This window comes from Quercus robur, chromosome 10 (assembly GCF_932294415.1).
Source record: "Quercus robur chromosome 10, dhQueRobu3.1, whole genome shotgun sequence".
Classification (NCBI taxonomy): Eukaryota; Viridiplantae; Streptophyta; class Magnoliopsida; order Fagales; family Fagaceae; genus Quercus; species Quercus robur.
This window is the reverse complement of record NC_065543.1, coordinates 26,837,368-26,909,456: the sequence shown is the minus strand read 5'-3', so window position 1 is coordinate 26,909,456 and position 72,089 is coordinate 26,837,368. Positions and strand designations below refer to the sequence as shown.

Sequence of the window (72,089 nt, the reverse complement as noted above, 5' to 3'; positions counted from 1 at the left end):
CTCAAACCCTTTCAAGAATTTAAGTTTTGGTAAGAAAATGGTAGGGTTATTTACTTCCAACCTTAAAAACTCCTTAGGGTTCACAATAAATTCTCAGTTATATATTTTCTTTAATTAGGGCTAGAGTTAATGGGCTTTATTTAAGTTATATGTTTGAAGATTTATTTGATTTGTAAGGCTGGACTTGGTGTGGATTTCACATTAATCATAACAATGGTTGGTTTCTTTTCTTTGTACTGCATGACACATATTACTTGAGTTGATAATGTTAGGATTGTACTTAAGGCCGTGGCATGGTATATGAATATTATGGAATGTCAAATGGGTTTGGTAGGCTCTAAAAGAAAGAAATAGAATTTAGTACTTTTCTTCCTATTCCTTGGTTCCTTAAGAAGTTGGTCCATATGAATAATTTAAATTGCATTTGTACCTGAGTATAGGAACCATTATGGCTATATGCCCTTAGTTACCCAATTCACTTGTGCTCATCTTCTAATTTGAGAGAGTCCTCCTTTAGGATATATGAGATTGATAGTTTAATTTCCTATGTTGAACATGAAAATGGCCAATGACCTTTGTATACATGTGTGATTGTATGAGCATGTTTAAAGTTTCTGGATTAAGTTGGTACATTTTTTAAATTCTGGTTTTCTTAATAAGTCATGTACAAGTGTAATTGTTATGGAAGTTGATGTATAATTGATAGTATTGCACTTTGGATGTTCTATATGCATTTGGGATGCTTGGAACATATTGTGTGGGGTTTAGTAAGGGCTTAGAACATCTAGTTAACTTGGAGTTAAATCAAAAGCTAAGGCTTTTAAGTTAAGTGTTAATTAGCTCTTATTATTTATTTCTAGGAGCAGGAGAGCATAGGGAAGGTTCACACATTGCTTGAGACTCTTGGTACGCAGCTGCTAATCGAGGTAAGGGATATGTCATGAAAGTTTAATAGTCCATGTTTTCAGTATAGTATATGTATCTATATTTTATCAATGCTTTAAGTAAACTCAGATTTGATACTTGTTTGCAAAAGAGTATTATGAATTGATTCATAAACAAACTTTGAAATATTTTAATTATGATAATCTTTAGAAACCAACTGTGGATATGCTATGAGTTTTAGCTTAGTAAGGCAAGAGAGAGATTTAAAGATAAAAGCATGATTCATTTTTTAAACAAAGAATTATTTTTAGTGTGATGGCCTTGAAGACTAACACCATAGACCATGAGGGGACAGTGATCCTTGTAGACTGGAAACTTTAGGCCTCAAGGGGTTCTATTCCCTGTAGACCAGCAACATTTTAGGCCACGAGGGGCTGTATTCCCTAAAGACATGGCAACCTAGGCCACGAGGGGGTCGATAGGTCTCTAAAGACTGGCAATCATTAGGCCACGAGAAGATCTTCGGATCTTTGAAGATTGGCAACCTAGGCTACGAAAGGATGTGTTCATTGAAGACTGGCACCCATTAAGTCACAAGAGGCTAAAAATTTTAAAGATACAATATAGTTACATGTTTCATATAGTTTTGCTATATTATGCAACATAATGAGATATACTTTTCTTCATAACAAATTATGGAGCATGTTATGTTCTTATATAAATGGAATCATGCTATATGTTCAGATTTAAGTAGTAAGTTATGCCTTATGGTTTATCAGATACTATGTTCACTGGTAAAATATTTATATATTCAAAAAGATCATGAAATCCAATTAGCATTAACTATTTATAAGCAAGTCATATCCATATGGAAATATTTTGTATGTCATGCATTCATGCATACTATTAAATCTTCATGTCAAGCCTCCCTTACCTAAGCAAATAGATTACTCAGTTTTGCAAGAAGTTCTTTAGTGCAGCCAAGAGCCTCAACTTGGAGAAGCAGTGTTTTTGTACATGTAGCTAGTTTTGTATAGTTACCCTGCTATTTTATGTATATATAGTAGGAGTGATGTATTTGTATAAATAGTCTTCCGCTGTATTAGGATATTTTGTACACATGATATTATGGTTTTGTATAAACAGTTTAAAGATGCTTTGATTACTATCACTTCCTGTAGACAGACAAGTTTATCCATATATTCTGAGTTAACAAGGAGTACGCTTATAATGTTATAGAAATTTCCAAGTAGGAGTTAGCAAAGCAACAAAGTATAATTTGTTAACCTATTAGTTCTATTATGATTATCAAATCAAGAAATAAGAAAAAAAATTATGCTCCTTGTAGTTAATTCGTGTTAATATCAGGCTTGGTGTTAGCATGTCGGTCCATCCCTGATCGAATGTGACATTTTACTTAGAAACAAATGAAGTTTAGTTTAACTTTGATTCTTCCAATATTCTCAAAACAAAATATTTTTCGTTTTCACTTGCAGAGTCGTACTAACCATAATCTAGGTTTAAAATAAAATTTATACACGCATTTTAGTGTGTATCAAAATTGGACCACTTTTGCCAAGAGCCTTATTATTTGTTCACTTGGCTAGCACCTCCGGGTGCTTCCAATGAAAATATTCATAGTTCAAATTTCCTACTTCCAACTATTAAATTATTCAAAATAATAATAATAATAATTGAACCACTTCTAAGGATGAGCATTAGTTTGAGTGGCAAGAATACTTGTAGTTAGTGGGCCAAAAGTATACTTTAGTGATAAATTAACTACAAGAATCCTTGCCACTCAAACTAATGTTTGACATCCATAAAAGTGGTTCAAATTTTTTTTTTTTAATATACTTATATGGATGGATATAGGGGGATTTGCGTTGGAACATATGCCCTAAAATTCAATTTATACAACATAATTTGATTAATAAATTTTATTTTTATTTTTTTAGACTCTTTGTGCATAAGTTTTTTGGACATTATACGTAGTCTGATATTGGATTTGTAAGGGGCAACCCAAACTTAACCAATATAATAAATGGAAATAGGCTAAATGAATATATTTTGTATTTTCTAGTTTTATGGAATAAAAAAATACTCAATAATTTTAAGGATAGATAAGCTCACCACCTAAATAAACGCAAAGGTTTACAAATAACACCACCCAAAGGAATTTAGCTAAGTATACATAACTATTTTGGCTCACCACTCTATGGGATACAGATTAACACCACCCAAGAGATGCAAAAACTGAGACTCGCCACCCAAAAGAATCCACCTAAGAGAGAAGAGTTGATTTAGAAGAAATCCATCTTCTGAAAAATACAAGGTTTTTAATTATGCAAATACACTCTGATTTTTATTAGATTCACCTAAAAGCTTAAATAGAGCTTGGAACAGCCCCCCAAGTATAGGAAAATGAAAATAATAATAAATAGGCGTAAATGCACTTTTAGTCCCTACATTTTGGTTTTTTTCCATTTTAGTCCCTACATTTTAATTTTACCACTTTTAGTCCCTAAATCAATTAACGCGTTCCATTTTGGTCATTTCTGTTAGCCCATCGATGGAAATTGCTTAGGTGGCAAACTGATGCTGACGTGGCCAATTAAAAAATAATAAAAAATTTTAGTTAGCATTTAAAAAAATGCCATGTCAGCTTCTAAATATAAAAAAATTTATTAATCAATTTTAATGAAATTAAAAAAGAAAAAACAAAATTAAAAACAGTAAAATACATCAATTCAGATCTAATTCATTTTGAACAAAAACACACAAGTACATAATCACAGATTTAAACATCAACACAAAAACATAAAACACAAACCCAGAACCAAACACAAAAAACACAAACTCAAATTTAAACATTAACACAAGATCACAAACACAAAGAACACAATAACAAACATAAACCAATTAAAAAGAGTAATTACTTTTTTTTCTTTTCATTATTTTCGGAAGAACAAAGTAACATGTTCTTCATGTTCTTCGGGAAAGTACATGAAGGTTGCCTAGAAAATTAATTAGAGGAATTTTACAATAATAATGAGTTCTATCTCAAATTACACTTCCTCCTCCTAATAATGGGATCAATTCGATCTCTTCATGCCTCGACCATCTCCGATCTCCGATCCACGCCGCGGAGCTCCAATCCCCACCGCCGAGCTCCTTTCCAAGCTGCGGAGCTCCGATCCACGTTGCCGAGCTCCGATCTCAAAGACCTCACCCCTTCACACCTCGACCATCTCTTATCTCTGATCCATGCCATCGAGTACTGCAAGATCCAAGCCCCAGTTTAAAATTTTCTTGATACAGAAACAGAGAGACTCGCCATGTTGTGCGACGCCGAGTAAGGAAGACAACACAATCTGTCTACCGCTACTCATTCCTCTCCTCATCGTGCAATGACTCCACCACCACCACCAGTAAGAGAGGAAAAGAAAAAGAGTGTGTTAAAGAGAGAGAGATCTGAACTTGCTTTTGAAGAGAGAGAGAGAGAGCGCTTGAGAGAGTTATTGTGTTCTTTGTGTTTGTGATCTGTTCTTGTGTTGATGTTTAAATCTATGATTGCGTTTTTGTGTGTTCTTGTTCAAAATGAATTAGATCTGAATTGATGTATTTTATTGATTTTAATTTTTTTTGTTTTTTTAATTTCGTTAAAATTGATTAATAAATTTTTTTATATTTAGAAGCTGACACGGCATTTTTTAAATGTTAATTAAAATTTTTTATTATTTTTTAATTGGCCACGTCATCATCAATTTGCCACCTAAGCAATTTCCGTCGATGGGCTAACGGAAAGGACCAAAATGAAACGCGTTAATTGATTTAGGGACTAAAAGTGGTAAAATTAAAATGTAAGGACTAAAATGGAAAAAATCCAAAATATAAGGACTAAAAGTGTATTTACACCTAATAAATACATTCACTTAATATGACCAAAGTCAAATATGACTCTTAGAAACTTAAAAACACAATAAGTTACTTGTCTGTCTAGGAGAAATAAAACATAAAGTTCGATTCATCCTAGGAGACACTAAATAAAGACAAATTGACTTAATTAATAATTAAAAAAAAATGTTTTAAAATAATAGGCTGTTATTCTGGTCTTCAAGGAAATCTTTTAGGCCTGGACTAACATCAGGTTGGGCTTGCTGGATCTTGGGACACTCCGATGTCATGGTCTATGAAATGCAGTATATATGATTTAGGTATGAGAATGAGATTCGCATATATGAAGTCTAAATCATAAATTCCTTGTAAACGCATAAACACTAGTTCGTAGTGAGTGATGAAATAGGGCATTTCATCTGCAAACACTATAACATATCAATTATGATGATCTATCTTGATCATGGAAGTAGAGACTTCTGATTGATATGCTGGTGTGTCTTAAGTGTTTTGGATGCATTGAATTGACCAATGTGAGATTTGTAGTTCAATAAACTACTGTCACTTAAACAAATGATCTTATAACTGCTAAACGCATTAACTCTCAATCCTGAGAGGAATGTGGACACAAGCATGAAGTGCAAGTTACTTTGACAGTTTGATGTACGTCGGAGTAGGATCTTGTACAGTCATTATGTTAGGCAATTGCATGGATCGTGTTGGGAACAGTATTCCTCAAGAAGAAATTCATAACCTTGATAAGAGACACTATACATCCCTTTGAGATATATTTAATGAAAATTTATTATTCAAAATGTTAGGCCTAACAATTTTAGTAAGGAGTTACTAAAATTTATATTCAATACAATTAGATTCCATAAGAATATAAGAATAATCAAGAATTTAAATTAGAGACTCAAGGACTCAAGATGTAACGTTAATAAAGTGACAATATCCTTATCACTTTTTTTCATTGTGAATGATTTTATGCAAGGGTGAAATACAATAATAAGAAGCTATAAGGGACACATTGTGGAATACAATATAATTAATAGTAAGTTTGAGTCTGTCATGAGGTGACAAAAGTTCCAAAGCCCATTGGAGTAACACTTTTATTATTTTATTTGGTCCCACATAAAGCCACATAATTAAAAACCCATACTGGGCTCATCATATATTATTCTCTAGCGCACCACAAGCATAATAGAAGGAAGTAGATAAGTAGAGAAAATCCCAAAGGGCTTCACGCCTACTACAAAAGAGAGGAGAGAAAATGGTTTTCTCATTACTCCATGAGGTACATGACTAAGGTTTGAATTTTGACAAGGAGAGCCCACCCTCTAGGCCAAACATGTGGATATTAAGATGAAGATCAAGATGGTTTCAAGGTTAAAATATGTTGGAATGCTTCAAATTATACTTTGAAGGTTGTTCAAGATTTGAATGAAGATTCAAAAACTTTGATTAAAGATTGGAGATCTTGGTAAGTTCTTGTTTTTCAAAGTCGATGCACCCAAGCTATATTTCTTCTCTTGCGAATTTCGGATTCATATTTGATTGTGAATGTGCAATATATGAAGTAGAACTAGCTTTGTTTCCGTTCCTTTTATCATGCATGAAGTGTGATTGATTTCCCAACAACTTGAACTCTAGATGTATCAATTGAGAACAGCAAGAGATTCCAACCGGTTAAGCTATAAGACTCTTAGCTTTGATTAGACATTTAATGGATCAATAAAAGTTAAGTTGTGTTTATTTGGGAATAGCTTATTTAGATTTTTGTTTTTTGCTGAAAGTATTGTAGATAATTGATTAACTAATTGATTTTTTTACTGAAAATATTGTATGAGAAAAGCTAAAAGAGAAATAAAAATATATTAATTGCGGGAAAGAGTTAAATGCGTGCAAATAGTAGGAAAAAGTAAAAAGCAAATGACATTCGTCTTTGTGTGGTGTTAATATCGTATTTTGTTCGTCCTTGGTTCGTGTGTTGGACCCCAAAAATTCTAAAAAAATAATTTTCTCACCAGGGGACTATAGAAATATCTAGATCATCATGGTTTAACTTGTTTTGGCATCAAAGAGTTCAAAGTGTTATTTCAAGTCAAAATGGCCAAAATGCCCCCTTTTCAACTAAGAGTTAACTAAAGGTCAAAATTGTTCAAAACTCTAACAAAATGACATTTTTCATGTTTCTATATCAAATCCAAGGTTGTTGGAGCTTTTTGTCAACTTTGACCAATTTTGACTAGGGTTGACTTTTCAATGGCAACTGAGGGTTGACTTTTGATCCGACTGTTTGATCGGGAAAATTCCAAGGTCATTGGAAGAGTATTGAATTACCTTTAATATGACTACTCATGGGTCAAAATCGAAGTTAAGACAGTAGAGATATCATGAAAATAGTGTTAAGCACGTCAACTTGCTTTTGGGGCCAATAACTTTTTGGTTTGTCATTTGATTTTCAAAAAGTCAAATGATCCAAAAACTAGACATATGTATCTTTCTATGCCACTGGAATTAGGTTAATCGGAGTTTGAGAAGGCTTTCAAATGGTGTCTGAAGGCGGAAGTTGGAAAGTTATGAAAACCGATGAATTGACACACAGTATGTGTGTGCCCATGATTCCCGAAGTATGCACTAGTTGCATGTTCCCCAAAAAAGTATGAAAAGCCCCCGCCCCCCCTCCAGATTAAAATAGAAGAATTTTTGGGGTCTTTGGAGCATTTCTAGGTTGTTTTCTCTCCATTTTCTCTACAATTCTCTCCTAAAACACACACCAACAATCTTTGATTCTCTCTTTCTCCATAAATCAAGAGCTAGCGTTCCAGCTTCCATTTCCTCCACCTTGGTTTTAAGGTTTGGAGAGTATAGATGTAGCTTTTTAGCTATTATTTACACCCATTTAAATTATAGCCTTTAATTCTTTGATTTAAGTTTTGTTGCATGCTTTATAACTTTCTCTATCATGCTTTTATTGCTTTGATGATGTTAGCTTAGCCTTCTTGGCTAGGATGTACCTAAATTTCCTTGTCTATGCTCTTTATGTCATATTTGCATGTTTGGATGCTATGCTTGAGTGCTAAAGGCTTTGATATTTATTTGTGCTTTGTATTTGTGTTTTGTGTCATAGGTAGGGTGTAGATCTTGATTCTCTAGTCAAGGTTTACATCCAAACACCTAAGTCCAATAAAGGGTTTGATTAGTGTCTTAAATACATATTTTTGCTTGTTTGGCTTTTACTTGCTTTTTATGTGTTTATTTCCTAGATCCTTTGTATGTGATGCAATTTTTGGATGCTTCATGCTTAGATTCATGTTCCTCTTTAGATCCATGCTTGCGTGCTTAGATCTAACTTTGTACATCTTCAAGCTTGCTTCCTATGCTATCTATGTCTCTTTATACATTTGATTGCACCTTTTGTGTTTTTTTAGCAAGTTTGTTTGTACCTTAGTGCCTTTCTTGTCTATGTTTGGTTGCATCTTTTCTCATTGTTGCTTGTATGGTACAATCACTTGTTAGAGATCATATGATGATGATGTTGGTATGCTTATAACTTACCTCTCTATCTCGTGCTTAGTTTTGCATGTTTGGGTTTCTCATGTTAATCTTGAGTGTGCGTTATGACATATTTGGCCTTTATCCTTGTATGTGATGATAACAAGCCTTGCTTTCCTTTGTTTCTGCATCTTTGCTTATGCCTTGTATGTGCTTGTAGCATCACTTGGTTCATGCCATCATGTGTGATCTCTATATGTTGATTGCACCCTTACTTTTTTGTTTGTCTTGCTGATGCATGTTTGCTTGCTTATCTTGTTTATGTCACCAAGCCTTGCTTTAAGATATGGATTCGTGTGGGTTCACATTTGTCCATTTACACGAAATCTCGAGACCCACTTTTAGGAGTTTTGCTTATTGACAATTGTGTCATCCTTAATTCAATTCAATGGATTTATGGACACCATCCAAACCTACACATGTGACGTTTATCTATATATGCTTGTTTGTTTGTTTGTTTGTTAGCATGCTTTCTCCTCTTTGTTTGTCTATTAGCATGTTTCCATTTATTTTTTTGCTTGCTTACTTGCATGTCTATCTCTCTTTGTTTTTTTGCCTTGTGTTCTTGTTTGTTTGTTTGCATGTGGTGGATGGAGCATGTACCCTACTTCCAAAAGGTGAGCAAAATGGCATAGATTAGTAGATTTTAGGAACTTAGCCCCTCAAGAGGTCCACCCTTTACTTAGACTTTCCTTTAGAACCATATCTAGTCGCTTTCCTAGATTAGGGTTCCTTTCATGTACCTTGCTTTGGGCCACACCCTTTGGGTGTGGATATATCTACATTTTTGCTTTGTGTGATGGATATATTGTGCATGCCTTGTAAATGTATAAGTGTATCATGCACTTCGGATGATGGACGTTCGTGATTAGGTGGCAATCCCTCCCTAATCATGGATGCTTCTTGCTCTTGGAGTGTGAGTATGTATTCAAGGCTTATGTTATAGACATGTATCCATGTTTTATTGGGTGCATGATCTACCATGTGTGTGATTGCCCCTATCCATGTCAGCTTGTGACATGTGGTTTCATTGTGTACACGGCATGCTCCATGTTTTGGTACTTTGGTGTGTCTCGGTGTGCCTTAGACCAAATATATTAGTGCACGTTGTATACGCAGACACAAAACCCTGTCGATGTGCTATGGCGCACCTAACACGAGATTTTGCCGGATTTTGTTGAGGATCACGTTGTTTGTGCCATGACGCACTTGATCCTAAGTGCTGTTGAATTTCTGCCACGAAAATAAAGTGAAATTTTGCCAAATTTTCTTCGTGGAATTCTACAACAGTAATTCCAATCTACTAGCAAAACATTGACAAAGGTCACACATCTTTTCCAGATTAAAGCTCAAAAGCCCAAATTCTTTAAAGCCTTGAAAGCTACTACCAATAGCTTGATTTTATCTACCAATGACCATAATTTAAGAATTTACTAAAAAATGACTGTCTCATGACAAACATTGTGGAGTGTCTAACACCTTCCCTACACGTAACTAAACTTCCGAATCCAAGGATCAAGATTTTTTATTATCCATTTATATTAGAAAAAAACTGACTTTTTCTTAACATAAGATTGTTAGTAAAATCAAAACAAAGTTAGGTGAAAAATCAGACTTAGAAAAACCCAATGATTAGTGGTGATTGCCGAACCATAATAAAAATGACTCACTATCATAGTTCACATCATCGTGCACATCTTAAAAAGGGGAAGAGAAGGGACTCGCATCTGTCCCTTTCCCATATCCACAAGTTTGGAGCGCACACGTCACCGTTCAGGGTGGTCATAGCCACAAGGCATCAACACGTGAGACCTACAAACAATAGCCAAAAAAAGCAAAAAGCTAGTTGTAAAGCTTATCCTAAATAGACAATTGATTAATTATAATTTTTTCTTGAGGAGGCTTATCATTTTTTTTTTGGCAATGATTGTACAAGATAAGGATAATGTACTTCAATTAAAATAATGTATTTTTTAATTATTAGGTGGACCATTGAGTCTTTGACTACTAGAAATATTGTTGTTAGGTTCAATAGATTGAGTGTTGGCAAATCATGAGCAAAACTTTTGAGTCGTATTAAAAGTGCAATATTATCTTAGTTTTGGCAGGCATTATCACATCTATTTTGTATTTATTCCCACACTTACACGTAGATATGAGAATTTGCAAGTTTCACTAAAATATACCCATTACGTTTATTTTTCTCTTGTAGGAGATTAAAACTAATGAGTTAAGCATACAGACATGAAGCCAAGAGAATACAAGGGTGAAGATCAATTGAGAAGTTTCTTTTGAAGAATTTAATGAGTCAAGCATGTGTGGAACATAAAAGAAAGAGAGAAATTTGTTTAAGCCAAAGATGAAAAAAAATCCTGACATGGAAATATTCTGACCAGTTTTGGTATTTTAGCCATATCTTTTTACTCCAATATCAAATTGACTTGATTATTATGGCCACAAAAAAAGGACTTGAAGATCTAAAACTATTTAGTTTACCCAAACTTCAAAATCTGCCATTTTCAAGGCCAAAACAGAGCTGGAAGATGACCTACTATTGAAAAACGAGAATCGACATTTTATATTTTCCCTTTTGGGGAGCTTGTGTTTTAGGGTTTTGAATTTTATACATATTAAAGGGTTACAAAGGCAGCCACATTTTTGGGGCTGCTAGAAAACCTTATTTTTATCAATTTTTGAGAGTTTTTGTTTTCTATAAAAGCTTAAGAATCTAAGCTAGGGTTAGGGGCGAATCTCCAATGTTGTAAGTTGTCCATTATTCAATCAAAGCATGTTTTTCACGTTTTGATTATTGAAATCAATTGTTCTCTTTCTTAATTGTTTCGTTTGATTGATATTTAATTTCTAATTCTTTCATAAGTCTATTCTTGAATTTTCTCATTGTTAGAATAGGGTTTTATAATTTCTAATATCTAACGTGGTAATCTTGTTAGATATTACTTATGCCATAGTATTGCCTTTAGGGTGTGTGATGTTCTTGAGTTTTTTTAGAAAATTTATTTTTTATGTAAAATTGTAATTTACAACTATGTGTTTTGTTGGCTTTTATTCTGTGCCAAATTTGATTGTAATTATGTTCAATCTTTTGTACCCTGTATTTCATGTGGGATTTATTTGTAAGGGTTATGTGTGAGAGAGAAGGAGAGTGTGAAGACTCAAGGCATTGAAGACTAAAGTGTTTTCGCGGGTAGCTCGCGAGTAAGCATCCTGCGAAGTAATGCATATGTCCTGCACATGATTGGAATGCAAAGAGTCAGGACAGATGGAGACAGCTATGTTTCGCGAGTGCCTCGCGGGTAAGGCCTTCCCGCGAGATACCCACGAAACATTCTGTTTTGCTGAACTGTCAATTCTGATACACTCTATCCTTACCCACACTATATATACTCCCATTACCCACAGATGTTGAGGAGTGCTTCTGAGAGAAAACCTTAGCCACAAACCTTGAGAGTTAGAGATTGTTATACCCACAATTCTTTACACAATTGCTTGTGGATTTTCCTCAACTCCTATATCTCCATTTCCATACCATTGAGAGGTTGATAGCCCAAACACTTACCACACTCTTTTAGAGTTTTCAGTGAGGTTTTGGGGCTGCTGGGAAGTATTGGAAGAAGTCAGGTTTTGACGAATGCAATCGGGCATATAGCGGGATCCAAAGAGTTAGACAAGACATGGTTCTGTGAAGCCTTGTTAGAGTAGGAGCTTGGAGGGCTTAGGTGCATCGAGTAGGTTAGGCTTGGAGGGTCTCTTGCTAACCTATGTATCCTAACTGATTATTTAGTGGATCGATTACCGTTTGGAGGGCAGCGGAGAGGTTTTACACTGAGTACTTTGGTTTCCTCTTCAATAACACATTGGTGTGCTATCTTGTGTTTGCATTCTTCTTCCTTACTCTTTTAGCTTTCATATTACTGCTGTATTATATTGAATATGGTTTAGAGTAGTTTATTTGTTTATCCGCTCGCATTTACTCTTTTCCGCACTTAGTATAAGTTAGAGTAAAATCTATCAAGCTGTAATTTTTAATTTTGGGGTCTAAACAGCTCTTGTGTTTTAACACATTTTCGAGCTTTCATTTTAAAACTAAATTGCTGGAACAATTAATGAATATAATTCCCCAAAATGGGGAGAAAATTTGGGGGCGAGGGGAAACTGTGCACTTGGGCTGACCAAAATGCCTATGTGTACATGGGTGTTGTTCTTGCCTCTTTTTTTCTTTTCTTTTTTGGTTTTGTTTTGTTCAGTTGCACTTTATTTTTCGTCCACTTGCACATACATAATTATTTTTGCTAAAAAATGTGTTACTTTTTTGTTTGCACTTACACAATTTTTTTGCTAAAAATGGGTTGCTTTTTGTTTTACGTAATAGGGACATAATTGTAAATTTATACTAATTTCACTTTTCCATCATCTCATTTTTCTTCTCAACCAAACAAATAATTTTTCCATTTCTCTACTTTTTCATCCTCCCAACCAAACACAAATAGGAGAAAACTAAATCTCTTCTGATGAAACACGAAATGTGTCGTCAGTATGTTCCTCGTCTAAGCCGGATGGACGAACTGTGCTTCCTATTAAGAGTAAACAAAGTAACAATAAAAGACACCGGATTAGTGCCAGCCAAGGACCCTTTGATGCTTAAATTAGTAAATCTCTCTTAGGAAATCTCTACCATGTATTCTAGTTGAATTTGTATATATCACTTACTTGCTCTTTGTGGCTTTATGCTGTGACTTAAATAATGTTCCCAAGTGCAGGATTGTCGCAAAGTAATAACTCGGTAAGTTCAAGGTCGAATCCACAGGGAAAAGGAAATTGATTAGCAAACCATAAGAGAATAAAACTAAAATAATAAAGTTTAATTGAAGAGATTTTGATGGTTTAGTAAAGGTAATTTAAATTGAGAGAAAAATAACAATATATTAAGGCGCTAAGGTTTAGGGATCCACATACAACAAATCTATTGGTAATCTTAACAATATTTATTTTATAACTCAACTAAAATTCATACGAAGGATGATCTTAGTCAGATGATTTAACAATAAGAACTTAAGAATTAATTGTCTAAGGTAGTTTAATGAAATTGATTGATTTTAGGCAAAACAAAACTAATGAATTATTTCACAAGGGATACTAAGCATTTAACGTGCCTGGAGTCTATGATAAATCAAAGAATTATACATGATGATGCAAAAAATCAACAGTTGAGCTCCTCGTCTAGCGGATGGATGAAGCTGTGATTGGGGTCGTCTTTGCTAGAGGAAAACCTACAAAATGAACTGGGTGGAAAAGTAATACACCGGTGTGGCGTTAGCCAAACCACCTCTGATGCTAAAGTCAGTAAGGGAGAAATATTTTAGAGAGAAATAGATTGGAAAGTATTTTGGTAGAGTATTTGTGTGTACCTTTAACTTCTGTTACCTTCTCTTTTATAGTTTAGTGTCTAATCAATGGGCAATAAATTGTTGCATTTATGTTCAATGGCTAATGCATTACAAAATTTTTGTCTGAAGTTCACAGCTCATTCTGTAACCGTTGCTCCGTCTGTTATGTGTTGTCATCAATGAGCGTAATAAATGACTAACATCGTCTCTTGGTTAATGACAGTATCATCTTAATGACGATCGTAAATTTCTGATTCATCAACTACCCCCTTGTTCGAATCTTCGTCTGTTGGACGAGATGAGAACATATTCATCTGATGCTTCGTACTCCATGTACTGCACATTTATGACGAGTTGATTTTTGAGCAGTTGAGTGCCAGGTGCACAGTCATGATGTGTTTAACGTGCAGACGTTTCTCAGTTTTCCCGCATGTGCTTTAGCCACTTATTTCGCATTTTTCCTCATGTTTCCTCTCTTCTACAATATTTCCTTATTTAGTTTTATTCTAGGGTTTGTCTCTCCTTTAAGCTTTCTTTCTCTATCCTGTGTTCCCTAGTAAGTTCTTCGTGCTCCTGTTTCTTTTCCTGCTCTTCCATGGTAGATTACTCTTTTGTTAGGGTTGATTGTCCTTCAATAACTCTTCTTTTTGCTTGTCTAGGTTGTTTGCTTGAGTCTGTAAAGGGAGAGTGTCTCAAGTGGGTTAGTCTCTTCGTGGGGGAGGACTATCCATATAAGTTTGTCCTTTTTTCGTTATTCCCTTTGGTTTCCCACTCTACTAAGGTGGCTAGGTCGTTAAAGATGTCCAAGGCTAGGTTTAGTGACTTGGAGACAGGGTTATCCTCGTCTGATGATCGTGTGATTTCTGAGACCACTTCTCCTTCCACTCCTTATAAAGCTTGGACAATTTCATGTTCCCTCATGGGAAAGGATGAGAAGCGAATCAGGGATAGGTTTTAGTTCCCTGATTCGGTAAAGATTAGGATCCCGAATGATGAGGATAAGGCTAGTCACTCCTATGCTCATGAAGTTTGTTTTTACGAGGCCCACTTCACTAGTGGTCTTCGTTTCCCTGTTCACCCTTTTGTTAGGAACTTTTTTCTTATTTGCACCTTGCTCCAGCACGGTTAGTGCCCAACTCTTGGTGGATCATCATCTCTTGTATGGTAGTATGGATGTCTGCTAATGATGGTGACGTCATCAGAAAGGACGAATTCCTTCATTTTTATCGTCTGAGAAAACCAAAAGACCCCGACTATTATGAGTTTAAGATGTGGGATAGGGCTTCTAGGTTAATACTTGATTACTCCTCGTCTCTCCAAAATTGGAAGCCAAACTTCCTTTTTATTTCTAGAAGTGGTTGGGAGTTCGTCCTTGGTGAGGACCTGGACAAAGCCCTTAAGTTTTTTCATAGTTGGGGAATTCTCGTGTCTGGTACGTCTTTCTCGTCTTTCTGTTGTTTTTCATTTCTTTTTATGAGTGACAATGCTATATGACTTCTGCTTTTGTTTGTAGTTTCCCAGCGTCCTCCTTTGAAGAAGAGATATCAACGTCGTGCTGAAAAAGTAAAGGAATACTTGGAGACCGTTAAAGACTTTGACGAGCTCGTTTTTCCTCAACTTTATTTCTTCATTTCTTGGGTCCAGAATCGTCTACTAAGGTTCAGAGAAATTTGGAAGTTGTGAAGAAGAGTAAGTGCTTCTTCCCTTTTTTCTCTTGAAATCTTGAGCTTTTATCTTCTCTTTCTTTCTTTCATTTTATTTATTTTATATATATATATATATATATGTTTTCTCCTTCCTTTTAGGAATGACGACTAGATTTAGTAAGCAAAAACTAGCCGAGGCTTAAGAGAAGAAGGTCAAGGGTGGCCTCATCAATGGTCTCCTATCTAAGAAACGTTCAAAGACGGGTGACGTTTCTAAGGAAAATCTTGTGGTAACTCCTCCTCCTGCTCATTCGCTAGCAAAGCATCCTGCCTCTCCACTTTGTCTTTGGAGGTAATTGCCTCTGTTGGAGAGGAGGCTAGGAAGAAGAAGAAGGTGGGTGGCAAATCTTTCCTTCCTATCTTCTGGGACGATGCTAACGCGACTGCTCTGAAGGTTTATGAGGCACTCTCTGTGGATGACCTAAGTCCTCTGATGGTAAAGTCGTCCAGCAAGGTGATGTCGTCTCACATTCAAAAGCTTGTGTAGGTATGTGTTGATAATCTTTACTCCTTCTTTTTCTTTGCCCCTGCTAAGGGAGATTTCTTGTAGGCTTTAGGGGAGTCTCTATTTCATTCTGGGAAACTCCTGGACTTGGAAAAGAGGGTGGCCATGTCCAAGCCTATGATTAAATCCCTTTCTACTGAGAATGAGACATTTAAGTACAAGGTTGTCATTCTTACTGTCAAAGCTGAAAATGACAAAGAAAGTGTGACAACCTTGGAGAAGAGCCTGCAAGTGGTAAAAGATTTTTGCAAGCTAAAGGACAAGCAAATTGGTGATTTAGGGCTGAAATTGCAGAAGGCCGGGGCCACGGCGATGAAGGAATTTAAAAACTCTGACGAGTACTCTGATGAGTTGTGTGAGTACTACGTGGAAGGCTTCGACCTTCTTAGGAAGTGGTTGGCAAAGCATCACCTCGACTTGGACCTTTCTGACCTGGTTATGGGTGATGTTGAAAAGGAGCTCTTGTTTGATCGTCCTTCCGAGGCTACGGCTGAGAATGTGATGGAGGAAGCCACAATTGTTGCTAAGGTAATGGAAGAGGCCGCAACTACAACCCCTGCAGACCCTGTCCCTGATGAGTAGTAACTTATATGTTTTTTTCCTTCCAGATTTTTTTTTTTTTGTAAGGCAAGAACAATATCTCTTTTGGGCTCGTTATTTAGGGCAATTGGACAATTTCTTTGGGCCTGTTATTTTGGGCAATTGAACAATTTCTTTGACAATGATAGGTAGGTTTATGGACTTCATGCTTTAGCTACAGTAAACAACCTTTTTTTATGCTTGGTTGTGTTTAGACAACCTTTTATGATGATGTTAGTTGTGCTGAAACAACTTTTTACACTTAACTTGTATTTGAACAGCGCTTTATCTTTAGTTGCGTTAGAACAACTCTTTAATGAGTCATGTTTGAATGACAATTTTGGTTGTGTTTGATCAACTTAGTATTTTTTAGCTGTGTTTGAACATCTTTTATTGAGTCATGTTTAAATGACGATCTTGGTTGTGTTTGAACAACTTGGTGTATATATATATATATATATTTTAGCTGTGTTTGAATAGCTTTTTATTGAGTCATGTTTGAATGACGATCTTAGTTGTGTTTGAACAACTTAGTATTTTTTAGCTGTGTTTGAACAACTTTTTGTTGAGTCATATTTGAATGAGGATCTTAGTTGTGTTTGAACAATTTAGTATTTTTTAGCTGTGTTTGAACAACTTTTCATTGAGTCATGTTTGAATGATGATCTTAGTTGTGTTTGAACAACTTTTCATTGAGTCATGTTTGAATGCTGATCTTAGTTGTGTTAGTTTTTTTTTAGCTGTGTTTGAACAGCTTTTTGTTGAGTTATGTTTGAATGACGATATTGCGTTGTACTCGTGACTTAAAGTCATGGTGTTGGAGAGTCTTTAGGTTAACCATTTTTTTTGTTTTGTTTAGTTTATTCGTGCTTGAATGACGATCATATTAGCTGTGTTTAAACAGTTCCGATTTAGTCGACTTTGATAGTTTTGTATTAACAATGTTAATGGCTATGACGCCGTTGGTTGTGTTGGATAGCTTTTGATTTGAAATTTTAATGACAGAGCCTTAGAACGTCTCCCAAGGATAACTCCTAGGTGTTGCACATATTGATAAATAACTCGTGGATAATCATTGATAAGTACTTATGGATAGTGCTTTCACGTATTATTGATCTATGAATGACGAAAGTAATAACAATCGTACATACTTGATATGAAGACTAAGCAACTTGAAATGTAAAGTATTCCTTAATGGTAGTATTTCTTCAAGTGTTCTATGTTCCATGGTCGAGGCAATTCCTAGCCGTCTAAAGACTTTAGGTAGTAGGAACCTTCCCTGGAGTGACGGATTACTTCGTAAGGGACTTCCCAGGTTGGTCCTAGTTTTCTTGGGATAGGTCCTTTGTTGCCTGCTATACCTTCTTAAGGACGAGGTCTCCTGTGTTGAACCTTTTTACCTTAACCTTTCTGTTATAGTATCTGGCCATTGCTTCCTTGTGTTTGGCCATTCGCTTCATAGCTTCTTCTCTGACTTCGTCAATTAGGTCCAGGTTGTTGTTAAGCTCCTGCTGGTTCTTCTGGTCTTCATAAGTTTTGACTCGGAAGCTTGTCAATCCCACTTCCACTGGTATGACGGCCTCAGTGCCAAATGTTAGTCTGAATAATGTTTCTCTTGTTGGAACTCTTGTGGTAGTATTACATGCCCAGAGAACATTTTGTAGTTCTTCAGGCCATGCCCCCTTTGCTCCCTCAAGCCGAGTTTTGATAATTTTGAGTAAGCTTTTGTTCATCACTTTTGTTCGGCCGTTGGCCTTAGGGAGTCTTGGAGAAGAGTAGTGGTTCTTGACCCCTAAGTCTTGGCAAAATTTTCGAAACTTAGGATTGTCAAACTGCTTTCCATTGTCTAATATTATGACACGTGGGACTCCAAACCTACATATGATGTTTTTCTATACAAAATTTATGACTTTGGCCTCTGTTATCATCGTCACTGGTTTTGCATCTACCCATTTTGTGAAGTAATCAATTGCAACGATCAGAAATCTAAGTTGCTTCTTCCTTAGAGGGAATGGGCCCATAATGTCAATTCCCTATTAGGCGAAGGGCCATGGTGAAGATATGGGTGTCATTATCTCTCCTGGTCTGGTCTGGACATTTGCGAAACGTTGACACTTATTGCATGTTTTGACGATGTCGTATGCGTCCTTCTGTAAAGTTAGCCAGTAATATCCTGCTCTGAGCGCCTTTCCTGCTAAAGATCTTGCTCTAGCGTGATTTCCATAGATTCCCTCATGTATCTCACGGAGCAAATAATCCACTTCTTTTTAGCTGGCATATCTTAGATAGGGGAGTGAATATCCTTGTCTGTACAGCATGTCATCAATGATGACGAAGCGGGCTGCCCTGGTCTGTATCTTCCTTACTTCCGCCTTATCTTTAGGGATCCATCCTTCTTTCAAGTAACGGACGATGGGAGTCATCCACTCGTCTTGTTCTTTTATTTTCAGAACTCTCTCACCTTCTGTCCTTAGTTTCCCCTTTATCTTTATACATAGTTCGGAGGTCACATTATAGTCGTCTGACGAAGCCAATCTTGCTAGGAAGTTAGCTTTTGCATTTTTGGCCTAAGGGATTTGCATAAAGTCTAGGTTGTCAAAATGCTGTGATAGTCGTTGGACGATCTTCAAGTACTTTTGCATTCTTTCTTCTTTGGCTTCATAATCTCCCTTCACTTGCCCAATTATTAGCTGAGAATCAGCTTGGACGATGAGACGCTTTGCTCCTAGAGTTTTTGCTAGACTTAGCCCTGTTAGTAGTGCTGCGTATTCTGCCTCGTTATTTATTGCTAGGAATTGCAATCTGATTGTATATTTCAATGTTTCTCCTTCTGAAGATATGAGAACTACTCCTACTTCTCCCAGTTTCTTTGTGGCTGACCCATTCGTTTGGACCGTCCATGTTTCCATGGGGGGTTCTTTTTCCTTACAGGGGTAACTGAATTCTGCAATGAAGTCCGCTAGCACTTGAGCTTTGATTGTTGCTCAAGGCCGATATTTGATGTCAAATTGGCCTAATTCAATTGCCCATTGAATGAGTCATCCTGCTGTCTCTATCTTGTTCATCATATTTCTTATGGGTTGGTCTGTCATGATGACGATGGGGTGTGCTTGGAAGTAAGGACAAAGTTTTCTGAAGGCAACCAATAATGCGAAAACTATCTTTTCCATCCTTGGGTAGCTTGCTTCTGCTCCCTGGAATGCTTGGCTGGTATAATAGACTAGCTTATGGATGTTCCCTTCTTTTCTGATTAGTACTGAACTTACTGCTCTGTTGGATACTGCTAAGTAGGGGTACAACTTCTCTCCCATCACCAAGGGGCTTAACAGAGGTGGTTTCGTCAAATATTCCTTTAACTTGGCAAGGGCTTCCTCGCATTCGTCAGTCCATTGAAAGATTTTTTTCAATACCTTAAAGAATGGCATGCACTTGTCCATTGCCCTAGAGACAAGTCTATTTAGGGCTACAACTTTTCCTGTCAAGCTTTACACCTTCTTCACTGTTTTTGGTGATTTGACCTCGATTATTGCTTTCACTTTGTCTGGATTTGCCTCTATACCTCGTTAGGACACCATGAATCCCAAGAACTTTCCTGAAACAATAGCAAAAACACACTTTGTAGGGTTTAATTTCATATTGTACTTATGTAGTGTGCTGAAGGTTTCTTTTAGATCGTCCAAGTGGTTGGCTTTGTCCTTACTTTTCACCAATATATCGTCTACATACACCTCCACATTCCTTCCAATTTGGTGAGAGAACATACGGTTCACCAATCTTTAGTAGGTGGCTCCTGCATTCTTTAGTCCAAATGGCATAACTTTGTAGCAGTACAACCCTTAGTTGGTAACGAACGAGGTCTTCTCTTGATCGTCTTCATCCATAAGAATCTAGTTGTATCTAGAAAATGCGTCCATGAAACTTAAGAGCTTGTGTCTAGTAGTTGAGTCTACTAGCTGGTCAATCCTCAGTAAGGGGAAGCTATCTTTTGGGCAGACTTTGTTTAAGTCTGTGAAGTCGACACACATTCTCCATTTGCTATTGCTCTTCTTCACCATTACCACGTTTGCTAGCCAATTTGGATAGAAGACTTCCTTGATGAAATCAGCTTCTAGTAGCTTTTCTACTTCTTCAGTTAGAACTTTGTTGTGCTCTGGTGCAAATATTCTCCACTTCTGCTGTACAGGTTTGCATTTTGGGTTGACGTTGAGACGATGTTGTATGATTTTCCTATCAATTCCGGGCATATCCTCAGGTTCCAAGTGAAAACATCTTGGTTTGCCCCTTAAGAAGGAAATCATCTTCTCTTCTTTGGAGTTGGGAATGTTGATCCTATCTTCAATACCTTCGTTGAATCTCCTGGGACAATCTTAACTTCTTGTGGTGTTTTTGACGGTTCAGGGATGGGCTTTGGCTCGTTGATCACCCACGTGTGATTCTCCTTAGATGCTAAGGTAGCTTGGTAGCATTCTCTTGCAGAACTTGGTCTCCTCTGATTTCTCCTACTTCGTGGGCTGTTGGAAACTTTTCCTTCAAGTAATATGTTGACGTACCTGCTTTTAGCCTGTTAAGTGTAGGTCTTCCTAGGATGTTGTTGTACATTGAAGGGTAGTTAACTATGAGGAAATCAATTTCCTTGATGACTTATGCTGGGTAAGTGCCTACAATTACGGTTAGAGTGACGATGCCCCTAGGGACGATTTTGTCCCCAGTAAAGCTTACCAAAGGAGAGGTGAAAGGCCTAATCATTTTCTTATCCAGTTTCATCTGCTGAAACGGAGGCAAGTAGATGATATCTGCTGAGCTTCCGTTGTCAAGAGCACCCGGTGGATGTTGAATTCTTCTACTCTGAGCATGATTACTAGTGGATCGTCATGGAGTTGCCTGATGCTGCAACCGTCTCTCTCTGAGAAAACAATATTAGGCTCGTCATTCTTTGGCATCTTCATTGGAGGGAGCGGCAAATGGACACTGTTTATTTCTTTCCCATAGGCTTTTTTCAGGGACTTCAGTGTTCCGCCTGCTATTAGTCCTCCCAAGATCGTCTTTATCTCTCCTGCAGGAGGTTTGCTATCTCCTGCTCCCTAAGTTCTATCATGATCGTCCTTCTATTGGTATTTGTGGGGCTCCGTCTTCCTGACGTACTTCTGTAACTTTCCTTACCGGATTAAAGTCTCCACCTGGTCTTTCAAATGCCTACACTTATCGGTATGATGCCTGTGGTCTTAGTGGAACCTATAGTACTTGCTATTGTCTCTTCTTTCTATTGGGGTACTAATTGGCTTCGGCCATTGAAGGGAGGGATCGTCCTTTATTTGCATAAGGACCTACTCAATTGGCATTATTAGAGGTCTAAAGTTGGTGAACTTTGGCTTCCTATCTAGAAGTTTCTTCTTTTTCCTTATGTCTGCCCAACACTTCGTGTCTCTTTCTTCTTATCATGATTGCTGCTTGTTCCTTCGTCTCTCTTCCTCTTTCCTTTCATTTCCTTTGCGAGCACTTCGTCTTTTACATTCATGTACTTCTGAGCTTTTCAATGCAACTTTGCGACTGTTTTTGGTGGACTTTTAGTGATTGAAAAGAAGAAATCCCCGAGTAGCAACCCTGCTTGAAAAGTTGTTAAGATGACTTGATCTTCAGCTTCGTCTCCTTACAGTAGCTCCTTATTGAATTGGGTAACGTACTATCTTAGTAATTCTCCTTCTGCTTGTTGAATGTTGAGAAGATGGCCAGTTGGCTTTTTGTGTCTTTGCCCCCCCCAATGAAATGACGAACAAAACCCTTACTGAGTTATTCGAAATTTGCAATAGTTCCAGGGGGTATCTTGCTGAACCATACTCTGACTGCTCCCTTTAGTGTTGTTGGGAATGCATGGCACATCACCTTGTCTAGGGTCATCTGCAATAGCATCAGTGTCTTGAATAATTCGATGTGATCCAAGGGATCCTTGGAACCGTCATACGACTCCAACTGTGGGAGATGAAATTTCAGTGGGAGGGGACGGTTCAGTACTTCAGTAGTGAATGGTGAGTCTGTCCTTCAAATCATTCCATCCAAATTTTCTTTGCCTTTGTCCTTCATAGCACTTTTTAGTTTGTCCATCTCCTTCCTTATGTTGCGAAGCTCATTCTCCATCCTGGTGGAATCTTCTCCTGAGGTCCTATCTCACCTGTTGGCTTGAGAGTTTGATTTTTCTTCATTTTGGTTTTCATTTGTTCGCTGGCGCTCTGCGTTTTGGGATTCCACTGTCTTTCGTAGTTCTTCATTCTGGCGAGTCAGCTCTTCCACATTAGCCAAGAGGGCCTGGATTTGTTGTTGTTGCACAACTTTTGGTTGTTGTGTAGTTTCTGCTTCCATCTCGTACTTCGAGGAACTCTTTTGTCATTGGAAAAGATGGTTTGAATGATTAGTGTTCCCACTAATGATGCAAAAAATCAGCGTTTGAGCTCCTCGTTGTAGCGGATGGACGAAGCTATGATTGGGGTTGTCTTTGTTGGAGGAAAACCTGCAAGATGAACTGGTTGGAAGAGTAACACGCCAGTGTGACGTTAGTAAAACTGCCTCCGGTGCTTAAGTTAGTAAGGGAGAAAGATTTTAGAGAGAAATAAATTAGAGAGTGATTTTGGTAGATTATTTGTGTGTACCTTTAACTTCTGTTACCTTCTCTTTTATAGTTACGTGCCTAATCAATGGGCAATAAATTGATGTATTTATGTTCAACGGCTAGTGCATTACAAAATCTTTGTCTGAAGTTCACAACTCATTTTGTGACCGTTGCTTCGTTCGTTACGTATTGTCATCAATGAGCGTAATAAATGCCTAACATCGTCTCTTGGTTAATGACGGTATCATCTTAACAACGTTCGTAAATTTCTGACTCATCAGTTTTCTTTGAGTTTTCTATTTTGTCACCATATTATTATGTTCTTTAATTACTATTTTATTGGCGACATTTAGTATGTGAGAATTAAGATGGAAATCAATATGAATTCATAATTATTTTATTTATCAAGTTGATTAATTCATAATTATTGTAGCAATAAGAACTATTGAGTATGCTATTAACACTAGTGTTGACAGGTTTTTTGGTTTTTTTTTTTTTTTTTTTTTTTTTTTTTTTTTTTTTTAAGATTTTGACACTTTACAAGCATTTTTTTTTTTAACATTAAAGCACTTCAAAAATTATCAGAAAAGAGTTCCCGAAACGTCTAGGGAATGCTAGACAAGGACGGAGCCGTATTGTTTGTGGTTATCAATGCTTCTTCAATATCATCTACAAAAAGAACTGCAGTAGGCCCAGCCAGCATTGCCATTCTAGGCATTCCAGATCTTCTAAGTGAAGAAGCAATCTGGAAAACATGTTAAAAAGAAAATGAGAATAATTTTAAGAAGCATGTTCGAGGCCAACTAAAATGCCCACTACTAGAACTCAAGTTTTAAGGCATTACTTAACATGATTATCAAACCAGCAAATGAAAGACACTAAAAACTTAAAACTAGAGCACTAGAGTGAAAAAAAAAAAAAAAAGAACAAAGCTTTCCTTTTTAGTGGAAGGTAATCTAAATTAGTTCCCTTTCAAAGCAAAATCTTTAGAAACAAATGCAAATATTAGTTCAATTCAAAAAAAAAAAAAAAACCTCAATTGTAAATTTTAGTCAAATGGATCTGGAAAGTAGAAAGCAAAATCTGAGGGTCCATTGACTGCATTTATCAACTGGTAGTCTCACGATATTTCCACTAGCAGTCTAGTACCACTTGCCTGCCATTGGCCTACAAAATATGCAAAACATGTGTAGGTTGTTCTAATCATAAGTAAATATGATAATAATTAGCTGTGATATAATATCTAAAAGGAAGTCCATCAAGTATAAGTGTTTGTGAGGAGTGGGGGTAAAATTTGGAGTTCAAGTCTCCAAGAGGGAGCTTCATACGCATATGCACTTAGATTAGGCTAAAGTATAATTTCTATTTAAAAAAAATGAAAATGATAGTAACTTTTTATTTATTTTTTGGCTAATTGAAGATTGTGAGGATTCAACTGCAAAATCTAACTTACAAATGGGATATTAAAATGCCCATTATAACATACCACCACCGGATGTGGTTGGTCTAGTGGTCATGGTTTAGGAACAAACTTTATGCTCTCGACTCATGCTCACTAAAGTGAAAGACGCCAACTTATATTGCCCCTTGTCCATTTTTTATTCATCATTTAAAAAAGAAATTGCCCACTATACAAATGATAGATAGCAATAACAAGAGACATATGATATTTCCACTAATCAAAAGGTTAAGGGTAATACACCAATGATGATCAAGATATATTTACGGATTTACCGTTATTCTCGCCAAATTGACATCGGGATCATCTTCCGAATATTTGCACAAAAGTGCAATCTACCATTTGAGAAACAAAGACACATCATGATTCATGACCATATAAAAATCTTTATAGATATCACAACATACGCGACTAAGCTAATGGCTAGTAACATTACACAAAAAAAAAAATTATGTCATTAAAGTGTCACATGTCAAAAGTTCTAGGCCTAGAGGACAGGGGTCTTTGGAGTCCTGCGCTCTAATCCGTAGTATTTTGGTTCCTTTTATCAAGATCATAGCAGGCCACATCAGCAAGACAGAAAAGAAATGAAGCAAAAGAAGAGAGCAACGAAGAAATGAAGAAATGAATTTTCTGTCTAAACGACATTAGTGAAATATAGTCTGTTGTAGTTTTATAATTTCTGTACATAAGCTACTTGTAGTTTTCTGTTGTATTTAAGTTGAAGCAGCCACACACGTGCAATAACAGAAAGTCACACGTGCTGTAACTGATTGTAACAGACTTTGGGCGTAACAGATTTTCCAGAAGCCTCTGTTTTTGGTATTTAGACACAGAGCTTGTACAGATTCATTCATTGAATTGAAATCAGATTTTTTCATTCTCTTTTCTCTCGTTCATTGTTTCTCTGTTTCTTCTTCAAAGTTTCTGTACTTTCTTATATGGTATCAGAGCTTGAGCCTTTATCAATGGCGTCAAACACAGAAACTATCTCATCTACTTCTTTGCATTGCGAGCTTTCTCCAATGGAAGATCCTCGCAGTCCTTTCTTTATGCATCATGGTGAGTCCCCTGGTGCGATTCTTGTTGCTCCACACCTGACTGAGGATAATTATCCAACGTGGGCTAGAGCAATGATAATGGCTTTAGATGCTAAGAGCAAACTCGGTTTTGTTGATGGTTCTATCACTGTTGCAATGGCGATTACACCGCTTGAGAAGCAAGCTTGGTCAAAATGCAACTCGATGATCTCATCTTGGATCTTAAATTCTGTTTCACCTCACATTAAAGCTAGTGTTATTTACAGAGACATAGCTCGTGCAGTGTGGAATGCATTAAAGATCCGTTTTCAACAAGCAAACGGACCGAGAATCTCTCAGCTCCAGAAGCAGATTTCCTCTATAATGCAAGGAGATTCTACAGTAACAACATTTTTCACTGATCTTCAAGCTACTTGGGATCAATTGTTGAATCTCAGGCCTTTGCCAAGCTGCTCATGTGGAAAATGCACTTGTGGAGTAAATGATAAGATTACTCAACTTTATCATCAAGATTCAATAATGCAGTTTCTTAATGGATTGAGTGATTGTTATTCACAAGTCAAGACTCAAATCCTTATGATGGAGCCTGTTCCATCAATAGATAAGGCTTTCTCATTAGTAATTCAGGAAGAAAGGCAAAAGTTCTCAGCCTCTAATGGTGCTCCTTCTATTGAGTCAACTGCACTTGCTGTTAAGAACCAAGTCTTCAATCAAGGCTCTCATTCAAACAACAGCAATGGTAGAAATTTCAAGAGCAATAATACCAAAGGAAGACCTGTATGCAGTCACTGTGGGAAACTTGGTCACATTATGGAAAAATGCTATAAACTTGTTGGATTTCCTCCAGGTTACAAGCAAAATGGACGGATGGCCAAGGCTAATCAGGTTATGGTAGATGATAACCAAGGTCAATCTGAATTTGTGCAACAGAATAATCCTTTTCCTTTTACTTCAGAGCAGTATCAACAGTTGCTTTCTCTACTGAATTCTCATGCATCCACCTCTGGTAGTTCCAATGATGCTATAGCCACAGCCAATTCTGCCATTTCAGGTAATCTTTGTGAATCTTTTCATGATTCTTTCTGCCTAAGTATGCAACATTCCATTTTTGCCAATAACCCTGCTAGTAAAACAACATTTGATAGACAGACTTGGGTCCTTGACACTGGGGCAACAGACCACATTGTTCATTCTGTAAATCAATTTACTAAAATCACCAAATCTGTCTCATCTTTTGTTCAATTACCTAATGGTGAAAGAGTTCTTGTCACACACATTGGCACCATTCAAGTGACAGCCAACCTTACACTTGAAAATGTATTATGTGTACCTGCTTTCACCTTCAATCTGATCTCTGTAAGTCAATTGACAAAAAGTTTAGCTTGCTGTTTCATCTTCTTGTCAAATTTGTGTTTTATACAGGACCTTTCTTGTTGGAAAACAATTGGAGTGGGAAAACTGCATAACAATCTTTACTTGCTATCTACCACTCCTTGCAAATCTGATTCTGCAGCTTCTTCCATTTTGAATTCTGTTTTTGGCACTTTTGTCAATAATATTTCTAATGTTCCTGTCATAACCAAGCCATTTCTTTGGCATCTTAGACTAGGACATGCTTCGGATGCTAAACTCAATGCCTTACATGATTGTATTTCTGATGTAAGCAATATTCATAGCAATAAAACTTGCACTCTTTGTCCCATTGCTAAACAGAAACGTTTGCCTTTTCCTTTCTTTAATCATTTGTCTGCAAATCCTTTTGATCTTATTCACTGTGATGTATGGGGCCCCTTTGCTAAGTCTACACATGATGGTTTTAGATATTTCCTTACCATTGTTGATGATGCCACTAGATCCACATGGGTATACCTTATGAAAACAAAATCTGAAACTAGGCCATTGTTGATTTCATTTTTCAATATGATCTTCACACAGTTTAGCACTAAAATCAAGGCCATTAGGACTGATAATGCTCATGAATTCACTCTAAAAGACTTTTATGCTAAGCATGGAATTCTGCATCAGCATTCTTGTGTAGCGACTCCACAACAAAATTCAGTTGTGGAGAGGAAACACCAACACATATTGAGCATTGCTAGGGCTTTAAAGTTTCAGTCCAATGTGCCTCTCATCTTTTGGGGTGAGTGTGTCTTAACTGCTGTGTACATTATAAATAGGCTGCCTTCTTCTACCCTTGGCAACAAAACCCCTTTTGAGAAACTATACAACACTATCCCTTCCTATGATCATCTAAAGGTCTTTGGCTGCCTTTGCTTTGCATCTACTTTGTCTCACAATAGGTCCAAATTTGATCCTAGATCCTTACCATGTGTTTTTCTGGGTTATCCATATGGAGTTAAAGGTTTCAAGGTCCTTGATCTGGCCACCAAGAAAATTTTTGTCTCTAGGGATGTTCTTTTCCATGAGACTGTTTTTCCCTTTATCTCTTCCACATATTCTTCTTCCCCTCATTCCACCATCACCTTACCTCATATTTTTCCTTCCCTAGATCCTTACCTTGACTCCTTATCCTTTGATACTCCTACTGTTGATCCATATGCCCCAACAGATCCCATTACAGATTTTACATCTGCCTTTTCCAATCCTATTTCACCTTCACCTATTCCAGACACTACATCTTACCCTACTTCACCTTCACCTATTCCAGACACTACTTCTACCCTTTCTTTTGATTCTGTTCCTCCTCATTCTGCAGATCCCATACCTGTTCCTATAACTCATTCTATTCCTGATTCAGTACCTCCTTCTATTCCTGCTTCTTTTCCACCCTTAAGGAAGTCTGCAAGAGTCAGTAAAGCTCCTGCTTATTTGCAAGATTTTCAATGCAGTTCTGTTGTTCATGCTAAGTTTGATCACTCCAATTCAACCATCAAGTCTGGTTCCACCTCCTCCATGTCAGGTACTAAGTATCCTATCTCTGACTACATTGATACCTCTGGTCTTTCCCCTTCCTATGCCCATTTTTGTTCCCCAATCACTGCTATTTCCGAGCCAAAATCTTATTCTGAGGCTATCAAGGATCCTAAGTGGCAGAATGCTATGGCTGATGAGATTGCAGCCTTGGAATCCAACCACACTTGGTCTCTTACTTCACTCCCTTCTCACAAAAAGGCCATTGGGTGCAAATGGGTCTATAGGATCAAGTATAAGGCTGATGGTACAGTAGAGAGGTACAAGGCCAGACTTGTGGCCAAAGGGTTCACTCAGCAGGAGGGTTTAGACTTCACAGACACTTTCTCTCATGTGGCTAAGATGACTTCAGTGAAGACTATCCTTGCTATTGCTGCTGTGAAGGGATGGCACCTTGTTCAACTTGATGTGAACAATGCTTTCCTTCATGGTGATCTCCATGAGGAAGTATATATGCATCTGCCTCCAGGTTTTCACAGCAAGGGGGAGTCTTTGGTGTGCAAACTTAATAAGTCTTTGTATGGACTTAAGCAAGCCTCAAGACAATGGTACTCTAAGTTTTCAGCTACCATTTTGAAATGTGGTTTTAAACAATCCAAGTCAGATTACTCTCTCTTCACTAAGAAAGTTAATCAGTCCTTTATAGCTCTCTTGGTGTATGTTGATGACATCCTTATTGCCAGCAATGATGCTCATGCTATTGAAGATCTCAAGGTGTTTCTGGATCAAGAGTTCAAGTTGAAAGACCTTGGAAACCTGAAATTTTTCCTTGGTCTTGAAGTGGCCAGATCAGAACAAGGCATTTGTCTATGCCAAAGGAAATACACTTTGGAGATACTTAAAGATGCTGGAATGTCAGGTTGCAAACCAAGTAAGGTTCCTATGGAACAAAATTTGAAGTTAAGTAAGTTTTATGGAGAGTTACTGCCTGATCCTAGTGTTTACAGAAGATTGGTAGGGAGATTGTTGTATCTTACCATCACTAGACCAGACATTGCATACTCAGTACAAAAATTAAGCCAATATATGTCCAAGCCACGCAAACCTCATCTAGATGCAGCTTATAAAGTCTTGCAGTATCTTAAAGGAACTCCTGGTCAGGGCATTCTTTTCTCATCTAAATCTGATTTACAGTTGAAGGCATACACAGATGCAGACTGGGCTTCCTGCATTGACACTAGAAGGTCCACTACTGGATTTTGCATTTTCTTAGGAGATTCCCTCATTTCATGGAAGACCAAAAAGCAATCTATAGTCTCTCGTTCCTCTGCTGAAGCAGAATATAGAGCTATGGCAGTCACTACATGTGAAATAACTTGGCTTCTGGCCTTGTTAAAGGATTTGGAAATTTTTCATCCCAAACCTGCCATGCTTTTCTGTGACAATCAAGCAGCCATCTACATAGGTGAGAATCCTGTGTTTCATGAACGAACCAAGCACATAGAAATAGATTGCCACTTGGTCAGGGACAAAGTTGAGGATAAAGTCATTCGTTTGTTTTTTACTCCCACTCATTCTCAGCTAGCTGATCTCCTCACAAAAGCTCTTAGTGGCCAGCAATTGCAAGCTTTACTATCCAAGATGTGCATTGTGGATATTCATAATCCCAATTCTCATCTTGAGGGGGAGTATCAAGATCATAGCAGGCCACATCAGCAAGACAGAAAAGAAATGAAGCAAAAGAAGAGAGCAACGAAGAAATGAAGAAATGAATTTTCTGTCTAAACGACATTAGTGAAATATAGTCTGTTGTAGTTTTATAATTTCTGTACATAAGCTACTTGTAGTTTTCTGTTGTATTTAAGTTGAAGCAGCCACACACGTGCAATAACAGAAAGTCACACGTGCTGTAACTGATTGTAACAGACTTTGGGCGTAACAGATTTTCCAGAAGCCTCTGTTTTTGGTATTTAGACACAGAGCTTGTACAGATTCATTCATTGAATTGAAATCAGATTTTTTCATTCTCTTTTCTCTCGTTCATTGTTTCTCTGTTTCTTCTTCAAAGTTTCTGTACTTTCTTATACCTTTCTCTTGGAGAAAGGCGTTGTCCCTTCTGTAACTTGGTTACTAGAAGGGTTTAGTTCCCTGCTCCTTCCCTGTGGGTGTGAGTTCAGTGGGTTGAGTATGGAAGATTTAACCCGTAGATGTGATCGGTTATCATTGTCTGCAAAAGAGGGAGAGAAGATTATATTAACCAAGTCACTAGCGTCGACAAAGCATGTGTTGGCAGCAAAATTTTTTACGAAAAGAGCATTGAGTATGGAAGCCATAGTGCGTACTTTCCGCCCTCTATGGCGCACTAAGGAGAACTTTGAAGTGACGAATATGGGGAATAACGTAATGCTGTTTACATTTGGTCTGGAGATTGATGCCATGAAAGTTCTGCTGGGAGAGCCTTGGTCATACGACAGACACCTGGTCATTCTACAACGGTTCGATGGAAGCCAAACTATTTCAGAATTAGAGTTTAAGTACTGCTCCTTCTGGGTGCAAATCCACAATCTTCCATTTAAGTTTATGAACCCGGAGACCACTATGCAGATAGGGGAAACAATTGGACCGATGATCAAACCACAGGACCTTTCAGAAATAAATGGAGGATGTTTCATGAGGATTCGAACAACTATTGATATAACCCAACCGCTGTGTCGAGGTAGAAGAATAATGTTTGATGAAGACTCCGAAAGCTGGGTTACCTTTCAATATGAAAGACTTCCTACTATGTGTTTCTGGTGTGGACGGCTAACCCATACTGATAAAGATTGTGAGTTATGGCTGAAGAGCAAGGGGACTTTGTCGGTGGATAACCAACAGTTTGGACAGTGGTTGAGAGCAGCACAATACAGTTCCTCAAGAAAGCAAACGATTGAAGTAAAAGGGTTCGATGATGATAGGACAAAAGCTCTCCCTGTTATAGTACCAGGGCCAGTTCAGAGTGAATCATCAAGGAGCTTGGAGGAGGGGAAATTTGATAGAGGATGGCCGGAAATGCAGTTCACAGAAGCCGAGGCGGGATCGGTGGGTGGACAGAAAATAACAGCCACAAATCCGAAAGATTCCATGATTATGGGGATCGAAAATACTGCACTCCTTCCACCGGATTTTGAGGCTATTATCGAGGAAATTGACAATGCAATTAATGAGGAGTTCCCTACCCTTGACCCTACGGGTGAGAGAACTGAAATTAGGGAGGCTCAAGGATTACTTCTGATTAAAAGAAAGGAGGAGGTTAGTACGGAGCAGGGTCTATATGTGGATACAAGGAAGGTGGAGGCGCTGATATCAGGGAAGGATGGGATGTCTAATGACAAGGGGTCAGGTCTTTATGGGGATACGGAGGGAGAGTTTGTAATGGGCTGGGCTGACCCAAATGCAAAAAACAAGAAAGGAAAGCAGGGGAAGGGTAAAAAGGCTATGGTGGAAGTAGGGAAGAAAGTAACAACGGGTGGGCCTAATTTCAGCCCACCACGCACTAAAGGGAGTTGGACTAGACAACTCACCAGACCCATGCAGGAAAGTCACGTTCATCTTATACAGGAGGAGGTGGGCTCTAAACGTAAATTGGAGGAGCCTACAATGCTGAATGAACATGGGAATGAAGGAGAAAAAAGGTTGAAAGTTACAGAGGAGACGAAGAAGCTAAGTGCTCTCTTTGCTACACACTTAGGATCGGCGGAGGTTGCTAAGCAACCCCGCCGGGTCCAATGAGTTTACTAAGCTGGAACTGTCGAGGGCTTGGGAACCCTCAAACAGTAAACGCCTTGAAGAAGGTGATTAGGATAGAGAAACCCAATTTTGTTTTTTTAATGGAAACAAAATCAGACGAGGAATGGGTTATGGTGGTTCGGGATCGTTGCGAGTATAAAAATAGTTTTGTTGTTCCCAGTAATGGCCTTAGTGGGGGTTTGGCGCTGTTCTGGAAGGCAGTTATAAAAGTTTCTGTCCAAGGCTCTTCCTTGTCCCATATTGATGCAATTGTGGAGGGTGGCAGCTCTAATAATCCATGGCATCTCACCGGTTTCTATGGTAACCCAGTCACCTCTTTAAGGAGTGATTCTTGGCGTCTTTTGTCTTCCCTTTGCAACGGGTCAAACTTGCCGTGGCTGGTTATCGGAGACTTCAATGAAATCATGTGCGACTCAGAAAAGGAAGGAGGTGCTAAAAGATCCAACGTACAAATGTTGAGGTTTAAGAATACTGTTGAGTCTTGTGGGCTTAGAGAAATTAGTTTTAATGGGCCGTTATTTACTTGGATCTACCAAAGAAGGGACGGGTTTCAGATCAGGGAAAGGCTGGATAGGGCCTTGGCCTCTTCGAATTGGGCCCTTTTATTCCCCTCAGCCAAGCTCTTTCACAAGTCCACGTCCACATCTGATCACAACCCGCTTTTGTTGAAGTTCTGTGCAAGTAAAAAGAAGAGTAATCATAAAAGGGTTTTCAGGTTTGAGTCTATGTGGTTGCGGGATCTAAGTTGTGAGAAAGTTATCTCTGAAGCTTGGAACGAAGGTCAGCGGGGTGGTTCGGCCTTTACAATCAATGCATGCCTTGATTTATGCAGAATCCGTTTGGAAGCTTGGAATTCAACGGAGTTTGGTCATGTGGGCAAGAAAATTTCGCTCCTCCAGAGGAGGTTGGAGTGTTTGGAGCTTCTACCCTCTTCCCCAAGCACTATTTAAGATATGAGGGATACCAGAATTGAGCTCAACTGCTGGTTAGAAAGAGAGGATACTATGTGGAGACAGAGAGCTAGATTGAATTGGTTCCGTGATGGTGATAGAAATACAAGATTTTTCCACTTTAAGGCCTCTGCCCGTTTCCTGAAGAATTCCATTGAGGGTGTTTTTAATCCAAACGATGTTTGGCTAGAAGAAGAGTGTGATATAGAGAAATGCTAGTGGACTACTATACTGAGCTCTTCACTTCATCAAATCCTATGGACTTCTCGGAGATCACTGAGGCAATACAACCGAAAGTCTCCCAGGAAATGAACTCTAGGCTACTCAGGGAATTCCAACCGGGGGAAGTATTCCAAGCCTTGAAGCAAACGTACCCTCTGAAAGCTCCTGGACCCGACGGTATGCCTCCCCTCTTTTTTCAGCATTTTTGGCCTACTGTGGGCGATGTGGTTTCTAAATCTGTGCTTGACTTTCTTAACTCTGGCATTATACCCCCAAATTTCAATGCTACTCACATTGTTTTAGTCCCTAAAAATAAAAGTCCTAAGAGAGTTTCAGATTATAGACCTATAAGTCTATGTAATGTAATCTACAAACTAGCTTCTAAAACATTGGCTAATAGACTGAAGAAAATCTTACCTTCTATCATCAGTGACTCACAAAGTGCCTTTGTTAATGGTAGATTGATTACTGACAATGTTTTAGTAGCATTTGAATGTATGCATCATATTAGCCAGAGAAAAACAGGGTCCACTGGTGAGATGGCGATTAAGCTCGACATGAGCAAAGCGTTTGATAGAGTGGAATGGGCTTGTCTTGATAAGATCATGGAGAAGCTGGGTTTCCACCAAAGGTGGAGGGCTTTAGTGATGCAATGTGTTTCCTCGGTCACCTATTCCGTTCGATTAAACGGTAAACCAAGGGGTCATATAGTTCCTACAAGGGGTCTGCTCCAGGGGGATCCACTCTCCCCCTATCTCTTCTTGTTGTGTGCTGAGGGCCTTTTGGCCTTGATCAAAGGTGCTGTGTCCAAAGGTAGTGTAAAGGGTTTTGCGGTGTGTAGAAGAGGCCCTAGCATTTCTCATCTGTTTTTCGCAGACGATAGTATTATTTTCTGCAAAGCATCGTTGGGGGATTGTGATGCTCTTCACCGTATTCTTGCGGTGTATGAGTTGGCTTCTGGGCAACAACTGAATAGGGCCAAAACATCTTTGTTCTTTAGCCCCAACACGAAACCTGAAATCAAAAATGAAATTCAAGCTAGATTTGGGGCTCAGGTGATAAAGCAACACGAGAAGTACCTGGGGTTGCCCTCCTTAGTGGGCAAGAACAAAAAGAAACTTTTAAAGAAATCAAAGAGAAGTTGGCCAAGAAATTAGCGGGGTGGAAGGAAAGGTTTTTGTCAAAAGCGGGGAAGGAAATTTTGATAAAGGCAGTAGCCCAGGCGATCCCAACTTACTCCATGAGCTGCTTTAAGATTCCTGATACTCTTTGTAACGAGATGACAAGCTTGATTCGAAATTTATGGTGGGGCCAGTGCAAGAATGAAAGGAAGATGGCGTGGACTAGTTGGGAAAAACTATGCACTCCAAAAGCCCAAGGGGGGATGGGTTTTAAACAGCTCAAGCAATTTAATCTAGCTCTTTTGGCAAAACAAGGATGGCGGCTGCAAACTGGCAGCAATTCTCTCTTGTTTTTGGTTTTTAAGGCAAAATATTTCCCCAATAGTGATTTTGTCCATGCTACTATGGGGTGCAAACCATCCTTTGCTTGGCGGAGCATAATGGCTGCACAAGACATTGTCAGGTGAGGTTTGAGGTGGCAGGTGGGTAATGGAAAGAGTATTCACATATGGCAAGATAGGTGGTTACCCACTCCTTCCCAGTACAAAGTGATTTCCCCTCCCTTTCTGTTACATCCTGCTGCTCGGGTTGAGGAGCTGATTGATCCTGTGACTAGGGAATGGAAAATGGAGCTTATCCATAGGATTTTCCTCCCTCATGAAGCAGATATCATTGGGGGTATTGTTTTAAGCTCTAATCTCCCTAAGGATATGCAGATTTGGGCAGCTACCACAAATGGTAGGTTCAATGTTAGGAGTGCATATTGGCTGGCTATGGAACCAACTCTAGGGAATGGTGCTTCCTCGACCTCGGATAACAGCAATATGAGGAAGTTTTGGAAGTACCTTTGGAGTATCAACATTCCCCACAAGGTTAAACATTTCGCCTGGCGCGCATGCAAGGAAATTCTTCCCACCAAAGAAAACTTGAAGAGAAGGAAAGTAATTGAGAATAGCGATTGTGATAACTGCTTGTCTCATGAGGAGTCCACGGGCCACCTCTTTTGGAGTTGTAGCCAGTCCCAAGAAATTTGGGCTATTTCGAAACTCTTCCCCAAAATCTATGATTGGCCTGTATTATCCTTTTTGGACTTACTGTGGTTCATTGTTGTGGTTGAACAATGGGATCAGTATCGAGTGGAGAAGGTGGTCATGGTGGCCTGGGCCATATGGTAGAATAGAAATGAACAGAGGGTGGGTGGGAAAGTAAAGAATGGCAACGCTGTGGTTCATGGAGCTTTGGATTACTTGCAGGAGTATCAAGCCTGCTGCATGAAGGTGGAAGAGCACAGACCAAGCTTGGTTGTGAATTGGACCCCTCCACCCCCTCAGCATTACAAAATAAATGTTGACGGTGCGGTTTTTGGGGCTCAAAAAGCTGCTGGGATTGGAATTCTGGTCCGTGATGCAGAGGGCAGAGTAATTGGAGCTTGTAGTAAAAAAATTAAGGCTCCTCTTGGAGCTGTGGAGGTGGAAGCCAAAGCTTTGGAGGTTGGCGTTCAGTTTGCAAAAGACTTACTTATCCATGACATTCTCCTTGAAAGTGATTCACTGAACTTGATCAATGCTTTAAAGGAATTGGCCCCTCCCCCTGCTTCTGTTGCTGCTGTATTGTATGGTGTCCTTGCATCCCTTCATGATTTTTGTAGTGTGGAGTTGTCTCATGTCTGCAGGCTTGGCAATAGGCCAGCCCACCTACTAGCAAAGCATGCCTTAGGCATTGCAGATTTTTCTACTTGGATAGAGGAGAACCCTTGTTTTATTGAACAAGCTCTTCTATATGATGTTCTTGTTCCCCATCTTTGAGCAATATTAATTCTCAATCTTCCCATCAAAAAAAAAAAAAAAGCTAATGGCCAGTAAGATCAAGTGACATACACAACTAATAGTTGTCAACCAAACACCGAAAAAATGACTGGAAGCATTAAAAAAAGAAGTTTTTTTTTTAGTGTTTTCAAAAAATAAATGTTTAGAAAGATGTAACTGATTTGCGAAAATGCCATTTTAGTCTTTATATTTTAAAGTCATGGTCAATTTGGTCTCTACAATTTGATAGCAATTAATTTAGTCACTGTTATTTTAAACTTGCAATCAATTTGATCCCTACCAATAACTTATTAACGGAAAATACTTATGTAACAAACGGTTTACATTGTTGGTGCACACATTGGTTATAATAATAATATAATACCACCGCACACTCTTGGTGTGATGATCATTCCATAAGTATAAGTGCTTGTGGGGTGTAGGGAGTAAGGGCCGGGGTGTAGGATGTAGGGAGTTTTCACACACATATACACTTAGATTAGGCTAGAATAGAATTTCTATCTTGTATAAAAAAAAAAACAATAATATATAATCAAATAATTAATATTCAAAAAGCCACCTAAGCATTTTAGTGAAAAAGAAAAAGTAATTTCAAATTTTTTTATAAAAAAATCTGAAAATTTTAATTGAAAGAAAATAATTTTCTTTTAGTATTCTTGCACTTTCTTAGCTACCAAACACATTACATCGAAAGCAACACAGTTATCTGAAACCATACATTAATCACAAATTCACACAGTTGTCAAAACCATACACATATCCAACAAGAAGCATCTTTTTTTTTTTTTAATTCTTTTTTTTATAGAAGAAGCTTATTGAACCTTTATTAGCAAAATCAACTAATGATGGATACATTCAGCCAAGATGATAAGATTAATACAATTTGGTCATCCAAGTACCACTGCAACAACAACCCCACTCCCTTTTTTCCGTCTTCTTCCTCAACGCCTCAGCCCTCGTCACAACGTAGCAGCCTTGCATTGTCGTTGTCGTTGTCTCTGCTGTTGTTTTGGCGGATCTAACGTAAGTGGAGCCAGGTAATGGTGGGGGCTACCATGATTTGAGGGTCTTTGTGGTGGTGGTTGAGATATTATTAAGTCTACTAGGAGGGCTGCTAAAGTGGTCATTTCAACCAATGAAACAATATCACCTATGTAAATATGTATATCAGCTTCCTAAGCAGCACAAAAGATACCAAAAAAAAAATCATTAGGTAATGTCACATTTTTATAAGTGACAACGTTTTATTAGTTGGGAGGACGAATGAGAACCAATCGGACCTCATAATTTATCGTGGTGGTGGTTGTGGTGGGAGTGTGGTGACGGCGGTGGTGGCGTTTTAGGTTAGAACAACAGGATTCCCAAATGGGTGGGTTGCTTCATGTGTGAGTAAGCACGTGGACAAAATGTGAACTGGAGAAGAACCATTTTTGTTATTTTATTAACTTCATTCTCTTGTTTAATGTGTGCGCAATGAAAGTCACGATTAGATTGTTGTGTTTCTTGTTCTGAATAGAATTTCCTGCTACAATTTGTGCCGCAAAGGGTGTCTCTTTTCTTGTACCCTTGAATCTACAAGTATCAGTAAAGGACTAAGAAATTACCCGCCTCATATATTTGTAACACTTACAATGGGTAATGTGTTTGGTAGATAAGAAAGTGCAATTGTGCAAGAATACAAAAGAAAATAAAAGAAATTGAGATTTTTTTAATTCATTTTCTTTAATTTTTTTCTTTCCAATAATTTTCAAGTTTTTTAAATTTAAATCTGATGACTTTTTCTTTTTCTTTTTCATTAAGATGCTTAGGTGGTTTTTTTTAATGTTTAATTATTTGATTTTATATTATTACTATAACCACATGTGCACCAACAATGCTAATTGGTTTTTTTTTAATGTTTAATTATTTGATTTTATATTATTATTATTATTATTATTATAACTACTTGTGCACCAACAATACAAATTGTTTGTCACATCATATTATTTTTTTAATTTTTTAAAAATAACTTTTTAAAGTGTTATTATAAATTTATAATGTGTTGCGATAAAATAATATTATAAATAATTGGTCTAAAATTCAAAATGACATTGTTTTGAAGTATGGACTAACTTCTTTTTTCCCTAAAAAAATAAGACTTACTTCTTTAGATGTGGCACAAATATGGAAGTAATTTATGAAACTTTGTACAAAAAATGTTTTGCACATTTATAGGCCCTACCTTTTAGAACTGATTTAAAAACTTACTAAAAAAATGGAGAAATGATATGTTTACAACATTTTTACAACAAATCTTAACTGGCAAGTTGTTACTGGTTATTATTGTTAGGGAAACAAAGTAATCTTAGTGTTTGTTTCAAATTTGAACCAATAACAACTAATCACCTGTGATTTGTTGTAAAAATATTGTAGACATAGTATCTCTGAAAAAAAGTGTACACTCTACTACTACAAGAGTTAGGCCCTTTTGTAGAGAAAATTATTTACTCTCGAAGTACCATAAATACATACTCTGCCCTTTTACATGAATTGTGGGTCTCACCATGAATTTAATTAGTGGGACCCACAATTATGTGAGAGGGGGTATGCATTTATGATACTCTGGGAGTACTCAATAGTTTTCCCTTTTGCAGTGGTACTTTGGGTTAAGTAATGTGTTTGGGTTTGATGAGAGAGTGTAATTAAGTGTGTGCGTGTAATAGTTAGTTTGTTTCTAAAAAAAAAAGTATATGGAAGTTTAACCAAAAATAGGTAAAAGGTTTGATTCTAAAAAAAAAGGGGGTAAAAAGTTAATAGAGTATTTTTTTTTAATAGGAAGTTAATGGAGTATTATATATATATAGCCAAAACTCGGATAAAATTCAATGTATATAATATATTAGAGTAATGCTACAGACACAAACCATTTTACAATATTTTTACAAACAGCTGATATGGCTTTAGCAATTTTCAAATAGTTATTGGTAAATAAAATGTAATGTTAGTGGTAGGTCCAGATTAGAACTAGTAAAAATTTGTTACATCAATAGTTTGTAAAAATATTCTAAAATAGTTTGTGTTCGTAGCATTACTCAATATATTATAAAAGTTGGATCACCCAAACTGGTGGATACATAAAATGGTGACACGTGTTTCATTCACAATGCACTAAACAATTATTCGTCTCAAGCGCCATGTGGTAGACAACTATTGGTATATGTCACTTCTCAAATGCCACATGGTAGATAGCTATTGGTACATGTCAATCTTCTTACTATTTGTCACTAAAAAATAATAAAAACAACTAAAATGCACATTTTAAATTCCACCATTTTAATAATTACCCATTATAAGCTCCATCAATTTTTTACCTTTACTTTTCCTTTGGGTTTTTTTTATTAGGTGACCCCAAAGGTGCTTTTTACTTTTTTTTTTTTTTTAGAGTAACCTAAAAGCCATGTTTTAAAATGTGCTAAATATGTGTAATGTAATACCATCAAAAATTACAAATGCTATTGTAATACTTAACTTGAAGGATATATATATATATATATTTATTTATTTTAAATCTTCCAAATATATTTCATTGACATCTATATATATATTTCTTTTTTTAAAAGAATCTTCCGAATATATTTCATTGACATCTAACTATACATCTAATTATCTTTCCTTTTATTTATTTATTTATTATCTATTTTTTTTCGATTTGGTGATCTAAAAAGCAAGTTTTACTCAACACTTTATGGTGTTTTCAATAGGAACATATATAATTCAAATTCCCCACCCGTACTTTAACTATCAAATTATAAAAGGGAGAAAGAAATGAATATTTTATGTTTGATTCTTCTCTTATTAGCATTTTCTTAACATAAACATAAATATATATAAATATAAAAGTAATTTGGGCTGAATGAAAAGAAGGTTGATAATTATGGGCTTTTGAAAAAGGCTGGGTTAAGTTTTAAAAAAAAAGGGTGGGTTAGAGCATCCACAGCAGTGGATCTAAATTTTTAGCTTTTTAGCTATATAAAAAGTCATTTTATCTATTTTACCTACATACATGTTGCAACAGTGGATCTATTTTAGCTTTCAACACAATAAAATAATATAAACATCATAATAAAATAATATAACCACTATAATAAAATAATATATCCCACTACCCAAAAAAACCTCTGCAGCACCGTCCTCTAACATCAGCCACACCCACAACCACCACCACCACCACCGGCCACTAGTCCATAAGAGAAGGAAAAAAAAAAAAAAAAACACCAACCCAAATCGAACCCACAAATCCTCAACCACCTCTACCATCAGCCACACCTACAATCACCACCACCGGCCACCAGTCCACAGCAGGGGAAAAAAAAAAACCCAACCCAAATCGAACCCACAACCACAAATCACAAATCGGACCCAGCCATCACAAATTGAACCCATGCCGATACGACCCACCACCAGCAAAACGACCCACCACCACCACCATCTCCACCGTGACCCCTGAAATTCAGCAACCCAAACGCCGAAACCTACACCGGAGCATAATCACGACCTAGCGACCGGAGCACAACATTGAGAGAGTGAGGTTGAGAGAGATACCGGAGTTGAGAGAGTTGAGATTGAGAGAGATGAGATGAGAGTGAATGAGAGAGAGAGAGAGACATTTTTTTAATAAAAAGCTGGAATAAAATAATGTTTTTTTTTTTTAGCTCTCATGAACAGTGTACATCTTAAATAGATGTTTATAGATGTGCACTGTTCATGTGGAGCTAAAAAAAAATAGATATAGCTCCACTGCTAGAGCACCATTTTAGTATTAGTGTAGGTAAAATGCTATAATTTTACCTATATTGTTGCAAATGCTCTTAGGATCTTTAGATGAAAAGATATTAGGGAAAAAGGTTAGATCCGGGAGAGGGGGGAGGGAGGAAGGTAGTGCATTGTCATCATTCCAAGGCGTTGACTGGCGAGCTACCCACCAATTAAGAGATCTCACATTCCCCTAATCTCACCAAAAGCTTCCTTTATAAGCAACGCCAATCACGTGCATCCACCACCTCAAATACAAATATAAAATAAAAACAACAAAACGCACCGTCGCGTCGGTGGGTGGGTGCTACAGCAAGTGAAGTCACAAACAAATTAAAAAATGAAGAAGAAAGGAAACGGCCCCGTTTAGGTGAGGCACGCACGTCTCTGTGTGGCGCTCCATCTCTTTCAGTGTCAGATTTATGATGACTTTGTGTGTGTTTTTATTAATAATAAAAAAAATAAAGAAATTTCCCCATAAAGCCGTAACAATTGAGATTTGAGAGACAAGTCTCTCTCTCTCTCTCTCTGTCTCGTTCTCGTTTTATTATTAATTAATTGAAACCTCTTCGCCGATTGGATCTCAAAAACAAAACCAAAACCAAAACAAACGAGATCTGTCTCTCTTTCTGAAAGGGTTTTAGAGAGAAAGAGAGATATGGAGAAGAGTGTGGCGGTGGTATTGTTGTTAATGGTGCTGTTTGGTGCGGATCAGGTGTGGTCGAGTGCATCCGATCACCGTTACAAGGAAGGAGAAGCAGTGCCTCTCTATGCCAACAAGGTCGGCCCCTTTCACAATCCCAGGTATTTCCATTTCCATTTCCATTTTCATTTCTTCTTTCGAGCTGGATCTGACCTCACCTCACCTCACTTTCTGTGTTTTTAACATTTTGGTTTTCTAAACTTTTTACTATTATGCTTTACCTCTCTGCTGCTGCTGCTGCTGCTGTTGTTGTTGTTGTTAGATTTAGATTTAATGGATTTGTCAATTTTAGAGCTGGATCTAGTAGAATTGAAGAGATTAGATATCCTCTTTCTTTCAGATAATGGTAACCTTTTTCATGGAAATCAAATCAAATGAAATGAATAATGAAACTTCCAATCTTCGACGACATGATGATTTAGCTAATGATGATATTGCTCTCTCTCTCTGTGTGGCAGTGAAACATACCGGTATTTTGATCTCCCATTCTGCTCTCCAGAAAATGTGAAAGACAAAAAGGAAGCTCTTGGGGAAGTGCTAAACGGCGATCGTTTAGTGAGTGCTCCCTACAAACTTGATTTCCGAATTGAGAAAGATTCAGAGCCTGTTTGCAAGAAAACACTCTCGAAGGAAGAGGTGGCTCGTTTCCGAGATGCCGTTAACAAGGACTACTATTTTCAGATGTATTACGATGACTTGCCCCTTTGGGGTTTTATTGGCAAGGTCGAAAAAGAAGGCAAAGAGCCAAGCGACTACAGATATTTTCTCTATAAGCACATTCAGTTCAACATCTTTTACAACAAAGACCGCGTCATCGAGATCAATGTTCAAACGGACGCACGCAATGTCGTCGACCTCACTGATGACAATAAAGACGAGGTCGACGTCGATTTCTTATACACTGTCAAATGGAAAGAAACAAGCGTCCCTTATGAGAAGAGGATGGATAAGTACTCACAGTCTTCTTCTCTTCCTCATCATCTCGAGATCCATTGGTTCTCCATTATAAATTCATGTGTCACAGTGCTTCTTCTAACTGGCTTTCTTGCCACCATACTCATGCGAGTCCTTAAAAATGATTTTGTTAAGTAAGAATCTAATCTCATCTGCCTCTGCCTCTTCATTAGGATCTTGACTCAATTGTTAACTTTTTTTTTTGGTTTTTCCTGTAAATAATAAAGATATGCCCATGATGAGGAAACAGCTGAAGACCAGGAAGAGACTGGATGGAAATACATCCATGGAGATGTATTCAGGTATCCCAAGTACAAGTCTATATTTGCAGCTGCCCTTGGTTCTGGTACCCAACTGTTTACCCTGTAAGTAGTTACTTTCTACTACCACTGAGATGGTTCCTTATACTTATTATTGTCGTGTAAGTAATTTTATGCTTTCCATTCAATGCAGTACGGTATTCATTTTTGTACTAGCACTTGTTGGTGTATTTTACCCATACAACCGAGGAGCTTTATTTACTGCACTGGTTGTCATATATGCTCTCACATCAGGAATTGCGGGCTATATTGCGACCTCCTTTTACTGTCAGCTAGAGGGAACAAACTGGGTATGCGCCTATTATGCATTCATTCTTCAAAAAAATTTTGAAGCTTGTTTCATAATCTGATATTCAGTACTCTGGTGTGACGACAGGTTAGGAATCTAATGTTGACGGGATGCCTCTTTTGCGGACCTCTGTTTCTTATGTTCTGCTTCCTGAATACTGTAGCGATTGCTTATAATGCCACTGCTGCTCTCCCGTTTGGCACAATTGTGGTGATAGTTCTTATATGGACACTTGTAACATCGCCTTTGCTGGTGTTGGGTGGGATTGCTGGGAGGAATAGCAAGGCTGAATTCCAAGCTCCTGTCCGCACCACCAAGTATCCCAGAGAGATTCCACCTTTGCCATGGTACCGGGGAACGATTCCGCAAATGGCAATGGCAGGCTTTCTGCCTTTCAGTGCTATCTACATTGAACTTTACTACATATTTGCCAGTGTATGGGGTCACAGGATTTATACCATATACAGCATCTTGTTTATTGTCTTCATCATTCTCCTGATAGTTACTGCGTTCATTACTGTGGCACTGACATACTTCCAACTTGCTGCTGAGGACCATGAATGGTGGTGGAGGTAAACACCCATTTTTATTTATTTGTGTTGATGTTTTGCTGACTTAAATAATATTTGTCATCTGATTCTTCAATTGATTTGATTTTGCTTCTGTTCTCATTCTGGAATTTATATCAATATTGCTCTATTTTTCAAATTTTCCATGACTTGTTCTTGTCTTTCTTTCCCCTTGGTTATGGAAGTATCTTTATTTTGGGAAAGGGGAGGGAGTTGTGGTAATGGGTGACTGTATTCTTCTTTCTTGACCACATATAAAGTTAGAACTCTTCCTGTGTACATGTGAAAAACTTGTTATAGGATCGATGTATTGACAATTGTTGTATAGGTGTTGTTGCATTAAAGTTTGCATTAGGAGTTGTTGACTACCGACAACATATCAGCTTTGATTGTCAATGATGTGTAATTAATTACTATGTGAAACTGCAATGTAGTTCTTCAAGCCATTGTGTTTGGAAAGTTTAAAGTAATCAAAGATAAAAGGTCAAAAGTTTTAAGTGTTGACTTGATTTTTGAGATAGATTTTATGACAGTTGGCTTATTATCTTTTTTTGTCCTGATTTGCAGTGAAGTAGAGTTGTTAGCCTGCATTAATGTCTTTCATTTTCTTTTCCCTATGTCAAACTCTATGGATTCTGAATGTCTAGAATGGAGAATAATATATTGAATCCAAGATTGATGATCTCTATGCTTGAATTTGTTACAGATCTTTTCTATGTGGTGGATCAACTGGCATCTTTATCTATGCCTATTGCCTGTACTACTACTATGCACGCTCAGATATGTCCGGGTTTATGCAAACCTCATTTTTCTTTGGTTACATGGCTTGCATCTGCTATGGTTTCTTCCTCATGCTTGGAACTGTAGGTTTCCGTGCAGCTTTACTATTTGTGCGTCACATTTATCGATCCATCAAGTGTGAGTAGATGGTTGATCCTCGTCAAGAGTCGTTTGCCATGTTTTTTTCCACTTTTATATAGGCAATGAAGAGAAATTAAGTTCCAAAGGTAATTTTGTAGCGCCTCATGTATTAAAAGCAGAAGCAAGGTTCGTTAGATTTCTTGCTTCCGAAGCAGCATATTGGATAACAAGTGTGCTTTTGACAGTACGGCAAAAAAGTTTGTATCATTACTCAAATCAAGACTTTGCAATACATTCTTTTAATATCTTCTACCCGTTTATTCTAATAATATCTCACTGGGCGTGCAAGTGCTCCCAATATAGGCAGATTTGACTGGTTAATAGTCTTGCATATGCTGTTATCTTCTAGTTCTAGAGTTGGAAGTGATTGGCAAATGGTAATTTGTGGTATGTATTTGGTTTTGATTCCTACCTCACCCCCCTCTCTATCTATACCTGACTGAAAAAAGAAACACGAGATTTCTCAATTTAGTGAGATGACAAATTCTCCTTTGTGTAATATTACTTTCGTTTAATCCCATAACTGATGCTATTTTTATTATGATAAAATAGATACTCCATAGCATCAACTACAAGATCATTATACGTTTGAAATTTTCTCAACTTCTGTTATTAATATAACGTCATACATATTTTGTCTCAGTTAATTGCATTAACTACTATCTTAATAATCTCACCTAGAACCTTAAATTAGAGCATTCACAGCAAGCTCCTAAAATTTTTAGCTTTTAACATCTCAAAAACCTATTATATTTATTCTAAGTTCTAACACTTCATTTTACAATACACTTTAACATCTAAAATTTTATTTTTTACTTCATTTAAATATACTTTCTTTATTAATTTTTTTTAATTCTTATTCTCTCCTCTTTCTCTATCTTCTTCTTCATCTCTTTCTCTTCCTTGCCGCCCACTCATTGCCAGCCACCACCACCAACACCACTGGTAAAAAAAAACCCACAAAATCCATCACAACCACACTCACAATCGGCCACAAAATCCACCACAAAAAAAAAAAAAAAATGCAAACCCAAACAAAACCACAGTCATGACCATAGCCACCATCACACCCACAACTGGACACAAAATCCATCACCACCACACCAACAACGGGCCACAAAACCCATCACCATAACACCCACAATCGACCAACAAAACCCATCATAACAACACCCACAACTGGCTACAACACCCATCACCACCACAAAAGAGAGAATAAAATATTTGAGTACGAGGAGAAGAAGAAAGGAGGAGAATAAGAGAGAAAAGAAAATAATATAAAGAGAAAGAGAGAGATTTTCTACCACAGCAAAAGAAATTAAAAAAATAATAGAAGAAAGGGAAGAAGAGGTAGGCGAGAGAGAAGATAAAAAAGAAAAAAGAGAGAGAAACATCCGGTTCTGAAGAGAGAAGAAAGAGAGAGAATATACATATATATATATATATATTTATATTAAAGAGAAGAAAAGAGAGAGAGAGAGAGAGATAAAATATTTACTGTAGCTTAGTTGCCATTTTTTCAAACTATAGCAACTTCATTGTAGCCTACATTTAAGTGTTTTAGTTGCTAAAATAGCATTTTAGTAATTATACCAACTTCATTGTGACTGCTCTAAGATTACATCCTTGCGATGGTATTTTGAGTTTAATACTTTAATTATTGTAATTTTATTACTTCATTGTGAATGCTCTGCTCAGAATGTAGTACAAAAGAAAGAAATATGGCAAGTTATGTCTTGTTTACTCTTTTGCTAATTATGTATCCAAATCCTGTTGAATCTTGCAACATATGAGCATTCACATTGCTTCGAGTATAATAGAAGAATGTGTAGAATTTACATAGTTTTTGTCTAAAAATGAACTACATTAGTCCATGTATAATTGTGTAAATTTACACTGACATTATTCATTTTGCATTTAGTTGTTTATTCTTTCTTTCCATATTTTAATATGAAAGAAGAGAGTGGATGGTGGTGGTTGTGTGTGAAGAAAGAGAATAAATTAAAAAAAAAAGAAAAATTAATATTTTAATAAATATAATGTAAAATAGATAATTTGATGTAAGATATTTTGAAAAGTGAGTATGTAAAAAAAAAAAAAAAGTTCTTATACTAAAATAGACAGAAATTTTTGCACGAGGTAAATGCGAATTTTCTATGAAATTAAGTATGGGATATAAACACTTTCTAACAGATAAATTTAAAAGTTAAAACTTACCAAAATTTCCTTGAGTTTAATATAAAATCTTTTCAATGCAGCTAATCAAGTCAAAACAATACATCTTTCACAAGAAAGAAAAAAAAAAAAAAGAAAAAGAAAAAGAAAAAAGAAGTCAGGACAATACGTAAAAGCATGGATTTTTATATGATATTAGGAGATATATCCAAGAAGTTGTAGCAATTTCTTTATTCTAAAAACTGTAAAATTTTAACTTTGAAGAACGTCATTAGAACATGGATACTTTCTAGCAGAAAAAAGAGAGCAAGAACTATGTTGATAATTTATTTTTTCTTGAATTTAAAATAAACTATGTCCAAGGAAGTCGTTTCTTTTTTCTTAAAAAATAAAGGCAAAGAAAATTGTTTTAGACATCAAATACATGAAAGGGATACAGAAATGATTTTATTATTATTAAAAGTTGTTGGTAAGTTTTTTTTTTTTTTGATAGTGATTCAATAATTTGGACACATGGTTTTATATTATTGAAAGGGAGGACTATTGGGTATTGTTGATGCGGTCATCTAAACTGAGTGATTGATTTCTTTTTTTTTTCTTGGTTATTTTTCTCCTTAGATGGGTGAGAATATTTTAGAGAGAGTGGAGTTTTCATTTTTTTTTAAAAATTTTGTTTTTATTCAAGCTACTTCACATGGAAATCCAAGTAGTATAAAAATAATTTTTTATTATCATGACAATATTTTTTATCCATCACTTAATAAAAAATTTATTATGAGAATAACAAAAGCTAGGATTTTCCAAAAAAAGAAAAAGAAAAAAGGTTAGGATTAATAAAAAATTTATTATGAGACAATAACAAAAGCTAGGATTTTCCAAAAAATGAAAAAGAAAAAGAGGTTAGGATCAATAAAAAATTTATTATGAGACAATAACAAAAGCTAGGATTTTCCAAAAAAAAGAAAAAGAAAAAAGGTTAGGATTAAATTGATATTTAAAACTTTTGGGAAAAATTAGCTTGAATTTACTGGGGTAAATGAGCTTTTACTCTTATGTTTTAAAATATCTAGCACAATATTTCTGTTTTGAAATTATTAAGTACTGTGTCTCTGTTTTGAAATTCTATTTTTTAAAAATCAAGTTTTAGATAAATTCAATCACTTAAATTTTTTTGAAAATTTAAGTGGAACTCAATATTGCTAATATCGAGTTACACTTAAAAGTATACACATAACTTGATTTTGATGATATTAAATTTTATACGAAATTTAATTTTGTTAAAATTGAGTTTAAAAAACATGAGCATTTTACTAAATTGTTTCCAAATATAAATATTTTACTGTATTTCAAAATTAGAGACAAATGTGCATCTCTCCCTAAATTTCGTTTTGTTTTTCAGGGGAAGGAAAACTAAAGTTAAAAGTGGGTGAGTGTGAGGCATCAATTCCAAACAGATCAGATCAGCTCCATTATATATTTTTTATCGGGGAGGCGGATGACTAGTGCAACAGCGGCAGCAGCAGCAGCAGCTCTGCCACTCCATTTCTCCTTGGCTTCAGCATTACCAATCACAATTCCCAAACTAGCTGCATACTCGGTAGTAGTACGCTTTTCTTTTTTTCTTTTGCTCCTCTTCCTTCCCGTATATTTGTAAATTTCTAAAATTAGTGCTAGAGATTGGTGTACAGTCTAAAGAAGTAAACTTTCATATTCAAGGTAAATGGGTTCTTGATTTTGCAGGTTGTTGGGCGTACAAATGGTCTAAGGCTTGTGGGTTGTTGTGCTTATGCAGCTATTTCAAAAGGGCAAGGTCAAGGTGCCCCCCTTTTTTTTTTGTTTTTGTTTTTTCACTCTGTTTCCTAACTTGGATTTGTATTTGTATTTGTATTTCTAAAATGATGTGGTATGCTATGCAGATGCATTTGACCCTGAGCTTCGGTCAGTACTTGAACTTGCCACCGACTCTGAGCTATACGAGCTTGAAAGAATCCTTTTTGGCCCCAGGTAAATGAAAATCTTCTTCTTCTTCTTCTTCTTCTTTTGAATTTGGCATGATGTTGATATATTTGGTCTTTAATATTGTTGATATTCAGCTACTTCAGCCCTTTGCTCAAATCGATAACAAGCAGAGCGGATGTGGACCATGCCATGATTGAAGAAGATCTTGAAGAGCGACAAGATTTTATTGCAGCGCTAGAGTCACGCTTTTTATTTCTTGCGTCTGATGCCCGGTCTACATTAAGGTAATTGCAATGACATTGTAAAATTGCAACTAGTTAGCGTCAATAGCTGCTTTTATTGATATGGTCTAAGTTGCACATTACAACTAAACTTACTGGTCCTCTTTATGGAAAGTGGTTAGCGAATCTCAATCTCTGTTCTCATGAACAAAATTTTATTGCACATTGTAATTCGGGGCTTCATTTTAAGTATCGGCTTGATTTCTTTTCATATAATGTTGTTGGTAGGGGATGGAGACCATCATATAGAAATGTCTTGCTTGAAGTGAGAAAAAAGTTGAACATTCGATGCTCAAGCAAATTGTCAACTGAAGATCTTGAAGTAGAAATTTTTCTTCATCTATTGCAGGAATACTCAAGGTACTTTTCGTAATTAATTCTCCAGTATTTGCTACATCCTTTAGAATGCTTATCCTGTTAGATCTCTCAGTCTCAGTATTCTCAAGTAGGTACTAGGTAGAGATTGAAAAAATTTCACAGATGGGACTTGAGCAAGGTGCTCGTGGGGTGATTTTGATCATCACAAATCTATAAACTGATAGAAATATCCTAAGATCAATATAAATGGATTTATTAACTATGGATGTTAGACAGTTAACTAATCTGTTTATCAAATTATTGGAGTTGAAGTGATTATTTTGTTTTGGTTAAGAAGTATGACTATATTGTAAAAACTTATCACTAAAAGGGAGCTTTGAGGCGGTGCCACTCTAACTAAGATTAGAAGTTAAACTTAGATTCCCTAGGAATTTTGCAACATAGACCAATAATTGCATAGGAAAGAAAAATCTAGTGCTAGCCTATGGCACTACATGGACGATTGGATGTCTGAAGAAATGCAAGTTAATGCTGTTAGGAAAGAACTGATGCCTTAGGCAGTGTCCCTTCTGTGTCTTTTGTTGAATTTTTTAACTCCCATTATTTGTGATTTGTGTTCTTTAAAAAGGGTTTGTACACATCTTTTTATGTGTCATTTCCTTTTCCTTTTTAATAAAACCTTTCCTTATCCAAAAAAAAAAAAAAGGTTGAGGAAAGTAATCAGTTAACCCTTGTGTTGTACTTTTGTTAGTTTTATAATTCATTAATCGATCTTTGTTGATTGCTGTCTGTCAGAACATTAGAAAGTTTTAAAAGATCATTACGTAGTTATTTCTTAGAAAAAGTTTTCAGTGAGCCTATTGCAAATGAGACCTCCCCTGCCTCAACATGACGGAGGGTGAGGTTGTGGGTTTAAGACCCTTTGGGTACGTATGTAATTTACAAAAAGTAATCTTTCAAAAAGTTGACTTCTTCTTAATAAAATTGTATTGTGGTGATTTAAAGTTTTCATTACATTCTTGCAGCGAGGAATCAAGAAATTTCCTGAGCTTAGGGGACTTCTCTAAGACATCCAATGATCAGGGCAGTCTAGAATTTGGACTTAGTCAATGGAAGCTGCATGCCCTTTCTGCTATGAAAGAGCTTCGGTCAATGATGTTGAGGGTACAGTTAGTTATTTTACAATCAAGTCTTTTGGTCCTCTCTATTTGAGATTGATCTCTTTTTTCCCCTTATCTTTTTTGATGTGAAGGGTGGTGGCATGTTTACTTTGGCAAAGATTTATGAAGTGGTAAGTAAATGATTTATGTCAGTTTATTTCTTTGGTCTTTTGTTTGAATATCTGAAGTAGTTTTCCCTTTGTGGTAGTTAGCAAGGAGATTATCTGGGAAGGTGTTCTTAGAAGCTGCCAACTATCAGATGAAAAAGGAATTCATTAAAAAGGTATAAGTTTGACATCGTAGATACATAGTTTGGCAAACTAGCCATAATGAATTTGTCTGATTCCAATGTGTGTGTGTTTTTTTATTTTTATTTTTTTATAGAAGCAATATGTCTCTTTATTATGGCTTCAACTTTATTAACTTAAAAAAAAAAAAGATTATTTTTAAAGATATTTCATAATTTAAAAATAGTTGTTACCGTTTCTGTTGCAAATATGATTTAGAGCACGTTTGGTACACTGTAATGATTATTACATGGGAATAAGAATAAGTATTACAAGGAATACATAAAGTTGGAATGTAATAAGTATTACTATTCATTAGTTTGGGGACCATTTAGAAATAGAATCCTGAATATGCATCCACAATTTGGTAGAGTATAAAAAGAAGGTGGAATGAAATCATTTTTAAGTCAAATTTTTTAAAATACTCTTATTTTATAAAATTATATTTACATTTTTTGAGGATCTAGCTTAACTTTTTTTTTTTTTTTTTCAAAAAAAAAAAAAAAGTGGGAGAAGGATCTAGCTTATTATGTATTAATAATTAATATATATGTGCTTTGTTTAAAAATTAATAACTGCGTAAAAGTTATATAAGGTTCTAGCTTATTTTCTTTCCTTTTGAAGATGCGGCAATTAATGGCTTTTTAGGAAATTTAAAAAAAAAGTTATTACATAATGTTAAGAAATAGACATTCAGTGCTTTTGATAAAGAATAGTTATTCCTCATTTTAAAGAATAACTATTCATAAGAAATAACTATTCATCGTAAAAAAGACATAACCAAACAATTGAATAGTTATACCATAAGAATATCTATTACATTACAGTGTCTATTACAGTCTACCAAACGTGCCTTTAATATTCTCTCACATGCATTAAACATGGGCAATATGTATTGCCTTATGCAGTGTTCTTCAACAAATGTGCCCTTAAAGAATAACTATTTATAAGAACTAACTATTTATCGTAATAAAAATATAACCAAACAATTAAATAGTTATATCATAAGAATATCTATTACATTACAGTGTTTATTACAGTCTACCAAACGTGCCCTTAATATTCTCTCATATGCATTAAACATGGGCAATATGTATTGCCTTATACAGTGTTCTTCAACAAAGGCCTACAGATTTCAAAAACCTCTCTGAAATGTATTCATTTTTTTTTGGTAAGGAAAAAACAAAGTTTTTGAAATGTATTCAATTCAATGTGAGGAACTTCGTGTGCGTATTATACTTTTTCAATATTTATTTATTATAGTTCTTTGTTCAAAAAATTAATTTTAGTATGTTTTCTAGATTTGAATGGGCTCTGTTTGTTTAAGCTGTCAATCACTCTTCTACATTCCAGAAATCAGGAGTACTAAATTGATGGGGACTGCTAGATTTTCAATAAATTTTAGCTAATTTAGACCAAAAAATCTAGATAGTGATCTCTACATTAAAGACCAATAAAAAAAGAAAAGAAAAGAAAATCTACATTGGTCCCAACTTGATGTGTGGTCCACTTGGTAAATTTTCTGGTTACATTGTTCTATCTAGTCTTATCTTTTCTACTATTCAAGTTTGTATGCTGGTGGTGTATATTAAATTAAGTGTTTTTAGGTTTAGGAGTCGACTGCATTTTGAAATTCAAGATTTCAAGATATGGGAGTGGTCATTCCATGTATCTTATATTGGGATATAATGTGTAGTTTTGGTAGTTTGTAGCTTAATTAGTTTTCAAACTTTCTAACATCTGCTAATTTATGAAATGGAGTGCTACCAATACAAATTTAATGCAAGCTGTCAATTTAGTACTTCATGTTCCCTGGGAAAGTACAAAAAATTCTTCCAAAATATACACACTCCAATATAAAAACGACAAGAAAGGTAGTCAAAATCTCAACAAAATTCATGTCACTTGAGCCAACATCTTGGGACCACTGTAACAACAATCTCAATGAGCCATAATTCATCTTCACAACAGTTAATTCTGCATCATTAAATGTTTGAAAGAGCTTTTATGCTTTCCGAATTAGCTTTGCCAGCCAGAAAGTATATCAATGACTCTCCTAGGCATTGCTCATTGTACTTCGAACATGGCAAAAATAAAGGCCTATAACTCTTGAGCAATTGTCAAGATCTACCTAGTATATGCCCGATGTGGGACTTATCACACACCCACAAAACACAATCAATTAAATTTGGGCATCACAAATAGTTACATCAGCAAGGCTTCACTTGATGTTAATACTTTCTTGGTTTTCAGGGTGGACAATTAGTTGCTATTAATCTTGAGTCTAGAGCGGCCTTGCTTGCAGCAAAGCAGGTGTATACCTTTTTCTTATCTTCCTTGGGCTGCAAACAGTTGATTTGATCCTTATGATGTTTCTATTTGCTGTTAGTGCTATGTACTCTTACGGAGAGGTATATTACTGTATTGAGGAATGTATTTAAAAATGTGTTATAATAGTGGAGGGGTGAGAGGGCTTTGCTGGTGCTGCATTTTTTGGAATCAGAACTTCTCATCTTTGTCAGTTTGTAACTGTGACAGGGCTTTGCTGGTGCTGCATCAAGATATCTGGGTTTTAGAAGCATGATGTCTTTACTTGGTCCAATGTATTGACTCTTCTGCTCTGCATTTTTTAATATAATTTTTTGATTCTGGTTTTGTCTTTCATAATTTTCATTTCTTCTCACCTGAAAATTTGCTTTCCCCTTTTTATTTTTAATTTTAATTTATTATATATATGTATGCATGTATGTATTAACCTTTTAAGGGGCTGAATGCTAGGGAAAGTGGTTTCACTGATAAACGTCCATGCAAATAATGGTCCTAAATTGATTAAGAAAATGTGTATTCTCATAACTACAGAGTTGAAGACTATCTTTGCCAAAAATGATGCTTCATTCATAATGGCTTAGTTTTTATTTGGTATCTGACTCAACTATGTCCTGCATTTGTAAGCCTGGAGGGAGTCAAATCTGAAGCACGTAGTCTTTATGAAGTCTCTTTTGGCTTCATTGATTAAGCATTGACTGCAACAACTGCTTTTGATCTTGAAGTTTTTTCTTTCTGATTCCTTTGAGGAATTATTGTCATCTCTGACAATTTTATTTCACTGGCATCTTGTGCAGGCTTTGGGGAACATTTCTGGCAGATATTGTCATTCAAATGCTTGGAACTGATTATGCTAGAATCTTGCGAGCAATTTATGCTTTTGCCCAGGTAATATATTGATGCTAATATGTATTTTGGCCTGTCACCTTGCCAGATCCTGGTCTATACTAACAGACAAATCTAAATGATTATACATGATGGTGAGTGGCAGTCTTTCTAATTTTTGGCCTACCAATTCATTTTGGTGGATCTTTTGTGTTCTCAAGATTATCATTAAACACTTTTTACCATCAAACCATAGATTGATCTGATCAATATTGGTACTTGGCCTATTAGGTAGGTATGATATCGATTTTGCCATCAATCCATGTTGACTTATCGTATTTCGTTAGTAATCATCATCACACCTTAGGTATGGACTTGAATTTACCTAGTTTGGTTGTTATTTATTCCGTCTATCAGGTCCTTAGCTTTGATTGCAAGCTTTTCTTAAGTAAGTTGCAAGATCTATGTCATGGTATTGTACTCAAATCGAATGTTAATCATGTTAAAACAATTGGTATTTTATGAAAAGAGAAGTGAAAAAGGGTTATCCAAATGATAGAATCATAAATGTGAAAATCATTGTTTGTTTGTTTAGAAGTAATTTCTGACTTGTGGAATGGTGTCCAGCTGCCCCTCCCACCCAAAAAAGAGAGAAAAAAAAAGAAAGAAAAGTGAATCATGATGAATTTTAGGTTTCTAACTGCTACTAAATCATTGTTTTGCACCAGATCCGTATTACCCGCACATACAGATTACCATCTTCTGGTGATTGAAAGATATTTCCAAATGGTGAATTCGTTGGTGTTTTGGAAGGTTGTTTTTAAATATTTTCAAATGGTGGATTGAGAGCTTATGTTGGTTCTTTGTGGATAGTCCATAAATTTATTTTTGATACAGTATATATTGGTAGACTCGTGTTGCTTCTGACAATTAACGAATAGAGTTACTGACAACTCATTAATTGGATAACTTTCTAATGTTGTACAAATTTTCTCCGAATTTTGTGTTTTTCATATTTTTTTGCTTCCATAAGTTGGTGAGCATCTTGTTATGGCTATATCTAAGTTTGTAACAAGTTCCACTAAACAGGTCTTTAGTTGTTACATTTTACTTTATTAAAGGAGCAAGCATTGAAGATCCTCTATTTAATGCTAATAAAGTTAATCGACTAGTATTCGCCTAGAAGATTGGTATCATTCATTCAGTTTTTGTAGCTCAAACGGTATTTTTCATTCCTGGTACATAGAAAATGCGAACCATAAACGCTGTTATCTTGAACATACTGTTCAAATGCTAATAGTGAGTAATGGCCTCAAGCTGCTGCTCATGCTACAGAAAAAGCATTGCCTGAAGCGGGCTTGCTGTAAGAGCTTAAGGGTCTGTTTGAATTGAGGGGAGAGGGAGAGGGAGTGGAGGGGAGTAGAGTAGAGTTGTGATACGGGATGCGAAAGCGTCAAGAAACAGAACACGTCTACCTCTAGAAAACAAGAAATAAAAAACGTTTGCTTTTGAAAATAACCTCGAATTCAAGAGGGTTCTTTGAGTTTACAAGGGTCATTGAATCCACAAGGAGAAATGATTTGGAATTCACTAGAAAATAAAAAGACAAAAGTCTGAATTTTATTGATTGAATAATTGTTCAAAAAACGTGTACAGATTTATAGGCCTATTTAAGGGCTTTGTAAAACTTGACAGATAAGAAAATATATTCTAAAATAACTTCTAATTAATACTTAATCATAACAGGAACTAAATTTGACTTTAAAAACATTAAAAGCACCTAAAAACAAGGAAACAAACCACCTAAACCTAAAATAACGTTTTTTACATAAAAATACCAAAATTTAAATAATTACAAAAATTAAATTGTAGATTTTGTCCTACATCAGACTTCTCCACTAGAAACAAACATGTCATTGAATTCATCTTTGAAATCTAAAATCTTTCATGTCAAGAGAACAAATACTTTGAATACTTCTTCCTTGTCTTCTTGCCAAACTTGAAAGTCATCAATTGAGCAACTTGAACTTCTTATCCCTTGATCTTTATGCAATTAACAATATTCACCAAATAAAAGTCAATAATCACATCATATCTTTCCATTTCAATAAAATCAATAAACTTTGTTTCGGTGTCTCCCACCAAAATAATAGGAGCTTGAACTCTCCACTAGAAACAAACTCGTCATTGAATTCATCTTTGAAATCTGAAATCTGAAATCTTTCTTGTCAAGAGAATAAATACTTTGAATACTTCTTCCTTGTCTTCTTGCCAAACTTGAAAGTCATCAATTGAGCAACTTGAACTTCTTGTCCCTTCTTCCTTGTCTTCTTGCCAAACTTGAAAGTCATCAATTGAGCAACTTGAACTTCTTGTCCCTTGATCTTTATGCAATTAACAATATTCACCAAATAAAAGTCAATAATCACATCATATCTTTCCATTCCAATAAAATCAATAAACTTTATTTCGGTGTCTCCCACCAAAATAATAGGAGCTTGAACTCTCCACTAGAAACAAACTCGTCATTGAATTCATCTTTGAAATTTGAAATCTTTCTTGTCAAGAGAACAAATACTTTGAATACTTCTTCCTTGTCTTCTTGCCAAACTTGAAAGTCATCAATTGAGCAACTTGAACTTCTTGTCCCTTGATCTTTATGCAATTAACAATATTCACCAAATAAAAGTCAATAATCACATCAAATCTTTCCATTCCAATAAAATCAATAAACTTTGTTTCGGTGTCTCCCACCAAAATAATAGGAGCTTGAACGTTGCAATCATCTAACTTGACTTCATCAAGATTGTTGACAACTTCCTCTATAATTTCTTCTTTAATGGTTTCTACTATCTTGACTTCAAGATTTTTCTCTATAATAGGGTCTTCACTAATCTCCTCCACAATCTTGATTTTAGGTTCTTCTTCTATAACAAGGCCTTCATTAATTTCCTCAAAAATCTCTATATTTTTTTTCTTTGACTTCTACATAATCTTCATGAACAATATTTACTTCAACATGCAATTCTTCCTTTAATGGAGTATATGGCTCTTCAAATAATTTAAGTGTGAAATTCTTGGCCAATAATAATCTTGTATTGTATACAACAAGATTTCTTCAAAATTCAAAGGATAAAATTTGATAGCAAGCATCTTTTTCATCCTTGGCCTTGAGCAAATTTTGTCTTTACCTTGTCGGATTCTATCAGATTGTACTCGTTCCCACTAACGTAAGGCATACTTACTAAGTTTATACAAAGCAAGTCCAACTTTTCTCTCATAACAAATATTCTCATAGTCAAATAAATCTTCTAGACCAAGTAACCAATCAAGAAAATCTTCTTTTAAAAAATAACCATTAAAACTTGCAATTCTCTTATAAGACCTATATGAAATTTGCTTACCAATAGGTTGTCTGTGAGTTATGTCTCTATGACAGTTATCCCTATTGTTTCCATACTCCAGTGATGACATTTTAGCAAAGATATTTGTGAGCGCCAGTTATACGTCATGTAATACTTGCTAAGTTTTCTGTCACCAGAATTGCTATTGTCTCATAAGTTAGCCACCAGATCAGGATAAGTCAAGGCTCTGATACCAACTGATGTGGGATGCGGAAGCGTCAAGAAGCAGAACACGTCCACCTCTAGAAAACAAGAAACAAAATACGTTTGCTTCTGAAAATAACCTCGAATCCACGAGGGTTCCTTGAGTCCACAAGGGTCCTTGAATTCACAAGGAGAAAGGGTCTGGAATCCATCAGAAAATAAAAAAGACAAAAGTTTGAATTTTATTGATTGAATAATTGTTCAAAAAACGTGTACAGACTTAGGGGCCTATTTAAGGGCTCTATAAAACTTGATAGACAAGAAAATATATTCTAAAATAACTCCTAATTGATACCTAACTATAACATGAACCAAATTTGACTTAAAAAAGCATTAAAAGCACCTAAAAACAAGGAAATAAATCACCTAAACCTAAAATAACGTTTTTTTTTTTTTTTTTTTACATAAAAATACCAAAATTTAAATAATTACAAAAATTAAATTGTAGATTCTATCCTACATCAAGTTGGTTGAAAATAGGCTAATTTTGGACAAGTCAAAGTTTGGAGTTTCCTAATGCGTGATGATCAAATTAAGTTCTATTTATACATTATTTAGTAGTTGCTGCAAAATAATTGATTTAACTTGAATAGTACTGGAATTCTTACAATTATTTAGCAAAAATAGAAAATAGAAACAAGAATGCCACTCAAGTGACAAAAAAAAAAATGTTTTCTGTAAACAAAACATGGTTCCTATTTTTTGTTATGGGATAAAATATCATGGTTCCAAAAAATTTGATTTTCGTCATTAATTTTTAAAATTTTCATTTTTTGTTTAGAAAGTTTGCAAAATATTCTACTTCGCAAAATATTCTACTTCATACCCTTTCGTCTATGACTGTTTAGACTGGATGGGCCTTTACTGAAGGAAGATGTTGATCCCTTCGTCGACTCTCTTGTTGCAAACTTGTTTCATATTTCGAATTGGGGTTCCCTTTTTTTACATTAAATTTTTAAGTTAGCTTGACGCACTTCAAAAGTCTTGCTTGTGTTGCTGTTTCGACAGCCTATTCCTCATAAGGTGAAATCTTTATCCGCCTATCTTGAGCTTGCTTATGTAGAAAAATTAATTTTGACCTAGATACGAGTGCGTTGAGTTTTTAGTGCATATATTCTACGTGACTTAGCAGATACTCTAATGTCTGAATGTAGTGCTTGATATCATAATACCAAGGCTTCACATTGGTTTCTTCTTCTAGCAAACAACACTCCTCAATGCTAAGGCAGTATGCTGGCATATCCCTCGTTTCTATCCTTAATGGTTGTAGGCTATCATTCCTCTGTCCTCTGTCAACTTGATCACATAGTTTTTAGATCCGGACTGTTCAATGAAATGTAAAAAAGGGAGGTTTAAGGTTTTTAAGGTTGAACTGAGGTCAAACTGTGACGATATTATAATTAATTTAATAATTATTTAAAATATAATTAAACATATTAAATTAGTATAAATAGAAAAATTAACTAAAATAGTCCAATTAAACATAGAGCTCTATCTATCAAATGTAATTTTCATACTGTAACTTTTACAAAACAAATTAGAAATATCAAATTCTAATCTAATATAAATATAATATTTCTTTAAATGTTGATTAGTAAAACTTGTGATAATACTAATAATAATGATAATACTAATATAAGTTCAAAAAAAAAAAAAAAAACCTATTATAAGTTCATATTTTCACTAACATGTCAATCTCTTTAATCCCACGCATCAGTTCAATAATAATATAAATGAAAAATTAATAATATTTTTTAGATTTTAATAAGAGTAGTCATAAAAAAATGCCCCCCCCCCCCCCCCAAAAAAAAGAAAAAGAAAAAGAAAGAGAAAACCTAGATATTATCATATTAATGTAAGGTGGAGGAGGCTTATTAGAAGTCAACACAAATGTGTGAATGACCAAAAGACTGAAACTTTCAGTTTTATCATTAAGGGCACGTTTGATAGACTGTAATAGACACTATAATGTAATAGATATTCATATGGCATAATTATTCGGTTGAAAGCCCCTTCTGTGCGATCCTTTTAAGCCCTTTCTGTTTCTTTCCCTTGACAGAGCATTTGGTGTGTAAAGGTACCCAAAAGGGTCTCTTTCTTTTTATGGACTACTGCTAGGGGTGGGATTCTCACAATTGATAACCTTGTTAAGAAGAAATTGCCCCTTGTCAACTGGTGTTGTTTATGTAGGTGTGATGAGGAGACTGTGGATCACCTTTTGATCCATTGTAAGTTTGCATCTGCTTTGTGGAGTGAGGTCCTTAGTATATTTGGGGTTCAGTGGGTAATGCCGGACACTATTGTTTCTCTTCTTTTTGCTTGGAGGAATTGGTTGGGAACTTACTCTTCAAAGGTTTGGAATTTGGTACCAGCTTGCCTTATGTGGTTAATATGGAAGGAACGCAATGCCTAAACTTTTAAGGACGTTGAGAGTCCTATAGATAAGTTGAAGACCTTGCTTGCTAGGACTTTGTTTGAGTGGTCTCGTATTTGGGGGCTTACGCATTGTAGTTCCTTGTCTGATTTCCTTAACTCTATTAGTCTTTCCTTATGATTTGATTGTATCTGTTTCAAGGGCAGTGTGTTTACAATCGTAAACACATTGTTCTTTTTCATCAATAAAACTCTTATTATCTATAAAAAAAAATGATTAGTTATTCCTTATGAATAGCTATTCTTCAAAATGAGGAATAACTATTCTTTATCAAAAGTACTGAATATCTATTCCTTCACCTTATGTAAAAACTTTTAAATTTTTTTTTCCTAAAAAGCCATTAGTTGCCACATCTTCAAAAAGGAAAGAAAATAAATTTTCCTTATTATTAATTATTAACTCTATTTTGAACACCTTAAAATAAGTGTATTTTAGGAAATTTGACTTAAAAAGGATTTAATTACACCTTCTTTTTATACTATACTAAATTGTGGATGCATATTTAGGATTTTATTCCTAAATGGTCACTAAACTAATAAATAGTAATACTTATTACATTTCAACTTAATGTATTTATTGTAATACTTATTCTTATTCCTATGTAATAATTATTACAGTGTACCAAACGTGCCCTAAATGTTAGTCACGTGAAAGGCTCACAAATCTAAGAAATTATATGTAATAAAACAAGGACAAAACTTATGTATAGTACCTTATGTTCAGGCATGTGGCTACTTAACTAAAAAATACACTTTCATCTCATGAGAAAAAATCCATATAACAGAATTTTAACAGGAGAACTTAAGAAAGAGTACCTAAATACTGTAACTAAGCATAAAACAAAAAACAAGGCAGTGAAGGGGCGGACATTACAACACACAAAAAACTGAAAGGAGGAGAAAAAGAAGCAGAAGTAGAGTATGTGAAATGAGCGACCAGGTGTGAGGGGTGGGACCAACGGCATGGTGGTGACTGTTGCGACATGATGAGTTTATTTAGGCGAAAATCGTTTAAAATGTAAAACGTGGCTCTCTGTTTTTCCTTTTTCTTTTTCTCTCACGATTTTTTTCATTCAAATTCTTCACCGACTGATACATGTTTTCTGGCCTAAATACGGTATATATTCCGGAACTATGTTGTTAATGGCTATAAACCTTTTTTAAAAACGGAACTGTGAAAACCAACTATGGTTCTCAGAACCATTCGGTCTGACTGTGATTCGAGTGGTTTCATGCTTTTTTCACATAGAAAGATTCTTAGGGTTAAAAGAACCGCAATGATGAAAGGTTCATGGTTAACTGGGTTGGATTGTACGGTCCAGTCTAGGTTTGAGAACCTTAATTCATGCTCACTAGAGTAGCTAGAGCATCAACAAATTGATTATAGGCTCTTCAAGTATACGTGAATGTTATTATTCAGAACTTTGGGCTCAATAGATTTACATAGTGTTGGTACAGAATGAGTTTCGGGTCTTTAGCTTGCTAATTCCCATTGGTTTGCGAAAGAATCAAGAGGGAGTCACCAAATACTTTTAGATCATAAGCTCCGAATTCTAGTGCAGCTTGTAGACCAACTTTGCATGCCTCGTATTTCATCACGTTCATACAATTGAAATTTAGCTTGATTGCGTAAGAAATGTTGACCCTTGGGCGATACCAATATAGCTCCTATTCCACTACCGCTTGACAGTGGTGGCTCCAGGATTTTTTTCTAGGGGGTCATTAATGTCTTAAGCTAGAATTTTGTTGTGGATGAGTAAAAAATAAAATGATTATTATTATTATTATTTTTATATAAAGTTTTCATGTAACATGCAATAATCTAACATAATATTCTAAATAGTATACAATGCAACTATACTATACAATAGTCTAAAAAAATTATTAATAGTTTAAAGATCGGTACGTAAGACAACAACAATTAAATGCATAAATAAATATAATTAAGTAAATAATCATAAAATTTGTCAAATTAATAATAATTCATTATAATCGAATGCAATACGAATTAAATAAAAATATATGATAAAGAAGAATAGTAACACATACAAGAGTAGGTATGGGAGTAAATGTGAAACTAAGAAAAAAAAAATAGTAACTGATATAATATTTTGTTTTTGAAGTGTAAGGATTTTTAACCACACAAGTGGTCATTCTCTTGGAATTGGAGCAAGTACTAAAAGACTTTTTGGACTCAAAAAACTGTAGAACACTTATCAAACTACTTGATTAGACAGAAAGAAAATATAAAAATGAAAAAGAGAGAATGAGAAAATAATCATATATTTAAATACAAAATAGTTGGTATGGTGTAATTTTTTGCTGATGAAGAAGAAAAGTGCAAGAAAAAACAATTTTATTTTACCATCAAAGGTAAAGTAAGCTAGAGTCCGGAGAGAAGGTTTATTTATTAACAAATGAGCAATTTTAATAACAATGCTATTGACACAACATTTATGCAATAAAATCTAGGTGTCAAGTTGTTAAAGGTATGTAAAAAAGTGACATTAATTATGGGTTCAGATAAAAAGCCAATTACAATTTGTCACTTAACCTTTATTGTAAAAATATTATGAAAATAGCACTAAAATGATCATATTTCAAGTTTATTTTAATTGGGTTTAAACAAAATTTAGAGTCAAAATGTTCAAAATTTTATTTTAGGAGTCAAAAAAAAATTATAACTTTATATATATATATATATATATATATTTTTGGCTAGGCCAGGGGATATATATATATATATATATATATTTTTTTTTTTTTGGCTAGGCCAGGGGGTTCATTTGAACCCCTTGGGCTGGCTGTAGAGCCGCTCTTGCTGCTTGAATCTACAATTCCATTAAAAGTACTACCTCCAACTCTAGGAATTAATTGTCACGCCCCAAATTCAAAATGGTCCAAAGCATGAGACAACGAACCATCAAGAGAAATTGTAGGAATTTTTCTTTTATATGTGTGGGTAGGTTCCTTAATGCTAAAGGGATAAGATTAGTAGGTCATTCACAACTAGGGGGCTATGCTTCAACTTAAGGCTTAGATGGACCCAAATGGATTGGTGGTCAAGCTTTTATTGTACTAAAAGGTCATTATAGGCAATGACACAGATTGTGAGTTGGTGGGGTGAACTTCGAAAAGCTTTACTCGAATGGAGTCTTGACTTCCTCTCTCACCTCTAACTAGGGTAATAAGGTGAACCAAATGTGCAAGTGTGTGAAACTATATTAGAAAAGCATTTGTTAGATTTAGGATATAGAACACATTAGATTTTAACATCTCTATCCCAAGTGGAGTTGCAATTATGGGCACAAGTGCCCCGCACTGCAGTGTGGCTTTTTGTTTGACTCCCTTTGCTGTGTATGATTTGCGTGCTCTTGGGAATACGCCTCAATTGAGTGGATAGGAGGCAGAGAGTTCATGGAGTTGCCACCTAGATTAGGTCTAGGAATCATATATGTGCCCTTTGCAAATGGTCTGATCTATCTAGAATCTGTGTTCGGTGTTAAGGTACAAAGGTGTGTTAGACACTTAACTCTGCTTGACCAGTGGGTTGACTTCCACTCATTATGTTCCATATCCTAATTCTATCAAAGGGTTCTCTAATAGGCTATCTTGTATGTACACACACACACTAATCCTACCTTAGCATACACCCTAACATTCATCTAAACATGGCATGTTATCATCTCATCACATAATCATGGTAACATCATACATGTCCTAACATACATTTAAGCATGGTATATGTCCTATTATTCATCTAAGCATACATTACTTTATTTCATGGCATGACACATCACATTATCACAAGGGCGTCAAGTGTACATGGCATCAACCATTCATGTTCATCATCTAAACATTGCATTCATAACATATTCACCATACTCACCGCATACATATCAAGCTCATCTCATGTGATCTATGCATGTTCATGCCATAATGCATAACTTACTTACCTTCTTTACCTTACGGCATCACAAAACCTATGCAATCAATGCATGTTCATGTCCAAATTCATGTTCATGTGTTCATCCAAGCACAAGCCCTAATCTTTAATTTAAACTAAGAAAGCAATCAATGCATGTTCATGTCCAAATTCATGTTCATGTGTTCATCCAAGCACAAGCCCTAATCTTTAATTTAAACTAAGAAAGCATGTAAATCATGTTATTTTATTGACCTTAAGCCTAATCATGCATAAACTGACTCAACCGAACCTAAGACATGCTTTTAGACTAAAAAAAATAGAAAGAAAACTAAAGCAAACAAATCTAGGTTTTCTGGGTAAACAATGCATATGCATGCAAAAGCATTTGTATGCATGGTCATGGAGATGTGTACACATGCACGAGCATGCGCATGCATCCCTACAGAGAAACACAACAGACAACACTCGATAAAACTACAGCCTATCTAACCTAGCATGATCCTAATTATCAAAGTAATAAACCTAACTGCACAATAGATTATGAAAGCAGGAAAACAACAATAAAGAACAAGGAAAACTAAAGAGAAGAGGCAAGAATGATACCTTACACAAAGAGCTCTTCAAGCTTAATTTTTGACCGCTCCTCTTAGTTAATCTAAAATATACAAAACCAGCAGGTTAGTTAGCTTTAACTAAAGGGTTTAGACTAGAAATGGTCATAGCCAAGAAAACTTTAACTAGTTGATGTTTTAAAATAAAAACTCCCTCTTTGAATCACTTTTTTCAAGTAGATTTGGGGTGTTTTAGGAAACATGTTGTGGGGGCATTTTTTATAGTGTTCAGAGAGTGGTGCATGGTTCTTCCCAGGAAATGTAAGATTAGCTTTGCATGTATTTTCCGTCAAAAGTTTCCCTACATAACATTCTGAAATCCTAATGCATGCACGTGCTTGAGGGCGTGCACGCATAGTCAATGCATGCGTGCGTGTGCTTAAGGTTTATACAATTGTTTTCTCTTCCAAATTATTCCTCAAGTTAAAGAGTTTTTTTAGTTATACCTTTGACTAGTTATGGACTCTTCTAGTGATATTGTCATTGAGGAACGGGGGTTGAAGTTGTAAAGTGTACAAAAAACGAGGGTCTACACTATGACCTCATTAAATTTAGCAAGTTGAGTCACCAATTATTATAGCACAAGTCTCCTAATTTAACATAGTACTCCAATCACCACCAATAAAGTAAGCTCCATGGCCAAGGTATAGCTAATTGATCTGAAAAAATGTTAGAGAGTGGGATGAGCTAAAACCTAGTAAGTAGCATAATAAATGGGGTTTAGAAAATGCATGTCTGTTGATAATGAGTATTTTACAAAACATGTTATACTTTAGGAATTTCCATTTGAATCTTGAAAATTCATTTTCATTGATAAAATGACAATAATGATTGAAATGATGTAGCACAAAAATTTCTCAAAATATCTCAACATGCTATCAAAACATCATTCCAAACTGAAAAATCCAACCCAAGGCCATTGACAAGCCGCCATAAGACATTAGGTATGCCCTAAAGACATCAGTTATTGTGGACAAAAGGAGGGGGGGGGGGGGGTGGGGGGGGGGGGGGAGGGGAGTTGCCACTTAGTTTTTGCAATGGCCTAGGAACCATATATATAACGTCCTCTCAAAGAAGAACCTTTTGATCTTACTTCCAGAGATATGAGTTCAGAGTTAAGATAAGGTCTTAGGAAGGTGTTAGGCACCCAAAACCATACAACCCTAAGGTTGGTTTCCCATCATTGTGTCTTATGTCTTAACCCTATTAAAGACATACTCAAAACTTATATCTAACTCACACACACACTAGCGTACATCTAACAATCAACATGACATCAAACATCCCTAACCATACATCTATCATGCTTATCAAACAAAGCCTAACATACATGCATCTCATCACATCGTAGACCTTAACATTCATCTAGCATGGCATAGCATAACATAGATCCTAGCATGTTACTACCATCATTTCATCATATCCCATCCAAGGTAGAAACATATGAATCATTAAATCAAGGTGGAAACAAGATAAATCAAGTTATCAACCAAGGCATCAAGAACACAATCATAACATCAAACCTAAGCAAGATCATATCACAAATGCATGTACATCACAAATGCATGGCTTACCTCACTTACCTTGTAGCAACTCAGCACCTATGGCATTAAGCATGAGTACATGAATGCGTGTTCATGGCATCAAAACAATAAAACACTAGACAAACCCTAATTCTAACATGTGAGGGACAAACCAAAAATTAAACATGTGAAATAGAAGCTTAAAAAGCATAAAAATACATAAAAGAGGCCAAACAGAATTATACATGTGAAAGCAGAAGAAAAAAAAAAAAACAAAAAATAGGCTTTCTAGGCAAGTTCATGCGCACGTATGAACAACCCTGTATGCGCAGGCAAGATTATGCGCTCGTGAGTTCCTGCCCAGAAACCCTAAAAACATAAAGACAGGGCAGAACTCTTAAACACAAATTCTAGCAACCTAACATGCTTTTAAAACATACAACCATCTAAATCTAAACTAAATAAACATATTGAAACATAAAACAAGCAAAGAAACAAACAAAAGCAGAATTAAACTTAAAGGAAAAAAAAAAAAAGATTTAGAACTATACCTCAAAGAGAAGCTCTTCAAGATTAATTTTTGACCGTTCCCTTCAGTCAAATATATTCACAATTTAATAAAAGAGTGATTAGTAATCTTAAACTTAAAAGATCAAGGCCAGAAAAGGCCCAAATCAAAAGAAATTTGACTTGAGGATGTTTTGTAAAAAACTCCCTCTTTGATTCATTATTTTTAGTGAATCTTAGTGTTTTCATGTGAGATTTCTGTGTGTTTTGAAAATATACCATGTAAGGTTATTTAAAGTGTGAAATAGTGGTTTGGAACGACTCCCAGACGATGTGGGATTCATTCCAAACCTCACATTTAATGCAGAAAACTTGTCTTGTTTAGTTCTTGGAATTCGCTATGCGTGCGCGAGATCAGGCCTACATGTGCATGTAGAAAGCTGGGTGTGCAGGCTGATATTTATGTGCGCATAGCGAGGGTTTCCTTGGACTTATTTTTTCAAAAATAGATTTATTTACTCATTAAAAGTTATATTTTTCATTTTAACATTTCTTAAGTCAATTTAACATTTGATTGGGCTCTAAACTAACCTTGGGTCTTAGAATTCAGCATTATTGGGGAACGGGGGCCCGAGTCGTAAGGGGTAAAAAATGCGGTGTTTACAGATGTTCCTCGTTTGATTCGTGAGTTTCACTAGCGGAATCAAAAGAATAAGAGACAAAACATTTTGTTTCGACGTACGGCTCAGGTCTAACCCATGCACATGACACACATCACGTATACATGGGGCGGGGTGCAACTCCGAAGAGTTACATGGGATTCATATGTCCGAATTCCCACCTTTGTTGCTCAAGAAACGAGAAATGACAAGTTCACTATCCCAGAACCTGTTTTACCAATTGTAAGCAAAAGACAAGTGACTCACTATTCTAATGTCACTCAAAAGAAAGAAATAAACCAAGGTGCTTTTACGAGCTTAAACAAATAAACAAGTGTGCTCTTATGAGCTCAAATAACCAAACAAAGGTGCTCTTATGAGCTTAAAAGGATATATATATATATATATATTTATATCTGTGGTGTCTATCTAGGGCTCTTGCCTCAAACTTCTTCGGGTGGTACTTGTCTTCCATCTCTACCTTTACCTGTTCGGTTAAGGCTCTTACCTTGAGGTGATCTTGGTCTTTATCTCTATCTCTACCTCTTCTACCGTGTCTACATTTTCAATTCCTGTAGGATTTGTGCGCGAATTCTGTATGATGTGCCTGCATGTTCAATTCCTGTAGGATATGTGCACATTTTTTGACTTGTATAGGATCTGTGCCTGCATATTCGATTCTCGGAGGATATGTGCACAATTTCTAACTTGTATAGGATTTGTGCCTGCATATTCAATTCTCGGAGGATATGTGCACAAGTTCTGTGTTCTTCCTTTCTGACTTGTATGGGGTTTCGTGCCTGTATGTTCAATTCATGGAGGATATGTGCACCAATTATGACTTGCATAAGACCTGTGCCTGTATATTCAATTCTCGGAGGATATGTGCATAATTTTTGTATTCTGACTTGCTTGACTATTTTTGGATGAAAGATCCACTAGGGATGCTAGAGGACTCACTGGGGAGTATAACTTGGTTGAGAAGTGTTTTGGTGATGATTCCGACCTATTATGAAGTCTTGATGGTGTATGGCCCATGGAGGGAGGGGTAGCTTGTTGGAGATTTTTTGATGGTGTTTTGTTCACTAGGGAGCTTCCTTCCACTGGGGAATGATTATCTTCTTCTTTGTTGTGACTCACTGAGGATTGGTGTTGACTCCACCCTCGAGGGGGTTTTACCAAACTCTATTGGGGAAATTCTGCTTTGCAACTCTCGAGGGAGCCACTTCTGTGCCTTGGAATCACGGGGGAGTCCATCTATGATAACAGATTTGCTTGGGCTTTAGTTGATGATCTTGACTCATGGAGGAGTTTTCATGATGATTTCTAGTCTACTAAGAGATGTTTGATGCTTTCGATCCACTAGGAATATTTTTAATGGTTTCAATTCACTGGGGATGCTTTTTAGGATCTTTGTGCTTTTTGCCTACTGAGGGCATTTCTGTCATATTTGGGTGTATTTTTTAATTTTCGTTTGCATTTCCAGCCTCCTGGGAACTCTATGGGGATATTTGAAATTTTTTTTTTCTAAATTACACATAGTTTAGCTATCAAGTGTGTTCCCGCCTCTTCATTTTTTTCTCCAACGGTTACCAACAGTTTCTTTTTCTTTTCATTCTCTTCATCACCCCCATCTCTTCACATTCTCTAACTCTCTCTACAAAAGCCTTTTGCCTCTCTCATATTCTCTCACAATCTGTCCCTCATCTTCTTCTTCAATCTCAATTTCTCCCTCAAACTCTCTCATCTCCTTCAATGGCACCTAAGTCCAAAAAGTGTTCTTACATCATTTCCACCGATTCTTTCCATCTTACTCACTGGAATGGAGTGGTAAGGCTCACGACGGCTCCTCCCTTAACCTATAGATCACAACAACACCTTTCAGAGGGTGCAAGGGTTGGATAGGTAAGTTTTTCAAACTTTTCTCATTTTTCAAGTTTTCCTTTGATCTTCCATTTTAATATATTTTTAAGCCTGTAAATGCTTGGGTTTTTCTTTGGGATGGGTTTAGATGAAAACCTGACACTCTAGGAGGGGGTAGAAACATGTTTAGGTTGAGTTTTGGTTGAGAAAACTTGGAAGATATCGAAGAACAACCTTCTATGTTCATTCTTGCATGCGTAGATTCGAGCCTGCATGCCTAGACTTGTTCTTACTTGCGTAGCCTGGATTCATGCATACGCAGGCTTGTTCTTACGTGCATGTATTTGTTCTTCAGTGTAGAATTTTGTGTACGTAGGATATTTTCTGAGTAAACATGGCGCCAGGCAGAAAGCCTAATTTGGGCTTTTTAGCTCTTTTTCATCCATTTTTCATTTGTTTGCAATTTTAACATCATCCTTCACCATTTTTTGCACTTAATTGTATGTCTCATGTCACATTTCATCCTACTGTCCATCCAACATCATTTTCTCAACGTCCCTTCCCTTAATCATTAATTTAATCCCATTATCTTTTTGTACATTTTAGCCTATATTCTGGTAGGGGAAGTACTAACCAGGTTTTGGTGTGGTACAACATCCTTCCTGAGGAGACTTCAGGCCATATTCATGTTGTGGGTTTTGAGGCCGTTATCCATTTGATGCCTGAGGGGTCTATCAGTGCTGTCTTGGCGCAGGCCTTGGCTGAGAGGTGGTGGTACACTACCCACACCTTCCACATTGTTGGCCAGGAGATGACCATCACTTCTCACTACTTCCATCGCATGATTGACTTACGAATTGATGGGGTCTCGATTAGTCAAGAGGACGAGTCGGGAATTAGGTTTGGTGTGGACTTGTTAGGGAGGAGGTATGCTACTAAGATGATCCGCTATACTGATCTTGAGGTGGACTTCGTGCATCGTTCACAGGGGACGACTGAGGAGTGCCTTTGGATGGCTAGAGTCTTTTTGCTGTACTAGTTGGAGGTGTACCTATTCTCCAATGGTGGGAAAATGGTGTCTTTGAGGTGGTTGGTCCTTTTTAGAGACTTTGAGTGGGCTCGGGCTACCAATTGGTGTTCGATGTGCTTAGCCTATTTCTACTCCTCCTTGGACACTCTTAGTCAAAGGACACTACACCAGCTAGTGGGGCCTTAGAAGCTCCTTGAGGTTAGTTCCTCTCTGTTTTCTCTTAAAGTTCGTGCATTCTTATTGTTATACATCCAAATGCCATATAGGTTAAGGTTATGTACCATATTCTTGTTAACTGCATCCATACCCATATCTTGCAAACTGTTACCCTACCATATGTGTCTTGCAAACTGTACCATATCTGAACCTTGCAAACTATCATCTAGCAAACTGTCATTTTTGAATCTTGTAAATTGTCATATTGCAAATTTCTCTTTCTGAATCTTGTACACTATCATATTTTTTAGCATTGGGCTGTGGAGTATGGTCCCATTGCTAGGGGGGCAGTGGTGGACTTGAGGAGGATCACCTCAACAGGGTTTCTCTTGATGATGTAAGTTAGGCACATATTGCTTTCACTATTTTGGCTTCTTAAGGTTCTCTTTCTAACCCCATATGTTGTTATAGATCTTGTGGAGTCCTTGGGCCAGAGCTACCCCTGTAGTGGACCTGAGCTTGGAGGCATCTGCCATACTTGCTTCTTGTCTCTCTCAGCCCCTTGAAGGCGGTGGATTGAGGGTGTGCTACCAGCTGTCGGGTGAGGATGCGCCTCGGGTCCTTATGGACCCTCTAGTGTTCATGCTTACTCCTCGTTCCATGACGGATGCGGAGTACGACCTGTGGAGGCTAGGCATCCCCTTCACCAATTAGATCACAGATGAGCTAGATTATGACAAGTTCAGTGGGACTCGCTACATGCCTTCCCTTACCGTTCTTGTATGTGTTCTTTCTCCTCTTATTTCCTTTAATCAGTCATCATGTGCATTCTTGTTCATTAATAACACTTAAATGAAACATTTGTGTCAAGAGGGTCTTGTTGCCGGTGCACTTATTAATCCTCCCCATTTGCCCTGGTCAGTCTATACCTACAGCCCTGATGGCTTTGCTCGGGAGTAACTTGTTGGGCGCAATACAAATGTCACGGGCTACCCCTTCCCTGAAGGCACCCGGGTGGTGAGTCCTCTTTTATCCTTGTTCTCTTTCCTTTCTACTCTTGCATCCCAACACTTGTTTTAACAACCTTATCCTCAAAATTCAGCCTACTATCCTAGAGCATGAGGAGCTTGTTTGGCTTGCGGGAAACCTCAAGCTAGAGCTGACAGAGTATTCCCAATAGCTGTACGGTGGCAAGGATGGTGAGGAGGAGGATGATGATAGTGGTGATGGTGTGGGAGGTTCAGAGTTGACTCCGAGCCATTAGCCGAGGAAGAGGCGCTTCTGGTGATCCTACAGACAGACAGACACAGACACAGCATAGTATAGCATAGCTTACTTTCTTTTTGTTGCTTTTATTATTTTTCCCTTTTTAGCATACATGCTTGCACTTTAGATTTAGTTTGAGACATTGGGTTGTACTTTAAGAAAACCTTTTACATTTATGCTTTTATTTGGGATATGTACTTAAATTACAAACTTG

The 72,089-nt window shown here is 36.3% G+C and overlaps 3 protein-coding genes and 1 long non-coding RNA gene across 10 annotated transcripts in view; all 4 read left to right on the top strand.

Moving 5' to 3' along the window:
• The window catches only part of LOC126702256 (uncharacterized), a 2,275-nt gene extending 174 nt beyond the window's left edge, over positions 1-2,101 (top strand). The window contains exons 1-2 of the long non-coding RNA XR_007647693.1: positions 1-29; positions 861-2,101. The exon at positions 1-29 is cut by the window's left edge and continues 174 nt beyond it. This is a non-coding gene — a long non-coding RNA (uncharacterized LOC126702256). The remainder of the gene's footprint in view (positions 30-860) is intronic.
• A 31,356-nt stretch (positions 2,102-33,457) lies between these two features.
• On the top strand, positions 33,458-36,393 carry LOC126703990 (uncharacterized). Its single transcript, XM_050403035.1, has 3 exons — positions 33,458-34,522; positions 35,071-35,733; positions 35,842-36,393. The coding sequence occupies exons 1-3, from the start codon at positions 33,458-33,460 to the stop codon at positions 36,391-36,393; spliced, it is 2,280 nt and encodes a 759-aa protein (XP_050258992.1).
• A 5,306-nt stretch (positions 36,394-41,699) lies between these two features.
• Positions 41,700-45,282, top strand: LOC126703690 (transmembrane 9 superfamily member 3-like). Its single transcript, XM_050402743.1, has 6 exons — positions 41,700-42,009; positions 42,367-42,996; positions 43,090-43,227; positions 43,316-43,472; positions 43,559-44,043; positions 44,747-45,282. The coding sequence occupies exons 1-6, from the start codon at positions 41,864-41,866 to the stop codon at positions 44,964-44,966; spliced, it is 1,776 nt and encodes a 591-aa protein (XP_050258700.1). The 5' UTR covers positions 41,700-41,863; the 3' UTR covers positions 44,967-45,282.
• Positions 45,283-48,536: 3,254 nt separating this feature from the next.
• On the top strand, positions 48,537-55,290 carry LOC126702125 (uncharacterized). Of its 7 annotated transcripts, none has more exons than XR_007647657.1 (12): positions 48,537-48,736; positions 48,877-48,952; positions 49,053-49,140; positions 49,230-49,379; positions 49,605-49,736; positions 50,720-50,858; positions 50,947-50,985; positions 51,063-51,137; positions 53,395-53,454; positions 53,680-53,744; positions 54,264-54,446; positions 54,583-55,002. XR_007647657.1 is itself a non-coding variant. In XM_050400759.1 (12 exons), exons 1-12 carry the CDS (start codon positions 48,632-48,634, stop codon positions 55,062-55,064), a joined length of 1,056 nt encoding a protein of 351 aa, XP_050256716.1. In that variant the 5' UTR covers positions 48,539-48,631; the 3' UTR covers positions 55,065-55,290. The 7 variants fall into 7 exon arrangements, 5 of the variants coding, with proteins under 5 accessions (XP_050256717.1, XP_050256716.1, XP_050256714.1 ...); XM_050400759.1 differs by lacking the exon at positions 54,583-55,002 and adding an exon at positions 55,020-55,290 and having other exon boundaries at positions 48,539-48,733; positions 48,877-48,946; positions 54,264-54,354; XM_050400757.1 differs by lacking the exon at positions 54,583-55,002 and adding an exon at positions 55,020-55,290 and having other exon boundaries at positions 48,539-48,733; positions 54,264-54,354.
• The last annotated feature ends 16,799 nt before the right edge of the window (positions 55,291-72,089 follow it).

Bases quoted from the DNA above. Each gene is read 5' to 3' on its own strand.
- LOC126703990 (XM_050403035.1), top strand. From the start codon at position 33,458: ATGCTAGTGGACTACTATACTGAGCTCTTCACTTCATCAAATCCTATG. The intron at 34,523-35,070 runs GTGATAAAGCAA...TTGAGGTGGCAG, and splicing joins AAGCTAGATTTGGGGCTCAG to GTGGGTAATGGAAAGAGTAT. The intron at 35,734-35,841 runs GTGGTCATGGTG...GATTACTTGCAG, and splicing joins ATCAGTATCGAGTGGAGAAG to GAGTATCAAGCCTGCTGCAT.
- LOC126702125 (XM_050400756.1), top strand. From the start codon at position 48,632: ATGACTAGTGCAACAGCGGCAGCAGCAGCAGCAGCTCTGCCACTCCAT. The intron at 50,859-50,946 runs GTACAGTTAGTT...TTTGATGTGAAG, and splicing joins TTCGGTCAATGATGTTGAGG to GGTGGTGGCATGTTTACTTT. The intron at 51,138-53,394 runs GTATAAGTTTGA...CTTGGTTTTCAG, and splicing joins AAAAGGAATTCATTAAAAAG to GGTGGACAATTAGTTGCTAT.
- LOC126703690 (XM_050402743.1), top strand. From the start codon at position 41,864: ATGGAGAAGAGTGTGGCGGTGGTATTGTTGTTAATGGTGCTGTTTGGT. The intron at 43,228-43,315 runs GTAAGTAGTTAC...CATTCAATGCAG, and splicing joins GGTACCCAACTGTTTACCCT to TACGGTATTCATTTTTGTAC. The intron at 44,044-44,746 runs GTAAACACCCAT...AATTTGTTACAG, and splicing joins GACCATGAATGGTGGTGGAG to ATCTTTTCTATGTGGTGGAT.